The 72,089-nt window shown below is 36.0% G+C and overlaps 1 pseudogene; it reads left to right on the top strand.

Annotated features, from left to right (window-relative positions):
* Window positions 1–28,192: 28,192 nt before the first annotated feature.
* LOC101423407 (vomeronasal type-2 receptor 26-like) lies at window positions 28,193–54,133 on the top strand (annotated as a pseudogene).
* Window positions 54,134–72,089: the final 17,956 nt, after the last annotated feature.

Raw genomic sequence — 72,089 nt, 5'->3', positions numbered from 1 at the left:
TTCAAGCTTCACTCCACTGTGGTCAGAGTAATTATTTTGTATGATTTCAATCTTTCTGAATTCATTGAGCCTTTCTTTGTGGCCTAGCATATGATCTATCTTGGAGAATGATCCATGTGCACTTGAGAACAATGTATATTGTGCCGTATTTGGGTGTAATTATCTGTATATGTCTATTAGACCCAGCTTCTCTAATATACTGTTCAAAGTTTTTGTTTCTTTATTGATTCTCTTTTGAGATGTTCTGTCCAAAGTTGATAGTGGTGCATTAAAGTCTCCCACTGTAATTTTGGAGACATCTATTCTTTCACTTAGTTTTCCCAGTGTTTGCCTCACGTATTTGGAGGCACCTTTGTTAGGAGCATAAATATTTATGATTGTTCGTTCTTCTTGAAAGATTATCCTTTTCACTAAATTGTAGTATCCTTCTTTGTCTCTCACAATTGTTTCACATTTAAAGTCTATTTTGCCTGATATTAATATAGCTACTCCTGCCTTTTTTTTGGTTCTTGTTTGCTTGTAAGATTGTTTTCCAGCCATTCACTTCCAACCTCCTTGAATCCCTGGGTCTAAGATGTGTTTCTTGTAAACTGCATATAGATGAGTCATATTTCCTTATCCAATCTCCCAGTCTGAATCTTTTGACAGGTGTGTTTAATCCACTGACATTCAGTGTTATTACTTTCAAGGAATTATTTATGTTAGCCAAATTTTTTTGGACTTGTGTTTATCATATTTTGTTTGTTTTATTTTCCTTCTCTTTCTGTCTCTTTTGTTGCTCTTACACACTCCTTCAACTCTGCCTCTCCTTTCTTTTTCTTTCTTCCTGCAGAACTCCCTTTAGTATCTCTTGAAGTGTAGGGTTCTTGTTGGCATACTCTTTTAATTTCTGTTTATCTGTGAATATTTTGAACTCTCCATCATTTTTTGAATGCTAGTTTAGCTGGGTAGAGTATTCTTGGTTGGAAATTTTTTTGTTTTAGTACCTTGACTATATCATACCACTGCCTTCTTGCCTCCATTGTTTCAGATGAGAAATCAGCACTTAATCTTTTGGAGCCTCCCTTGTATATGATGGTTCTCTTTTCTCTTGCTGCTTTTAGAATTTTCTCTTTGTCTTGAGCATTGGATAATTTGACAAGTATATGTCTTGGGGTTGGCCTGTTAGGATTTATGGTGTTTGGGGTGTGTTGTGCTTCCTGGACATGTACATCCATCTCTCTCAGTAGATTTGGGAAGTTTTCAGCCATTATTTCCTCCAACACCGCTTCTGTCCCCTTTCCCTTCTCTTCTCCTTCTGGGATGCCTATAATACGTATGTTTGTGCATTTTGCATTGTCGTTCAGGTCCCTAAGTCCCAGCTGGATTTTTTCTATCTTTTTATTGATCAGTTCTACTATCTGATTGATGTCAGATGTACTGTCTTCCATGTCGCTAATTCTCTCTTCTGCCTCTTCTAATCTGCTGCTATTTGCTGAGAGTGTATTTTTGATTTCTTGAACTGCAGTGTTCATCACTATCATATCTGTTATCTTTTTGTGTATGTCTGCAATTTCCTCTCCAAGTGTTTTCTTCATATTGTTAATCTCTTCCTTTACTTCATTCAGTTGGTCTCTAATATATATTTTGAGATCTTTAATACTTGTTTGATGTTCTGCTCCCCTTCTTACTGTTTGTTTTGTTCATTGGACTTGGCCATGTTTTCCTGATTACTGGTGTGGTTTGTAATTTTTTGTTGCTGTCTGGTCATCATTTTATCTTGACGGGTTTAATCAGTTCCTTAGCTTCTTTGTCTAGTCTTGGGGATCAATTAGTTGTTGTTCATGCGTATGTGTTATTTCTTCTCTTTGCCACTTTGTTCTTCTTATTCTATTTTCTCGTTGCTGGCTAAGTTCACTTTGAAGGAAAATATTATGGCCAGGGAAAGCAAACTGAGTAAGTAAAGAAAGAGTATAAAGTAGTATTGGTAATAAATCTTAACAGAGCAACACTGTGAGATCTGGGAGAATGGATATTAGACTTATGTAAGTTGTGTAGAGTTATAGCAGTAAGTAGAGTACCTATAATGAGACAGCGAACTGAATATGGGGAGGAATATAGTATGAATTAAAAATCCAGTGTTTTCATGAGAGAGGGAAAGAGAAAGGAAAGACAATAATACAAAGAGTGAATTAAAGACAGAAAACAGAACAAAGATATTAGAAATTAAAAGTCAGACAATTTAGGGGCCAAAGAAAGGGAGGTGGAATGTAAGAGAAACAGTAGATGATAGAGGATAGAAAGATGTGGGGGAAAGGGTATAGTGTAGGTGGCCCAAATCAATACACACAGAAAAGGGGAAATGGAAGATAAGGAAACACAGCAAGTGTGAAGCACTCCCTGCAGCACCTAGTATATAAAGAAAATAAAATAAAATAAGAGAAAAAGAGAGAAAAGAAAAAAAAGAGAAGAGAAAAATGGGGTGGGCACAGAAAAAATGGGGGGGTAAACAAACAAGAAAAATAGAAAAAAGACTAACTAAATAAAAAGGAACCTTGGGGGATAAAAAGGGAGAAAAGACCAGGAGAAAATGCAATATTAGCAACTAAGACAAAAAAAAAAAAAATCACAAACGCTGAGGGGTCGGGTACTCAAGGATCTCAGATGGAACTCAGGGAGTGGTGGATTCAGGGATGGGAAGTCTGTGATATTGCAGATTCAAGGTGTGTGAGTCTCTGGAGTGTGGGCCACCAGAGTTTAAGGGATACAGACCTGGGAACCACACATCTGATTAACAGGGGGCCTGGGAGAACCGCAGCACAACACAGCCTTCAGAGATCCCAGCAGCTGGGTGCCAGCCCTGAGGGGTCCCACCCACAACCTCTGACCTCCGTGTCAGAAACCCAAAATTCCACCTCTCTCAAGAATCTCTTCTTTCACTGTCTCACCAAATCAATATCCAGACAACTCCTGCCCTGCAAGCACCTGAAACAGCCTGCTCAGGGTTTGGGAGCGCAGCTGCACAACAACGATTTCAGGGTCCTCCGCAGACAGGCCGCCAGCCCTAGGGGGAAGGGCTCCACCCAGACCCTCTGACCTCCATGTCAGAAACCCAAAATTCCACTTCTCACAAGAATCTCCTCCGTCATTGTCACACCAAATTGACTTCCAGACACCTCCCTCTCTGCAAGCCCCTGAAACAGCCCACTCAGGGTTTGGGAACACCCCACACAACCCCCATAATTTTTAAATGATACTTGTAGTTTTCACTTCCATAAATTCAGTATGGATATTCTGTATCTCTTTTTTTGCACATATTTGAAACATATTGAATATATTTCTTATAACTGTTTTTATATTCTCACCAGCATTTCCAAGATCTGAGTTAATTCTTGTTTGATTTCATTGATTGGTTTTCTCCTCTATATGGGTTGTATTTCTATTCCTTTTTCCTTTTCAGGTGTTGTGAGTGAAGCTGTATGTACCCCATAAAAACACATTCTTAAAGTTAATCCATTCCTCTGGATGTAAACCTATTGTAAGTAGGATCTTCTGATGAAGATACTACAGGTAAGGTGTGCCCCACTTCAACAAGGATGTGTCTTAATCTTATTAGTGGAGTCCTTTGTAAATTGAGTGGACACAGAGAAAGTAAAAGAAAACCACAGAAGCAAGAAGCTGAAATCAAACCTGGAAATGAAGGGGGAGACCATCAGAAGCCACCATGTGCCTTATGATGTGGCAGATGAGCCAAGGACTGATGGCAGTCAGACTTCAAGAAGAATGCATTGCCTTGATGATGCCTTGACTTGGACATTTTCTTGACCTCAAAAATGTAAGATAAAAAATTTCCATTGTCTTACCATTTCATACTATTATCACTAAGCATACAATGTGTAATTTTCATTACAATAGAAAATTTTTATTGGTTTGACCTGTTTTGAGGTTTCAAATTTCGGATACCATCTGACCTCTGCAAAGTCTCTTTTTGAAAACTACACTTTTGCCTTCTTTTTCTCACAATGTTTAGATATTTTCTTCTTTCATTATTGATGTGATCTTTCTTCCTAGTAACTGCTTCACCATCAATTTCTTCTCAAATTTACTTGCAACCTTAACTCACTCCGACATTCATTGTTAAAAAGAAACAATACTACTGAAGGATGGATAGGTGACATGTTCAATGGGTTCAAAAATCAGATATTTAAAGCCTAAAATAAGAACAGACCTTGTGCAAAATCATTACAAAATATGAGCACGGCCCCTCCCAAATAAATACAATGAAAAATGGAGAAGGATGCATAGAAACAGAAAGTTAAGATTTAGCAGGGCAAATGGAGTTTTGGGAATACTTCCCTAAACTTAAATAACAAAATTGATCTAATATTGTATTTAAAGAGAGAGGCCAAGTAAATATTGGTGGGAAGACCAAGTTCCTTATTCAGGTTAAAATAATGAGGAGCAGATGAGGAAGGTATTATTTTACAATAGAAGATTAAAAATATCTACACATTAATTTCCATAACATAGATTAATTTCAGTCAGGTTTCAACTAGTGTTGTAAAAAATTCTGTTTCCTATATTGTGAAATATGTGCTAAATTACTTGCAATTCTTCTTTTCTTTCTCAGAGATCCACTATCAGCCTTCTTTCTACTGGTGTTAGGCTTCTGGAGAAAATTATATAGCTCACTCCTATAATGTTACTGTATCTTATTTAAATGGAACTCTCCATCAAGATTATTTAAATTGCCATTTACAAAGATTATCAGCCATAAAATAAAGTTAGCACATATCATTGTGTTATTTAGCTTACTGATATTATGTCATTGATTAATTTAAAAAAATATGATGCTGATATTTATGATTAAATATCTGTGAAATAATAGCATCCTCTTACTGTACCATGAATCAAGCCACATATGATTCTCAAATCTGGCTTTGAAAGAAAAATAAGTAAACTAAAGAATAGCTATTCTCTATTTGCTCTTTGTAACCTTGACTAATTGCTATCTGCTGTCTGGACCAATTGTTGCAGGAAGAACAGATAAGGTATTGAGGTTATTAGCTGACAAAAGCAGTTGTACTGGGAGAGTAGAGAAGATAGTCCAGGACAAGTGGGGAACAGTGTATAATAAAAGCTATGACATGAATGTGGCCTTGCTGATTCATAGGAGGTGCGATGACCAACTACTTTCAAAGTCACTGGATGGGGTAATTCCAGTACAGATTCTAAAACAATTTGGTGGCTCATTTTTTGTCGATGTATATATTCAGTTCACTGGGATTGCAAACATGATGGGTGGTATATTAGTAAATCAAAGGGGTTTTGATGCAAAATACCAGAAATCTGTTGGGTTTTATAAAGGGTTTTTGTTTGGGGTAGAACTTAAAATCACAAGGCCATGAAGCGTAAGTTATTTCCCTCACCAAAGTCTGTTGCCAAGCGTTGGAACAAGGTGGCTACTGATAATTGCTAAGGTTCAGTCTTCCTCTTCCTCTCAGGGCTCCGTGATCCCAGGTTCTTCCGATCTCAGCTGAAGGTTGGGATAAGTCTCATCTCTCTCCCAGGGTTTTTTTCCCTCTGTGTTCAGCTGCTATGTTCTCTCTGAAAAATCAGCTATTGACTCTCAGTCTTTCTCTCTTCCAGGGCCTCTGCCATTATCTATTGAGTTGTCTCTATTCTTCTCCTCTTTGTTTTCTTTCTGGGGCTATAGCATCAAAACTTCCCCTCTCTTTTATGCCATGTCATGTTCTTGTGAAGAGAACAAGTGTGACCAAGGGGGAGGTGACTCAATGTTCTACTGATGTGACCCAATCAAATTATTTGTAATAATTTAATCAAGTAAAAGTGAAACTTCTGAAGTTAATATAATCTAATATGCTCCAAGGAAAAGATCAGTTACCTAACATAATCCATTATCTATTTCTGGAGTCCATAAACAAACTGCTACACATGGAAAAACATAGCAGTACTCACTAACCAGATGCTGTACTGACTCACATCAGTCAAAACTTCAGTATGAAATACTATGTGGAAACAAATTTGCAAGTGGGTTAAAGACTAAAAGTACCTCTTCTTCCTTAGTAATCCATATATAAAATTACCTGATCCATTGCTAAGAGATGAGAAAATACATGCCAGGCCATATATTAAAAACATAAAAAAGGCAAAAACGATTCTCAATCCTATGATCAATGAGGAAGCGACAGTCTTGAATTTGTATCTTTGTATAAAGTAATCCTCCTGTAACTTTCTACTCCTATGTAAAAATACCACATCTAATTCGACCGTTTGTCTCCTTTCAGAGTAACATGCTGCTTTAATGCACAGGCCCCAAAACTATACCTGTTTGTCCATTAATTGTTGAAGCAGATGCAACTAAACCAGTTGCATGCCTGCCCACCTCATGGGAGGTCCCAGGTTCATGTCACTGTGCCTCCAAAAAGAAGTTGAACAGATGCCATCTCCTTCCGTGATAGAGCTACAGGCCACCTCCTGCCACTACAGAGCTAGAAGCTGCCATGACAAATTTAGACTCAACCCTACTGCATGCAGCAGAGGCAACAAGTAAGAGGACACCACAGCCTAGGACGAGAGGATGTGGCTCAGTCAATTAGGCCCTCCCCTCTCATTTGGGATGTTCCACATTTGTTTCTTATTGCCTCCTGGAACAAGCAAGCAAACAATGAGCAGACAGACAAGTGAACCAAGTGTGGGAAGCGGGGGATAAATAAAGAAAAATAAACTCAATTAAAAAAAAACAATAACAACAGATCCTAAAAAAGAAAAGAAAACACAGGGCAGGCCCCATATTGAAAACATAAAAAGGGCAAATGTAATTCTGGAATCTATGATCAATGAGGAGGTGGCTATCTTGAGTTTGTATATTTATATAGAGCAATCCTCCTGCAACTTCCTACTCCTAAGTAAAAATATTATATCTAAGTCATCCCTTTGTCTCCTTTACAATAACATGCTGTTTTAATGCACAGGCCCCAAAATCATTACTGTTTTGTCCATTCGTGAATAATATAACTATTGGAACAAATAATAGATTTGAATGTCAGAAGAAGAACTTTCAATTAGTTATTTGCATACAGTGTTTCACTGGAGGTGACGTAGACATCATCTTTGCCACCTCCTTCCATAAAGATATTTTGGAATATAACCACATTGTTCACTTTGATTTAAATTCACAAAGCTCAGGAGGAATAAATCTATCCTGATAATCCTCATACTCAGTCATTCACAGACCTTCTGTGTGTTTGAAGACATTGTTATTATGAAATGGTCTTTTTATTATTTCAGCATATTGGTCAATTAACTCTGCATTTTTCATTAGAGGATGTAGATTTATTTTAAAATATTGCAAAATTATGTGTGTCTATATTACTAAACACAGTTATATTTAAGGTTTTTAATATCAACTAATGCTTTGAGTGTAAGATTTAAGAGACTCCCTCCTACAATTCTTACCATTTCTATTCCTTGCCAGTGTTTTTCTACATTATCTTCTGGAACTTTTGGTCCTGCTATTTATTTTATTTTCTCTAACTCTTATTGTAGAACCACCTTTTCCTCCTTTCTCTTTTGACATAATTTGCGTCATGTATTTGGGGCACCATGGAATGGCGTATAGATAATTATAACTGTTTACTCTTTCCTGGTGGATTATCACATTTTTTAGTATGTAACTGCCTCCTGCATCTCACAAATTTTTGCATTGAATATCCATTTTGTCCGATAGTAGGATAATAACCCTCTTATTTTGTTTACTATTTCCACAAAATATCTTTTTCCAAAGTTTCCCTTTCAGCCTATTTGTATCCTTGGGTATAAAGTGAGTCTCTTCCAGACAGTTTATGGACAATTCATGTTTTTTATCCTGTGTGTCAGCCTGTATCTTTTGATTGGGGAGTTTAATCCATTAGCATTGAATGCTATTACTATAAATATTTAATGTCACCTTCATTTTGAAGGACAAATTTGCTGGATAAAATATTCTTGGTTTGCATATTTCTCTTTCACTATCTTAATTATATCATGTCCCTGTTTGCTCTCCTCCATAATTTCTGATGATAAATTCACTCAAAATCTTACTGGGCTTCCCTGCTCTGTGATGCTTTGCACCTTCCTTGCAGCACTCAGAATATTCACTTTATCTTATTGAATAAACCTTTATTTACTTGTTTTGTCCTCTCTGAGTGTTCACTTCCCATGTGCCAGAATATGATGCTCTTCAGAAGACCTCTTTGCTCAGACTTGGGAGGTAGTGTGTTCACTGTAACACCATCCATATGGGAAGATGAGAATTTATGTTCCAGAGAATTCCTTTCAGGGTGAGCTATTCAATACCAAGCCTCACATATCAAAATTCATCAGAAGCCTTAGGCTGTCCACACCCTTCCTTTTCCCAGAGAGGATTAAATTTTCACTCAATAGCCAGTCGAGGTCAGTAGGGAGGGTGTTTGAAAAGTCTTCATGGGGAAGAAGATAGTTATCACCATTTTAGTCTGTAGGTGCTGGCCAGGGTCCAGAGGATCCACTGTTGTTCACTCTAAAGGCGGAGGAAAGGACACTGGCAGGTGCTAATGCAGCTTTACTAATAGATTTTTCCTGCTGAGTTTCCCCTTTTCTTGTCTAGGTGGTGCAGTTTTTCTGTGGTTTCCAAAACCCTAGAAGACATTTCCAGACAGTTTCTGCCAATCATCTCTAGCTATTTCTTAGGAAGACAAGTCTTATGACTCTCTAATCCTCCAATTTTTAATCCTCCAAAGTCTAATATAATTTTTTAACAAATCATTTTTATTGATACAAATTAATAAAACATAATTCATCTAAAGTGTACAATCAATAGTATTTGTGATAATCACTTACTTGTATGTTCATCACTTCAATCATTATTAGAGCATTTTTATTTTTTCAAGAGTAATAATAAGCAAAAAGACAAACACCAACAAGAAAAATTCCTCCCCTCAATGAGAAACAGAGGAACAATCTCTGTATTCCCTGCTGTACATACTGCTATATAAATGATGTATATTTTATCATTTTTTAACAAATACAAAGATTTACATCATGTCTCTACCTACAGAATCAAGATACAGTACCATCATCCCAACACAAATTTCTCCATGCAGACACTTCACAGTCACAAGCTCCCTGTGGTTCTGACCAGTGGCAACCACTGTTTCTTTTATCTTTATTTTTTTGTAAATACTAAGTACCTAGTAAGAGTTGTATACTTACAAAACAAACATATATAACATCATACAGGACACTCATAACACACCATACCACCAACACCTTACAGTGTTGTTAAAACTTCTTAACAAATGATTAAAGAGCATTGTCAAAATATTGCTACTAACCAAAGTATTTTCCTCCAACTCTCCCTATTATTATCTTTATATTATTTGTATATGAACATACATAAACAATTACGAGTATAGTAAAAGTTGTGAAATTACAAAGCAAACAAGCATAACATCATACAGGGGTCCCAGACTTCAACCCTCCACCAACACCTTGCATTGCCTTGAGACGTTTGTTGCAAATTATGAAAGAGTTTTGTCAAAATCTTACTACTAAATATAGTTCTTATCTTACATTTGGTGTGTTTTTCCCCCAACCCACCCTATTATTATTTTTTAAATATATTTTTTATCACAGAAGTTGTAAAGTTATAAAACATCATGTACATGTGCAGAATTCCCAAACAACACTCCTCTATCAACATATCACACTGTGGTGGAACGTTTGTTACAGATAAGAAAATATCATCTGATTTTTACCACGTCCATAGTATACATTTGGCTCACATTTTCTATACTGCCCCATTACCAGTATAGTACATCTTTGGCATAGATGTAAGAGTATGATATTACTGCTAACCACAGTCCAAAGGTCACTCCAGCTGTATTTTTCCCAAGCATTCCTAACACTGTTTTAATGATGTACCTTTGCTTAAGCTCACAAAGGATACTCTTGCATCTGCACCATCAATCACAATTTTCATCCACCTCTTGATTTTCTATGGTATTCAGTTCCTAGATTATTCTCTAGCATTCTGTCAATTGGCATTTATTTACCTAGACCAGTGTTTTCAGCCACATCCCCATTTACAAACTAGCTATTACTCACTATTTGTTACCATCCATTCTATACATTTCCACACTTTTGCAGTAAAGCTAATTAAAGTTTCTACATACAATAAGCATCAATAGCCCATCTCAGTTCTTTTCTTATCTCCTTTAAGAATCCACCAGCTACCATCAGATCTTGAAGAAATTTTCCTAAAATTTCTTCCTGAAGTCTTATGGTTCTTGCTTTTATTTTTAGGTTTTTGATCCATTTTGAGTTGATTTTTGGATAAGGTGTGAGGTAGAGGTCCTCTTTCCTTCTTTTGGCTATGAATATCCAGTTTTTTCAGGATCATTTTGCTGAATGAACCGTTCTGCCTGAGCAGTGTAGGTTTAAGTGGCTAACCAAAAATCACTTGACCATACATGTGAAATCTGTTTCTGAACTATCAGTTTGGTTCCATTGGTCTATCTGTCTGTCTTTATACCAGTACCATGCTGTTTTTAACACTATAACTATGTAATATGATTAAAAATCTGGAGATGAAGGTTTGCTTTTCCTTTTTATGACATTTCTGGCTATTCAGGACACCTTACCCTTCCAAATAAATTTCCTTTTTGTGTTTTCAATTTTTAAAAAATACTGGTGGAATTTTTATCAGGGTTACATTGAATCTGTGTATCAATTTGAGTAGAATTGACATCTTAATGAAATTTAGTCTTCTAATTCATGAGCATGGATATTCTTCCAGTTAGTCAGAACTTTTTAAAATTTCTTTTATCATGAGGTTGCAGTTTTCTGAATACCAGTGCTTTACATTTGTGGTTAAGTTTATTCTGACTATTTGAGTATTATCTGTCATAATTTATTTTCACCACTCTTTTGACAATTTTAGTTAATTTTATTGATATAATCTTCATTTTCAGGTTCTCTTCCAAGCCCTTCTCTGTCTTTTCTTTTCTGGATCTAGCACACTATTTAGCATTTCCTGAAATTCTGTCTCTTGCTTCGAAATTCTCTCAGATTCTGTTTGTCTGTGTATAATCTAATCTTGCCCTCATTTTTGAAAGAGTCTTGCTGGATATAAAATTCTTGGCTGGAAGTTTTTCTTTTTTAGAATCTTAAATATATCAGACCACTGTCTTCTTGCCTCCATAGTTTCTGGTGAGAAATCAGCACTTAATCTTATTGGGTATCCCTTCTATGTGATGCATTGCTTTTCTCTCGTGTTCTCAGAATTCTCTCTTTGTCTTTGGCATTTGACATTCTGGTGAGTATGTGTCTCAGAGTTGGTCTATTCAGATTTTTTTTTAGATAGGAGTATGTTGTGCTTCTTGGACATGAATATCTATGTCCTTCAATAGGGTTGGGAAATTTTCTACCACTAATTCTTCAGATATTCTTTCTGCCCCTTTTCCTTTCTATTCTCCTTCTGGGAAACACATGACAGGGATTTTTGCACATCTCTTACCTTTGTTTTCTTCCCTGAGACCTTGTTCAATTTTTCCCATTCTTTTCTTCATCTGTCCTTTTGTGTGTTCACTTTCAGAGGCCATTTCTTCACGTTCACCAATCCTTTCTTCTGCTTCCTCAAATCTGCTATTATATGATTACAATGGTTTTTAATTTCATTTATTGTGCCTTTCATTCCCATATGATCTGTTATTTTTCTATGTATGCTTTCAAATTCTTCTTTGTGCTCATCAGTCATTTCTTAATATCCTTGATCTCTTTGCCATGTCATTGAATTTATTAAGGAGATTTATTTGAACATCTATAATTAGTTGTCTCAACTCTTTTATGCCATCTGGAGGCTTATCTTGTTCCTTTAGCTGGGCCATAGCTTCCTGTTTCTTGGTGTGGATTGCAATTTTTTGTTGGTGTCTTGGCATCTGGCTTACTAGAGTATTTATTCTAGGTGCAGTTTTCCTGTTTAGTTTAGGGCTTCCTGATCTTCTCCCTTGCTGGTTGTGCAGTATGAGCCAAGGATGTAATTGGTGCTTTAAGCTGTGGAGGCTCAAGCTGCTCTCATTGTCCCAGAGATTGATGAAGCTTCTCCCAACTTTCTCCTTTGCCAGAGGTAGGGACAGAGTCACAGCTGTGTGGAATAACCCAAGTTGTGCAGGTCTAAACTGTAGATGCTGAAAGATCTAAACTGTAGATGTGATGAAGCTTCATGCCCCTTTTTCCCGTACCTCAGGTGGGGATGGTGCTGGAGGTGTGGGCAGCAATCTATGCATTGTAGGTCCATGATACCACAGTTTCCCTTGTAGACTTCTGATTATTTAGTTTGTGCCAGCCAAAGTTACCCACATTTACCTGGATAGACTGGTGCTGGGCCCACCAGCCTCCTCCCTGTCAGAGGCGGGACTGAAGCTTAGTTGAGGGCTGCAGGCTGGTCTGGGTGAAAGAAACCAGTTCCTACCATCACTGCGATTTTCGGTCCTGGCTTCCCCTCACACTTGGGGTGGAGTAAAATGGCAGTCACTGGCCTTTTTCTGACTTGGACAGATTCACACCCCAGCTGTTTCTAGGGTTATTCCTTAGCCATCTGAGTCTACCAATCAGTAGCTGAAATTGGCAGCCAACTGTCTCCTTCTCCCCTGTTTCTGGGAAATGGAGCTTCCAGTTCCAGCCAAAGAACAGCTCTTGGGGCAGCTCATGCTGCCGTGGTAAAATAATCACTGGCCCCTGAGGCTTGGACATTAATCTCCCAGAGAGGATGGTGCAGGTCCCCACAGCCCCCTCTGGCACTAGGGCCTAGGCTAGAGCTACAGTCTCACCTGTAGAAGCCAGTCCCCACCAGCACTGTGATTTTCAGTCTGCCTTGCTTCCCTTCATGCCAGGTGTTTCCCTTGTAGACTTCTGTTAAGATGGTGTTAAGATGGTGGCTCCTGGCCTTTTCCTGACTTGGACAGGCTCAGACTTTAGCTGTGCTCTGGGTTATACTTTAGCCCGCTGAATTTACTCATCAGTAGCTGAAGTTGGTGCCCAACTGTCTCTTCCTCCCCTGTTTTTGGGAAGTGGAGCTTTCAATTCCAGCCAAGGAACAGCTCCCAAGGCAGTTTGTGCCTCCTGTGGATGATGGGCCTTGGTCACTAGGGCATGTAAATGCTCTACTTAAGAGTCTTCTCTATAGCTGGGCAGCCTCTTCCTTCTTTTCCTTCAAGGATGTGGCAGGAAGGCCTCCTGAAGCCCACATACAGGTGCCTTAGCTAGCTTCAGATAGCTCTGGGTGTTTACTAACTGCCCTGTAGCAGGAGCTGACTCTAGGAACTCCTTACTCTCCCACCATCTTGATAGTCCACTGTTTCTTTTTGTTGGGTGATTTCTTTTGTTTTTGTTTCGTTCATGTTATTGTGTCTGAAACTGATTTTTCTATTTTTAAAAGAAGATTTAGATTTCATAAAAGTCACATCAGAGATAATGGGGATTCTCATATACCCCATACCCTTCTCTTCTCACATTTCCCCCTATTGTTAACATCTTTCATTGGTTTGGGTCATTTTGCTCTCAATGTATATGAATTGACTGAAGATTTAACTTTCTGGGACATACATTTAATGTGTATAGTGGTAATTAAAGGCTCATATGAAAGGGGCAGAAGAACCATGTGTAGTAGTAGTATTAATGAGTTTAACTCTGTTACATTAGGGAGATAGGTCATCATATATTCCAAGGTAATTCTAACTGACAGGATGCCACTTTCCTGTGGGTGTCTGCCCTGTTATAGCATCCACATGTCTTTAGATGTCTCATGAGTACCCTTGCTTGAATCACTCTTTATGGGGGTAGTCATTGGGGACCTCCTGAGATGTGCATAACTGTAACCTTGAATGTCTTTCCTGCTTACTTAGAAACCTCTTATCCATAAAAACTCTTGTATTTAATATTTCCCCCTTTTGGTCAAGGTCTTTTTCCAAATGCTTTGCTAGTTGTTGCTAGGTAGTAATCCCTCAGTGTCAAAGAGACACAGCCCTGGAAATCATGTCCCATGCTGGAGGATGAAAAGCTGAGTTTATATGCTGTATTTGGCTTAGAGATAGGTCATATTGGAGTAACAAGTAGGTTGTCATGAGTAACTCTTAGGTAATATAAATTACTAGGCTAACTTTTAATTTTTCAAGAATAGGGTTCACAAGTACCAGCATTAATATCAAGGGCCTGGCATATTGATCTGTCCTCTTTAACTGGGCACTGCCTTCATACTCTAGAGATTCTTGGCCCTCATTTAGCAATGTAATAGGACACACTAGGATGGGAATTTAATATTTGTTGGTTATTATGTGGGTCTCCACCCACTGAGATAACATCTCATGACTACATGAACACCTTTATTTTCCATGAAGTCATGTCCTGTATGCATCCTTCCCCACACATGCTCCCACCAGTGCTTCTCCCTCCACCAGTGGTCCTATAACTTTTCTATAATCAGAAATGTTCCCCCCCGCCAAAAAAATGTATTTTTTTAAAAGACTATTTTCAACCTTCAAATACTTTTTCTTCATCAAAAATCAATTGACTATTTTTAGTATATTTATTATAGATAACATTCTGTTACATTGTTCCAAGTATCTGTACTTCCACCAATACTATATTGTCTTAATTACTGATGTTTCATAATAATGTATGAAATCTGAAAGTTTGTTGTTTTTATTTTTTTTGCCTTTCCAATAACGTTAAAAATGTTTATGTTAATAAAAATCCTTCTGGAATTCACTTCTGAAATTCTGTTTACTTTCCTTTGTAGATTTTTTTCCCTATAACTCTTACTTGCATTCATTGCAAGTTTTTTTAATCAACACATCATGCACTTGCTAACAACACCTATTTTGAAGTCTTTGCCTAAAAATTCCAAAAGCTGGGTTATTTCAAGCTTAGCATCTTTTGAGAAGTCATGCTCCTCTAGATAGTTTTGACTGACCATGAGGTTTTTGTTGATACTTTGTAACTTTCTACATTGGCAATCATATCATGTTTGAATAAGAAATGTTTATTTTTTTCCTTTCAAATCTCTCTATATATGTACAAATATTTAATCAATTTTATTGATAAATATTAATAAAGCATTTTATCCAAGGTGTACAGCCAAAGGTTTTGCTATAATCACATAGTTATGCATTTATCACTGCATATTATGCCCAATCATTATTAGGGCATTTTCACTATTTCAATAATAATAATATTAAAGAAAAAATTCAGACAAAGAAACAAATAAGAAAATTCCTCAACTCTCAATCTCTCCATGTCTCCCCTACTATAAATAGTTGCTGTTTCTGTATAATCAACGACTTTTAGTTTAATCACAATATTTTACATCATTCATTATCTTAAAAGTTCTAGAAAATTTCATTACTCCAAGAAGAAAGACTCCAAATCCTTAGCATTCCTTTTGTAGACATACATAACAACTAGTCTTTTTACTTTATGAATTGATTTATATTTATATTTTATATAAATGGAAGCATACTATATCTAGTACTCTGTATCTGTTCTACTTCACATAGTATAATGCTCATATAAACTTGCATCATATAATAAAATATACATCATATAAACTTACATTTGTTCAGCTTCAGGAAAAATGTAATTGACCCATATTCATTTTTCATGTAGTGTATTTTGCATAGTATATTTAGTACATAATAGGGCAATCATACTTTATTTGTCCTTTTGTGTCTGGCTTGCTTCACCCAACATAACGTCCTCCAGGTTCATCCATGTTGTCGTATATTTCATGATTTAATTTCTTCTAACCACTGCATAATATTCCATTGTATGTATAGTACACAATTTGAATATCCATTCATCAGTTGATGGACACTTGGGTTGATTCCAACTTTTGGCTATCATGAATAATGCTGCTAGGAACATTGTTGTACAGATACCTATTCATGTCACTGCTCATAGTTCTTCTGGGTATATAACTAGCAATAGTATTGCTGGGTCCCATGGCAAGTCTATTTTAACTTCATTAAAAATGGCCAAAGAATTTTCCACAGTGACTCTACCATTCTACTTCCCATCAACAGCAAGTAAGCATTCTTATCTGTCCACATCTTCTCCAACATTTACTGTTTTCTGACTTTTTGATATCGTATAGTCTACTAGATACAAAATCATCTCATTTAAGTTTTGATTTGCATTTCCTTAATTTTTGATGATGTTGAACATTTTTTCACGTGTTGCTTCACCATTTGTATTTCTTCTTTGGACAGTTGTCTTTTCAAGACTTTTGCCCAGTTTTAAATCAGACACATTGTCTTTTGATTGTTGAGTTATATGATCTCCTTATATATCATGGAATTTAAACCCTTATCAGTTTATAATGTTTGGTAACTTCTCAATCATTACTTCCTCAAGTAATCATCCTGTCACTTTCTATTCCCTTCTCCTTCTGTGACACTGATAATACATATTTAGTGCATTTCATGTTATCATTCAATTCCCTGAGACACTGTAGATTTTATTCCATGCTCTGATTTTTCTCTTCTCCTGCCCTTTCCAATTCAGATTCTCTGTCTCCAAAATCACCAATTCTGTCTTCAAGGAAATCAAATCCACTTATGTGCCTCTAATGTATTTTTAATCTGATCCATCATGTCTTTCATTCACATAAGGTTTGATCTATTTCTTTACAGGTGTCAAACTGATCTTCATGCACACACCATGTCTTCTTAATAGCCTATATCTCTTTAGTCATTTTTTTCCTTCAATTCTTTGAATTGATTCATGAAAGTTATGTAATTATCACTGATTAAGTTTTTTAACCTGTATCTCTTCAGGATATTTGTTTGTTTCTTAGTTTTGGCCATTTCTTTCTAATTTGTAATTTTTTATGACATCTGGTCTTCTGAATATATTGGTGAATTTACTCTGATGGCCAATTTCTTTCTCTTTTTTTCAAAGCACTTTGATATTTGTTTCCATTTAATTTAATACTTTAAAATTGCTCTGCTTAAGTTACCAAAATTGAGCCAAGGACTCACTAATGGGGACCAGATTTTCTTTGTGGAGTTAGAGTATAGAGAGAACCAAATGAACCTTTTTGTCCTTGCAATCTCCAGATGGGCCAGTAGATGGCGATTGACAGCATTCCCTTCCACAGTGTTGTTGAACTGTCCACTTTCCTGTGTTTTGCTCAGTTCAGAGCCAAGAATTCCCAAAAAAAACACCTTCTATCAACACACCACACTGTGGTGGAATATTTGTTACAGATAAGCTCATATCGTCTGATTGTTATCATGTCTATAATGCATATTTGGCTCACATTTTCCATACTGCTTCATTACCAGCACAGTACATCTTTAACATAGATTCAAGAATATTATATTATTACTGCTAACCACAGTCCATAGGTCACTCCAGTTGTATATTTCCCATGTGCTCCCACCACCCTGCGATAGTGATGTACATTTGCTCTAGCTAACAGACACTCTTGCATTTGTACCATCAACCGCCCTTCTAATCCACTTCTTGGTTTACTGTGCTATTCCATTCCTAGATTATTCTCTATCATTCTATCAATTGGCATTTATATACCAAAACTACCACTTTCAGCCACATCTATTTTGTAAACTAGCTGTTACTCATTATGTATTATCATCCACCCTATATATTTCCATACCTTTACAGTAAAGCTAATAAAAACTTCCACATACTTTAAACATCAGTAATCCATCTCAGTCCTCCTCTCAATCTCTGATAAAAATCCTCTACCTACCACCAGGTCTTTATCTTTAGGAATCTATTTTCCTAAAATTTCTTCTAGAAGGTTTATGGTTCTTGTTTTTTTTTAGTTTTTTTTTTTTTTTTAATCCATTTGAGTTTGATTTTTTTGGCTATGGATAGTCAATTCTCTCAACACCATTTGTTGAATGGACTGTTCTGCCTGAGCTGTGTGACTTTGACAGGCTTGTCGAACATCACTTGACAACACATGTGAGGGTCTGTTTCTGAACCATCAATTTGGCTCCATTGGTCTATGTGTCTGCCTGTATGCCAGTAACATGATGTTTTTATCAGTATAATTAGGTAACTTATTTAAAGTCTGGAGATGAGGGTTGACTTTTCCTTTTTAAGATGTTTCTGGCTATTCCAGACCCCTTATCCTTCCAAATAAATTTGATAATCATATTTCCAATTAAAATAATAATACTGGTGAAATTTATATTGGAATGTAATCGAATTTGTGTATCAATTTGTGTAGCATTGATATCTAAATGATATTTAGTCTTCCAATCCATGGGAATGGAATTTTCTTCCAGTTATTTATGGCTTTTAAAATTTCTTTTAGCACTGAGCTGCAGTTTTTCTAATATAAGTGCTCAACATTGTTGATTAAGTTTATTCCTGCGTATTTGAGTTTTATCTGACATACTTTATTTTCAGCAATCTTTTGATAACTTTTAGTTACTTTTATTAATATAATTATTCATTTCTAGACTCTCTTCCAGACCTCTTTCACCTGTCTTTTCTATTCAGGCTTTTAGCACACACTTTTGTATTTCCTGAAAATCTGGTTTCTTGGTAAGAAATTCTCTCAGTTTCTGTTTATCTGTGAATATTCTAAACTCAACCTCATTTCTGAAACTCAATCTTGTCAGATATAAGATTCTTGGCTGGAGGTTTTTCTCTTGGATTATCTTAAATATATCATACCACTGTCTCCTTGCCTCCATGGTTTCTGGGGAAAAATCAGTACTTTGTCTTATCGGGTATTCCTTATATGTTATGAATTTTTTTTCTCTTGCTGTTCTCAGGATTCTTTCTTTGTCTTTGGCATTTGTCATTCTGATTAGTATGTATCTCAGTGTTGGTCTATTCAGATTTTTTAAGATGGAAGTATGTTGTGATTCTTGGACATGGGTATCTATGACCTTCAATAAGGTTGGGAAATTTTCTACCATTATTTCTTCAAATTTTCCTTCTACACCTTTTGCCTACTCTTCTCCTTCTCGGACAGCTATGACATTTATGTTTGCACACCTCTTACTGTCATTTAGTTCGTTGAGACCTTGTTCAATTTTTTCCATTTTTTTCTTCATCTGTTATTTCGTATATTCATTTTCAGAGACCATTTCTTCAAGCTCACCTATCCTTTCTTCTGCCTCTTCAATTTTGCTATTATATGATTCAATGTAGTTTTAATTTCATTCATCATGCCATTCATTACATAAGATCTGCTATTTTTCTATGCATGCTTTCAAATTATTCTTTGTGCTCATCCAAAGTCTTCTTGATATCTTTAATCTCTTTAGTCATTTCATTGAATTAATTAAGGAGATTCATTTGAACATCTATGATTAGTTGTCTCAACCCCTTTATGCTATCTGGAGGTTTATATTGTTCCTTTAACTGGGCTATAACTTCCTGTTTCTTGGTGTGGACTGTAATTTTTTGTTGGTGTCTTGGCATCTGGTTTACAAGAGTATTTATTCTGGGTGCAGTTTTTCTCTTTAGTTTAGTTCTTCCTCCACTTTCTCCCTTGCTTGTGCAGTAGGAATAAAGGATGTAATTGGTGCTCTAAGCTGTGGAGGTTCAAGGTGCTATTATTCTCCCAGGGATCAGTGAAGATTCTCCCATGTTTCTTCTTTTCCAGAGGTAGGGACAGCATCACAATTTTGTGGAATAATCCAAGTCATGCAGGTTTGGACTGTAGTTGCACAGAGAAATCGATGAAGCTACATGTCTCTTTCTCACCTGCCTGGGGTGGACATGGTGTTGTAGGTATGGGCAGCAATCTTTGCAGTTTGGGTTCAATATGACTGCAGTTGCCCATGTAGACTTCTGATTTTTCAGTATTTGCAGCCAAATGTACCTGCAGTTACCTGAATAGGGTGGTGAAGGGCCTACCAACTTCCTGCCTGCCAGAGTTGGGCCTGAAGCCTAGGCTAGAGCTGCAAGCTGATCTGGGTGAAAGATACTGGTCTCTGCCATTACTGCAATTTTCGGTGAGCCCGGCTTCCCCGGATTCTGGTGTGGAGTCAAAATGATGGCTGCTTACCCTGGCCAGCTGATAGGGAGGTAAAGAGGGTCAGCCTTCACACCAGGGAGCCAAAAGTGCCTAGAGCTGCAAGCAGGAGAATTGCAACCACCATCCATGTGGAATCTAAGCTCCCTCTTGATGTAGAGGGTGACTGGACATTGCCATCCCAGGGTCCACAGGATGGAGGAAGAGAGTATGGATTAGAAAGGACTTACTGGTGTTCTGCTGGAGTTCTATTGTAATTAATAAGAGAAGAAATTATAGTAGTGGTATGGAGTGGGTGGCCACAGTGGCTGCTGATGGTAGGGAGGCAGAAGAAGAGATATGGTGTAGGGGCATTTTCAGGATTTGGAGTTGACTTAGGTGGACTGGGGGAGAGTGTGCACTACAGTGTGGAAGACTGTGCACGTGGTGCAGCAGTGCTCCAGAATGTATTCGCCAGTTGCAGTGGATGTTCCACAATTATGGAAGAGGTTGTTGATGTGGGAGGGGTGGTGTGGTTGGGGTGGGGGTATATGTGGACCTCATATTTTTTTAATGTAACATTTAAAAGAAAACAAAGAAGAAAAAAATGCAATGCTGGGAAGAAATGGTGGCTGCCTTCCTCTTTCTGGCTTGGACAGGTTCAAACTTTAGCTATTCTTAGGTTTATACTTTAGCCAGCTGAATTTCCTAATCAATAACTGAAATCAGTGGCCAACCATTTCTTTCTTCCCTATTTTTGGGAAGTGGAGGCAAAAATTCCAGCCATAGAATGGCTCCTGGGGCATCCTGTGCTACCAAAGTGGAATAATCACCGGTCTCTGCAGCTTGGCCATTAATCTCCCTGAGAGGCTGTTGCAGGTACCCACAAATTCCTCTATTCTGGAGGTGGCATTGGGGCTTAGGTTGGAGCTGCAATCTGGCCTGCATGGAAAGAATTTGGTCCCTATCAGCACTGTGATTTTCAGTCTACCCTGCTTCCCCTCATGCTAGGCATGGAGTTAAGATGGTGACTACCAGACTCTTTCTGATTTGAACAGGTTCACACTTTTTTGAAGGGTGGTAGTGGATATACATGTCCACGAAAGGGCACAGATGCTATCTAATACCTGTGCCTACAGCTGTGATTCCCCTTCTCCAGTTTTGGCAGAAATTGCACCCCAGGCTTCAGGTCTGGGATGTGGACATAGAGCCTCTCCAGGTGTTGCTAACTCAAAATCCTCCTTTGTCCCTTTTTGGTTTTCTTAACCCTTTTCACACTCCTGTAAATAGTCCTCATGAAACTGTCTAATCCCCTCTCTTTCTGCCAAGTCTCTGACCTATGGGATGCACTGAGGTTATCATGGACTCTTCAAACAGTTCTTTATGTGTCAGAGGAAGAGTATAGGCCCTAGAGGAGAATTGGGGCCAAGTCATTATAAGTCAAAAGCCATGAATTTATGGGGAAATTGGTATGTACAGATGGAAAGTCTCAGAAATCAGTGCTGGGTTAAGATGAGTTGGTTTGAAAAAGTATCACAAAATACTTTCAGTTTACTAGGCAAATATAGACAGGATGAATGAAGCCTTATTTGATTTTGTAAATGAAGTTAAACTTCTATTATTAGAATATTATGATTTGCATTGTAAAGGGAGTATGAGTTAAGAATGATTTCTAGAATTCTCATTGACCCAGGTATGAGGAAGATTATACAATTTGCTAATATGAGATGTGTAAAGAAGAAATGGAGCTGAAATTATAGAATAAAGAGTCTATTTTAGGATTTCATAAATTCAAGAAGAATCATTTTGAAAATTGAGGAATTTGGAAATTGAAATGTTAAGTACACAATTAGAGGATGTGTTTGGATTCAGAGGAGAGCTATTTATTGAAGATTTAAATCTGGCAGCTCATGAAATTTAAATAGTATTTTAAAACAAATGCATAGAAGAAGATAGAGTAATCAGGCAAAGAGAAAAAAAAAATTGACATATTAGCAAGTTCTGAGGAGCCACAAAGTTAATGTCAGTCTGGGGATGCCTTGAAAGAAATGCCAACCCGTTTTAATACACATCACCAGCCCCAGCAGAGCTGACACAGGCTCTGATGGGAAGACATTTTATTCCCATTGAGAAGAGACAGAGAAAAGGCAACTTCACTAATGGGCTTCAGTTCCTCAAAAACCTAGGTTTCACTCTAAGTCAAATACAGGGAGATGTTCTAAGAAAAGCACTTCCATCTTATTTTGATGGCCTGCTTATTTTAAAGGGCCATTTAACATTTTTTCTTCTTGCTTTCCTATTCATCACTTCTGCTCGTTTTCTTCTATTTTGGGTGGCATGAGGGATACTATTAGAATTTTTCTTTCATGAGTCTGCAGGTGATTATCTTTGGAGAGGAGAATTGAAATGGATGATTTTCTTGAATCTACTGTGCCCCCATGTGGCTGACATGACATATTTCAAAATTATAGGAGAGTTCTTGGTTTTCGATGCAAATGAATTTTTTAATGGTTTTTATTACATTTTAAATAGTTTTTAAAAATCACTTGTTTCTCATTTTTTCATTTTTTTAAACATCTTTCTTTTTAAAAAAGATATATACATTACAGATAATATTACATTAAAAAACATGAGGTTTCCATATACCCCACTCCCCATACCCCCACTCCTCCCACATCAACAACTTCTTTTATTAGTGTGGTATGTTAATTGCATTTCATGAATACATTTTGGAGCACTGCTACACCACATGGATTATAGTTTACTTTGTAGATTATACTCTCTCCCAGCCCATTCAGTGGGTTATTGCAGGATATTTAATGTCCTGCATCTGTCCTTGTAATATCATTCAGGACAACTCCAAGTCTTGAAAATGCCCCCATATCACACCTCTTTTTCCCTCTCCCTGCCCTCAACAACCCCTGTGGCCACTGTCTCCACATCAGTGACATAATTTCTTCCATTGTTAGAGTCACAATAATTCTATAGTAGAATACCAGTAAGTCCACTCAAATCCATATTTTAACCTCCATCATCAGGTCCATGGAATGGCAATTCCCAAAGCACCTGTAAATTGATTGGGAACTTAGATCTCACATGGCTGGTGGGTGGGATTATCAAGCTTCCAGTTAGACTCTCTTGGTTCCTTGGTGTGGTGGTTGACCATTCTAACTTCCTTGCAAGCTTACCTGGTAAGTCCAACTAACTGGAGAGTAGGTTTTGCAACTCTGCTGATTCTCAGTGCCCAGCTGGCACTTGGACAGTCCAGAGATTCAAGTCTCCTGAGCAAACACCAACCCCAGTGCCCACCATAGGTTCAGTAAAAGTGCAGAAGAGGCTTGTGCAGAAAAGTCACATCTGAGTCCAACTCCATCACACTCAGGAGCAAAAATTCCAAAATAGGGCCTGCAAGCAAGGCACTGAACACCAGAGTCACCTGCCATTACCTTAGGATCTCAGAGTCCTATAGCTCTCAGGAGCAGCACTACATGGGGTTGTATCCATTTGGGCTGTCTCTTAGATCCTTCTGAGATGTGCACAAGCGCGACCTCTCTAATGAGCTCCAGACTGATTTTGAAGTCTCTTAGCCATATAAACTCATTTGTCTTTACCATTTCCCCCTTTTATTCAAGGTCTTTTCCTGGTTGCGTCACCAGCTGGAGCTTGGTAGTAATCAATTGGCACCAGGGAGGCTGGTGCTGGGGGGAAGGTATTTCATTTATATGCTGAGTTTGGCTTAGAGAGTGACCACATTTGAGCAACATTGAAGTTCTCTGGAGGTAACTCTTAGGCACCTTGCAGCTCTAGGCCCAGTTGAAATTTCAGGCTCATAAGCATAATCATCAATATCAGGGGCCTATAATTGGACCATCCTGCTTTACTGGTTTTTATCCCTTGCACTTGGGAGATTGTTGCTGTTCCATTGGGTAATGCAACAGAGCTCCCCAGGAGGTTAACTCAGCACTACCTCAGTTGTTGTGTGTAACTCTACCTACTATGTCAACACCCAATGAACATTCAAACATATTTATATACCTTATATGCATGCTCTGGAGAGCTCCCTCCCATGCATGCCGCATCACTGACACCCCATACCAATGCTCCTCCCTGCCATAGTTGAACCCCTCTGTGATCTTCAAAAATGAAGCCTAATATTTTGCCAAATTCAATTAATAGGATAATGAAATGGTAATGTTAGGTTTAAAGATTAGAAATAAAATACATACTAATTTAGAAAACTAAAATAAATAAAAAATAAACTTATGTGTATTAAAAATGAAAAATATAAAAACTTTTTGCCATTTTGCGTTTCATCACTCAAATAGGTCTTGTTCTGTATATACAATGGCAAGGCAATCTCTTCCATTTCTTCCTCAGTATCTTACATCTTTTTTTACTATTATTATGTCTTCAAAAAGTTTTAAGTCACAGTAAAGTCACATAAAGAACATAGGGGACTCCCATATACCCAACATCCTGCCGCTTTCCCCCTTCCCAAGCAATGGTGTTTTTACATGTGGAAGTTACCTTTGCTACAACTGATGTACAAATATTGAAACACAGGTACTAACCATGGTTACATTATGATTTGCAATATGGTTTACCTTTTAGACTATACACTTTTACAAATATTTGGTGAAATTTAAGATGGCCTGTATACATCATTGCACGATCATGTAGAATACCTCCACTGCCCCCCATTTACGCCCTCTCCTATCCATTCATCCCCCTCTCCCCCTCACCTCAGGGCCTCAATGACACCCAAAATTCATTGCTTGAGGGACAAGATTCCTAGGTACCTGCAACAATGTTGAGGGCTTGACACACCAGCCTGTCTTCCCCCACTGGGAGCCATCCATACTCTTGAGAGACACCTTCCCCTCTGTTTGAGAACATCAGGTTTCCCCAGAATGAGGGTACATCACTTTCCTGCTCATTGTATGGGTCTCCACCCACTGATAATACACTATGACAAGATGAGCACTCACACACTCCCCAGAAGTCTGCCCTAGGTGCTCCCCATGCCAGATGCCCCCATCAAACACCTTAAACATATAACCCTTCCTTATTATAATTTCTAAAGAGTTTCCAATTTTAGTTTCAACAACATACCTGACAATATCATGTGTTCATCTGCTCCTCCCTCACCCCAATTCCATGGACCATCTGACCCATCCTACCAACATTTGTCCTCCTCAAGCCTGCAAATCCCAACCCAATAGTTTCCCTATACCCCCATCTTATTCCTTCACTGTACAACTACTTGCCCCTACTTTACCATAGATTTCACCCATGTAGGGGTTGGCTCACAACCTTCTTCTCCCTCCTATTTCCTGGAAGCCTATCTTCCAGTCAAGCTCTCTGAGACAGCTTGATTTGCTTAATTCATATCAGTGAGGTCATGTAATATTTGTCCTTGAATGCCTGGCTTGCTTCACTCAACATAAGGTCATAAAGATTCATCCATGTTATCCCATGTGTTAGTACTGTATTCCTCCTTACAACTGAGTAGTATTCCATTGTATGTATATACCACATTTTGTTTATCCATTCATTTATTGATGGGCCTTCTTGTTGATTGCAAATTTTGGCAATAGTGAATAATCTGACTATGAACAATTGGTGTGCATATATATTGGTTCATGTCCTTGTTTTCAGTTCTTCTGGGTATAAACCCAGGAGTGGCATTGCAGGGTAATATGGTAAATCTATAGCTAATTTTTAAGGAACAGCCAAACTGTCCTCCACAATGGCTGGATCATTCTACGTTCCCACCTGCAGTGGATGAGGGTTCCCATTCCTCCACATACCTCCAATGCTTGTAGTCCTCTGTTTTTTTTAATACCCACCAGTCTAATGGGAGTAAGGTGGTATCTCATTGTAGTTTTGATTTGTATTTCCATAATAGCTAGTGATATTGAGCATCTTTTCATGTGCTTTTTATCCATGTGTATTTCTCTTTGAAGAAGCATCTGATCAAATCTCTTGCCCTTTTTTAGATGGGTTGGTTGTCTTTTTATTTTCGAGATATAGGATTTCTTTATATATGCTGGATAGTAGGCCCCTATCAGTTATAAGTTTACCAAATATTTACTCCCATTGTGTAGGCTGATTTTTCACTTTCTTGATAAACTCCTTTGAGGTGCAAAAGGTTTTAATTTTGAGGATACCCCATTTATCTATCTTTCTTTCAAAGGACTGCTCTTGCTTTGGGTATAAAGTTCATGAAGCCGTTTCCTATTACAAGTTACTATAGATGCTTCCCTACATTGTCTTCCAAGGTCTTTATAGTATTTGCTCTTATATTTAGATCTTCGATCCATTTTGAGTTTATCTTTGTATAAGGTGTGAGATAGTATTCCTCTCTCATTATTTGCATATGGATATGCTATTCTCTAAGCACCATTTTTTGAAGAGGCCATTCTTTCCTAGTTGAGTGGATTTGATGGCCTTGTCGAATACTAGATGACTGTATATACAAGGATCTACAGCAGAAATCTTAATTCAGTTCCATTGGTCAGTATGCCTATCCTTGTGCCAATACCATGCAGTTTTGACCATTATAGCTTTGTAGTATGTAGTAAAGTCAGGTAGTATGATTCATCCGGTTTCATTTTCTTTTTCAATATGTCTTTGGCTATTCAGGGTCTCTTTCCCTTCCGGATAAAAATTCATAGTTGCTTTTTCCATTTCAGTAACAAATGCTGTGATGATTTTTATTGGGATTGTACTGAATCTGTTAATCAGTTTGGGTAGGATAGACATCTTAATTATATTTAGTCTTCCTATCCATGAACAGGGAATGTTCTCCCATTTATTTAGGTCTTCTCTGATTTCCTTTAACAATGTTGTGTAGTTTTTTGTGTATAAGTCTTTTACATCTTTAGTTAAATTTATTCCTAAATATTTGATTTTTAATTACTATCGTAAATGGTATTTTTCTTATTTATTCATTTGTTTTATTTGCATAAACATCCCTTCTGACATTTAGTAAATATTGTTCAAGTATGTTGATACATCCTACAATTCACAAGACAGTCCCTGAAAATGTCAGATGTTGAGGCTGAGAATTCATGTATTAATCCATTAATCAGTTACTTCAATTACAAAATATAAGTTATTCAACCAACTGAACTGAACATTTTTTCCATGTGCTTGAAATTTTCAGTTACTCCAATTCTCAAGTTCCCTATATTTTTACTGGATCATTTTCAATAGACTGTGTGGTCAGTGGTGTTCGATTACCTAATGTATCCTTTGAAATGGGCTTTTCTTTTTTTGGTGGGGAGAGGAGATATGAAAATGACTCACATGACAGTATACAGATAGCCAGTCCATACATTCTTAGGGAAGAATGGTAGATTTTGAATTATCAGGAAGTGAAAGACAGCATTACACAAGAAAGTTAAGTGGTTTGGGGAAATTATATTGTCTAGTGAATATCTTTGGTTTCTTATTTTCATAGCTGACCACTGAATAATTCTTCTTTTCTCTGAGATTACATAAACCTTACTTGATTGGAAGAAAAAGTGATATATCTTTACACAGTTTTATATTTTACTATACTTTTCCTAATCACTGTGATTTTCTACCTCAGAAATCATATGTAATAATGAAAACCTTTTTCAGATGAGGCTCCGGACACATGGAGGAAAAATTCCAGCACAGCATACCCTGGACTTCAATTAAAAACATCACTTGGGAATCCCAAATAGTCTTTAACCTGATGAGAAAAAGAACATCCCTAAGAATTTTTGTATGAGTCAAACTTTGTTTTCATTAGGTGATTTTATTTTTAGAATCAGGATACCCGGTGCAGAGCTAGTGGTTAGTGGTCCCTTGGAGATCCACTCAGTGTATGTGAAAAAGAAGTGATTTGAAAGGTGAGCAGGTACAAGGCAAACACCCGTAAAGAAAGGAATGTTATATACAAGTGTATTTGAAAAAGAACTAAGCTAATGCTTTATAACCTTGCTTCATGTTAACCAGATAGCAACTTGTTTTGAGCCCAGCCTGAACAAGGACACTAAAGATTACATTGTTTATGATAAGAATTCCAAATAGAATGTACTTCTGAGATTTTATCAAGGACTAGCTATCAATGTTAATGTGAAATTTTCTATTGTTTTTCCTCTGCTGTTTGCTCTCTTCTCTGTGTCCCAGGAACCCAATCCTATGCAGTCAGTATATGAACTTGCTTCTCCTGGCTACTATCAAGATGGAGACTTCATTCTTGAGGGATCTCTTCTCTAAGAGTGACTGCTGGTGCCAGAAGAAACAATTTTGGCTTAAAACTTCTGTTCAATTCACAGAGTACTATTTATAAGTAAGTATGACTTAATCTATGGCATTTTCATTCCTAAAGGAAAGGGAATATGAAGACAGCATTTTCCAAAATGCACAATTGAGGATTATTTTTCTTTCTAAAATGACTCAGACCATTGCTTTGAGATTTGCTGGGGTGTGTCAAAATATTTTTTTCTGAATATTTTCCCGGTTTTCATCTATTATCTAGAGAGGAATACTGCACTCTCTGAATTTTAAGGTACCATTTTCATTTTCTTATACCCAGACCTGATTTTCCCACACCTAACCTGCACATTGAAAAGCCTAAACTCTCAAGTTATGATTTTGTAAGCAAAAAATTTACCAACATTATGCAACATAAGACACCCTCTTACATACTCATGGGCTTTCTTTGTATGAATTCATGCTTTTAAAAATCAAAATCCAAAAACTGTCTTTTCCTTTATGTTTTAGGGACCTTACTAAGCACTACCAGCATCTCCTGGCCATGGTTTTTGCTCTTGACAAAATCAGCAAGTATCCTAATATCTTATCCAATATGTCTCTGGGATTCCATCTGTTCAACGTGGACTTTATTGAGATGAAAGCCACAGAGAATTCTCTGTCTTTTCTTTCAGGGGAGAGTCCTCCAGTTCCTAATTATAGTTATAGGGCTGAGAAGAGGAACAAGCTGATGGCTGTGATAGGAGGAGTTTCACCTGGAATATCAATCTGGAGTTCCAGAATCCTCAGTCTCTATAATGTGCCACAAGTAAATAAGGAATTAAAGCTCTGAGTTTAAACTTTGCAAATATAGTAGTGAGCATTGAAAATATTCAAATTATGCCTTTTGAAAAAGTATGTAGGATTTCTTAAAATGTTGCTTAATTGTCTTTTTCTACTGAAGTGAAAGTTATTCTTAACAGAGAATTGTTTTTGAAATAAAAATTATTTTTTGAAAATGTTTATAATTGAGAAAAACAGCTTGTAAAAAGATACTGACAATGTATGAGCACACCAGTCAATAAGTATTTATTTCTATTAGGATTTATTAATATAAACATCCACTCTTTTTTTCCATAAAGTTATAGAGGATCATTAATATATTAGTAAATGGTGATTCTATTTACCATTTATCTTAGTCTCATTTTTAACTTTATGAAATTTTAATAATATTTACCTCTCATGATCAATTATTCTGATTTAAAACCATTTGAAGTGGCAACACAATACTATATCTACAAAAGTAATTTCTAATTTCTTATAATTAGACATTTGGGTTGTTTCAATGTTCTCCTGTTATGAAGATTGTTTCTGTTTTTGAAAACATTATACTTATTAATGATAGTTTCTTTATTTATTTTCTTAGTATTTGCATTTCCACTTTAAATGTTTTCTTTTTTCCAAGGTTTAATATGAAATCGTGAAATGCCATTTAGAATTGGATGCATAATTTTATTCCTGTCACCAATTGGTAATACATCTGTTTATTTCCTACATAATATTATGGGTTTAATGATTTTAAAAATCTTTTCCATCTAGATTAAAATACTAATGTCATTTTCTTCCTCCTTATTTTGAATGTCCTGATGTTAATAAGTCACATATAGCTTTCTTTTGCATTATTTAATGTTATATTTTGCTTATATAATGACAGGTGGATAATTTTATCCATTTCGTAATGATTTTTAGAATCATTCTTTTTGTCCTTCTCCCATAAAGCACAAAATAAAACTATAGTAAAGAAAGGTATTTTGCCATATCCTTATTAATTTTTTATTTTGGAAAATTTTAAACAAATACAAAACTAGCTAGACTAGTAAAATTACTGCTATTACCCAAGGCCAACATTCAGCAAATAACAAAGTTTTGTTAATCTTTTTCCAATTCTAATGATAGCACTTTAGGTTGCACCTATTATTTTACAACTGTCACTTGAATTCTGTATATTTTGTGCCAACCTGTAAGATCTGACAAGCATTCACTTATGCTTTTTTTTCAATTTTTATTTATTTTTCTAAAAGTATTTTTTTCTTCTTTATTTTCTTTTAAATGTTACATCCAAAAATTATGAGGTCCCCATATAACCCCCACCCCATCCACCCCACCCATCCCAAGTTCTGTGGGCATTTCTTTTTGTTTTGTTTTTATTGACTGTCTAATCCACACATTCATCCACCAACCAATTCAAGCAACTGTGGGCATTATTTCGAAAAATAGTAATTTTGCAGCTGATATATGTGAAATTTTGTTTAAACTTTAATAATACATTGGCTTTATGACCCTAGAGTTTGACATAGGATATAGGTGGGATATTTAAACTTGACTGTCATTCACATGTATGTGATAAATATGATCATTCTAAAAATTCATACTTGTGGCAAAAGATAAAAGATGCTGGTTTGAACTCCTATTTGCTCTTGCATTAAGAGATTTGGGCATTGAGGAAGAATCAATAAAAACTGTTATTAGTGGCAGATACTCAACAGAAATTCAGATAAACTCCTATAAAAATTTAAGGAAAGTGTTTCTAGGAGGATAGTGCTTTATGACTGTGGTATATTAGTTAAGGCAAGATTGCATAAGTCCTCATTTAATATAGTATCTTAGAAATAAATAATAACCTAGTTTTAAAACATTGCAAGAGAGATGGTGATAAAACCCTGATAGAATAGATTCAAGAGGGAATGTCAAAAGGAATATTAGAATAGCAAGAATATATGTAATATGAACAGTGAAAATTAAATACATGAACTGTATGTAATGAAATTAAGTGATGAATGATATGAAACATTACTTTTTCTTAATAAAATTATTAATACATTTTGTTTCAGTTCTTCCACTATTCATTTAATACACAAGATTAATTGATTCATGTGGAAACACTGGATGTCATATAATAGTATCTTTGTGATCTCTTTAGATCAGCTATGGTACGTTTGATCAGAGTCTCAACGAAATGGTCCAGTTCCTGTCTCTACCAGTTTCCCACAAGCACTACAGCTCTGCATCAGGGGATTATTCGACTCCTGCTACATTTTGGTTGGGTTTGGGTTGGCCTTGTGGTGGCAGACAACATCAGAGGGGAAAACTTCCTCGGGGATATGTCAGAAGAAATGGTCCACAATGGACTCTGTGTTGCCTTTACAGAGAGGGTTCAAGAGTTTCCTACTCAAGAGACATCTGCTGGGCATTTAGCAGAAAGACGCAGGGCAATAAATGTCATTGTTGTACTTGGCGATACCTAGTCTCTACTGAGATTGGTATTTAGAATCCTTTGCGATGTTCCGCTTAGTAATGTCTGGGTCACAATGTCTGACTGGGATATAACCATGCCACCCATGAGAGATTTTGAAAGTTATTCCCATTTTGGAGGAGACTTATCCTTTTCTCTTCACATAGATGAGATTCCTGTTTTTAAATATTTTCTCCAAACTCTTCAGCCTGCAAAATATCCCCACGATACATTTATTCAGGATATGTGGTCTATGATATTTGATAGTCCATATCAGGAGCTAAATGGGGTCATGGAATTGGAACAATGTGAACAAAATGGCACCCTGGAGTCTTAAACTCTTCATGTTTGGGACATGAAAATGTCACCTCAGAGTTCCAAAGTTTATGCTGCTGTGTTTGCTGTCACCCATGCTCTCCAAGAAGAACTTGCACTGAAAATGGAAGAAGAGACGGGAGAAAAGTGCAAATCTGGCTCTGCATCTGTGGCAGGCAGGAGAAACACATTTTTAATTTGCCTAGGATGGTTGACCAGATTTTCTCACTATATTTTTGAATTCATGAGTTTTTGAACCTGATCTTCAAGGTAGAGAAAAAGAGGCTTTAAAAAATTATTTCTTTATTTTTAACAGATTAAATTTCAGTAAGTCCCTTATTCCTATCTTCATAATGTAGTATTTTCATCTTAAAATTATTCGTAGTATTGTTACATATCAGAATATAAGCATTTAATCAGTAATAGGAAGAGCCATTCATTTTCATACATTATTGAAAATTCATTTGTTTTCTTTAGTTGTTTCATTATTTTGGGAAAATTAAAATATTTAACTCAAACTTTTCATAAGCGTATGTGTAGAGCACTAGAATAGACTCATAGGTGTATTTTGACACACATATATAATTTTCCAGTTTTGTGTGTTTGTTATTTATTTAAAAGGGCTTTTAGAAAGCATAAATGTATTCTTAAAAATGAAACCAGAATATGTTTAGCATGGCCTAATTTGCATCATTTAAATATCAAGATAGCTCTTCTCATTAGACTTGTTTAAACCAGGTCTATTGCTCATTCTACTTATCTATGGAAGATAGAATGAAATTCTGCTGGTAATACATTTACAGAATTTCCTCTAATTTTTGTCCTTAAAATACTTTGATCAGGATTTCTTAAAAATTGATGAGTTTCTTTCTTTTTATTTCTAATGTATTTTAAGGGATTTCTATCTTTTTAGACTGACAATGAAAGTTTAACACAAAAATTACAGATGAAGTATCAGTGTTAAAGATATTATTTTTGTAGACATCTTGGTTGAAATATTCCCATGTCTTCAGATGTTTCAATTTAAATTGTGGAATGCATAACAAAATGTCCTGTTTTATACTACTGAACATGTATCATCTACATTTAGTTACCTTGCCAATAAAAGGCCATTGCAATCTATTAAGTTTCTCTTTCTAGACAAAAAGAATTTCAATGACAGTTTCACATATATCCTTTTATATTTAATTAATATTTATGCAGAAATAGTAATTGATATACACTCTGCCTATCAAGTTTAAAAAATAATAATTTATTTACACAATATTGTATATAATATTTTATATGAATACAAAAGGACTTTACCATGTCTGCGTATTTTTGCATGGTAATTCATCACTTTACTCACTCTTTCATTTATTTAACAAATCTTGAGTATCTTTTCATATGTTACTATTGCAACTTAAATCTATTTTATGAAGTGGTGCCCAAGTATTCCACCTATCTTTTTCTTTTTATTGTCTGCTTTTTTATTGAATTATTATTTCAGTAAAATGCTTTGCAATGTATATATTGAAAATATCTTCTACTCTGTTGGCTTATGTATCTTTTCCTTAATGTTCGCTTTTCGATTGCCTTCAATTAGTCTTATTTATACTTTTTTTGTTGGTGTTGGTTATGTGACATAATTGAAAAATCTTTGCGACTTTAGATATTTACAATTTTCTCCAGCTTTCTTCTGAACATTTTGTTTTGTAAATTGTATTTAGATCAGCAATACCTTTGAATATGATTTTTGTGTAAGAGATAATATAAGTGAACCAAATAACTTTTTAAGCTACTGTGGAAATCCAACTCAACATTTTTAGTTAATATGTCCTCCCTTATGCATTGTCTACAGTGTCATCTTTAGTCATAATTTAGGAGATCTTGCATATATGGTTCTATTTCTGAACAATTTATTATGCTTCAATAGTCAGTTTGTCATGCTTGTGGAATATTTACACTGTCTTAGTTGTATAACTTTATAATGGTCATGGTATCTGGCAATTTAATTATTCAGTATTGTTTAATACTTTTGAAGACTGACTCTTTTATTTTTGAGGTACTGGGCCTGAGATTTGAACTTGGGATCACATGTGAAGGAAGTCGATGCTCAACCACTGAGCCACAATAGCTTCCCTCAGTTGGGTTTTGGTTTGTTTGCTTAATTTTTTTTGTTTTGTTTTGTATTTAAGGAGGCACCAGAATGGAACCCGGTCCCAGACCTCCTAATGTTATAAGCAGGTGCTCAACTGCTTGAGCTACATCCCTCCAAAGATTGTTTTTTTTTAAAAAACAAATCAACTCTATTGATACATATTAATAATGCATGCAATTCATCAAAAGTGTACAATCAATGGTATTTGTTAAAATCACATAATTGTGCTTTCATCACTTCAATCATTAATAAAATATTTTCTTTATTTCAGTAATAATAACAATGAGCAAAAACCAGACAAATATGCAAACAAGAAAATTCCTCACATCTCAATCTCTCTATGTGTTCCCCAGTATACATAGCTTCTGTTTCTGGATATTCTAGAAATACAATAGGTCTGTAATCAAGGGCTTTTAGTATAATCACAAAATTATACATTCATCATCTCAAAAATTTTTGAACATTTTCATTACTCCAAAAAGAAAAACTCCAAACCCTTTGGCATTCCATCCTCAGAACTATATAACCACTAATTCTTGATCTTTTGCATGTATCTAAGAATGTTATGAATAGTTTTTCAATTTTAAAATAAGATATAATTCTGGGAAAATTTTTGAGGCTGCAAAAAATTTTAAGATTAATTTGGTACAAATTAACATCTACTTAACATTAAGTCCTCCAATCAACAATCATGATATATCCTTCCATTCATTTAAATCTTCAAGTACTCAAAATATTTTTTTTTACTTTTCAGTGTGCAAATTTTTCATATTGCTCATAAATATATTCTAAATATTTAATGTTTTCAAATATGTAAAATATTATTTCTTAAATTAGTCTTTCAATTTGTTTAAATCTGATTGACAGAAATGCATTTGATATTTTTGCATTTTTTTAATTTGTGAACCATGTTGAATTTTTGTGTTTTGTTAATGTAGGTATTGAGGGACACTGTTAAAATCTTCATTACGATTGTGGATTTCTCCGTTTCTCCTTTAAATGGATTTGTCCATTATTCTTTTAAGTTCTGTCCAGTTTTGCTATGTATATTTTATTTCTTGGTAGAAATATTATAGTGTAAGTTTTCTGTTTTTGAAAGACTAAGCTGGCTACTGAACTAACAATGCTCCTGAGAGGAAAAAGACAAAAAATAATAATAATCAAATGAAAATATTTTGCTTAGATTATAATTATGGCACATGAGTTAAAGGAGGATGTAATCCACTGGTACTCAAATATGAATATATAGTACTGGGTGATGGAGTGAGAATGAGGGAAAAGTTGAGGATGACTCTCCAATTTGATTTCACTGATAATGAGCAAAATGTACACACTGACTGACAGCATCTCCACATCTGGCTGAAGGTTTTTCCACATTGTTGTATTTTATGGTTTCTCACTTGTATGAATTATCCGATGTGGAGTAAGGGATTTACAATGGCTAAAAGCTTTTCCCCAAGCATTATATTCCTAACTTTCTTGCCAGTATACAACTTTGATGTTCAGTAAAGGATATTCTGTTTCTAAATCCTTCCCAAATACAGTACATTCGTATGGACCTATGCCATTGTGGAGTGTCTGTTGTTGAAAATGATAAAACTATCGCTAAAGGTCTTTCAATATTCAATACATTCATAAGGCTCCTACTCAGAGTACATTCTCCTGGACAGCATTTACTCCCTTTAGTATGTATTCTCTGATACAGCTGGCTGGTGTTAACACATATATGCAATCTGACAGAAGGCTTTACTGCATTCCTTTCATTCATAATGTTTTTCTCCAGTGTGAACTCTCAGAATTTCAAAAAGATGATCACTCTGTCTAAAGGCTTCCCACATTTGATACATTCCTAGGCTTCTTTCTGCTATGAGTTGTTTGATGAAGACTAATGGTAGGGATTTTGATGAAGATTATATCATAGTTATTACATTAAAAAAAATTTTTCCCTATAGACTTGTTTCAGATTTTTTTTGTATTTTTTAATACAATTCATTATTTTTAAACTTTCCTTACCAGTATGAAAGGTTTGTATTCTCTCTTCTATGTGAATATTCAGCTCCCTACAAACTAAGTTTTACATCTCCAGTTTTTTTCTCATATGGACTATTAAAGACCAAGGCTTTTTTAAGTCTTTCCATTAGCACTGCCTAGGTTAATGTTTCCTCATTAATATGCTGGTTTTTGTGATCGTTTTTGGTATCAATGCATACTCCAAGTTGGTACAGTCCTCTACCCATCTCTTTTTTTGCCAACCAAGATGCTTTCCTTTTTTTAAAAAATGTTCCCTATATGGTTTAGAAGTGCAAAGGTCTAGTGAGACTAGGCTCCTATAATTCTCCAGCATCCACTTCTCGTGCATACTACGCAGAGCAAGGTTCAGCCATTCCCACACATCTTTTGAGAAATCTGTGGCCACATTTATGAACATCCTAAACACTGATGAACATGATTTCAAACCCAGAAATCCTTCTAAGATCTGTCTGGAGAGGTTCATAGGTCAGCCTCAGACATGGCTTTCAGGAGCTCAATTCTTATACCTCCACTTCTTTCAGTGACCCCCTTTAGAGAAGGTTTTGCCCTGAGATGGAGAGCTCAGGTGTTTGTTGAGGGAATTTCTTAAGAGCTAATACAGAGGGTGCTCTGGAGCCTGCCTATTCTGAACCTGAATCCCCCTTCTTCCACTTACTACAAGGTACGTACCCTCTCTGAGCTTCAGTGTCCTCTTCTTCCTTCCTGTTACTAGATTACAATGATGTATGGAAGGAATCTCACAGGTAAAAATAAATAAGTGCTGAGATCCTCCTTGAAGAGCAACAGTTAAAGGGTCATTCTTTTCCTCAGAAGTACTGAATGACAATATTCTATATCCTGGGTCTTTGGTGATTACCTGAAAAACCTCTGTACTCGACAATTGTTTTCTCTAGTCCTCATTGTCCTGTGGACATGGAGACTTCCCTTGAGACTTGCCCATCAGGTAGGGATTCAAGTGCTGTGTCAACCATAGTGACCTCACATGGGCTCCTTCGCAGAACACTAAAGTTTTAGCCCTAACTATTCTGCTTGTGGTTGAGGAGGGTGGTGGCAGGAGGAGGAGGAGTATCTTTCTCAGAAAGTTCCAACTTCTCAGCAAGTTAAGAAACTTGTATAGTTCCAATACACACATCTCCCATATGACCAGGATTTACTTGACTGCACAAGAGACATTCACAATCACACTCACCACAGCCATGCACAGAATTGCTCTTAATGTTTCTTTATCATCTTCTAATAACTTCAAAACTTCGTAATGAGAATAAATTGTCACCCTTGGCAGTAAAACTCATGAAATTATGGAGGAGATTCTAAGACAGGGCATGCAAGAACTTTTAACTCTCCCTTATTATAATTAAAAGAACTCCATACATTGTTCTTGTTTACCCCTAAGAATAAACACCTAGTTCTCAAGGAGTTAGGTTTTTTACTTCCTGGCTGCATGAACTGGGAAAGTCAGTTTCTTGAATTGTGAAATCCAAATGTTATTTGTAAGAAAGTCATTGAATTAATGAGAGTATTTAAGTTAATGTTTTAATACTTGTAGAACCTTATCTAATATATATTATTCTGTATATAAGTGTTCTAAATTAACCAATGAAAGTATTCTCTTGGAACTTGTATTTGGAGGACTAGAAATCAACTGAAGTAATAAGGTTCTTTCAGTTTTCTATACCTTGTGTGTTCCTGAATTCTCTTTTACTCATAGCGCCATCCTTTTCTGCAAAAGCATCAACTTGAAATAAGTGTTCGTAAGGAGAAAATTGTGAATGAGAGAGTTTCATCAATTAAGTTTGACATCTTGTATTATCAGTCTTTGCTGAATGATAGTAAAGCTCAAATAAAAGTTGGAGAGTTCATTTTTGAATCTGATAATTATTGGCACTTTTTCTTGAATGATGAAAAGATAATGTGGCCTAAATACTACAGTGAGGTAAGAAACTTGAACAGTTACCTAAGTGTTATTCTTACAAAAAAGTATGATCAGTAGATACATTTAGAATAAGCTGAAATCCATTATTCATTTACTCATGTGATTTGCCCTTTGTTCTAAGCCGGGTTGGTAGAAATTTCTGGGCTCAGAAAAAGGCTGAATAATACTTATTTTGAATTATTTGAAAATATTGAAAACCTGTCCTTGTAAAGATTGAATTGATTTATTGCACACATGGCAAATAAAATTAACATCATCAACATCCTAAAGCAAATAGAAGATAAGTAAGTCATGGTATAGGCAGCTGTATTTAGTTTACTAAAAGCTGTTGAGAACAATATGCCTGAAATTTGTTGTCTTGATGCACATGCATTAAGTAGGGTGGAAGTATACATTTCCAAGTCTTTGAAAATGTCCAAATCATGGCATCAGCAGAGATGCATCCCAATCCTGGTGTCTTCATTAACATGACAGGATAAAGTGGCAGCTCTTTTTCTCTGTATGTCTGTGTGTTTTTCTCTCATTTTTATAAGACCACAGCAGAAGGGACAAGACATGCACTGGGACTCCCCTCAGTTAAGTACTTCAATCAACGCCTTCCAACTGAATTAAATCCAGTCAAAAGTAGCCTAATCAAAAAGTCCCTTAATCATATCTAACCAAGAGTCTCACAATAAGTTTAACTGCACATGAATGGTTTAGTTAAGAATATAATTTTCTAGTTTCTAAAAAGGACTCAAACCAGCACTGGGCATAATATGAAGGACTAAAGTGAAAGAAAGGAAATGAGTGCTTGGTGATAAAGACAGTATTATCAACTGGTCATGAATGCTCTGAGTGTTTTGCCATTTGAGTTTACCTGTTATAACCACATTCATTTGTATTTCTGCACATTACTGCCATGGAAAGAATAGACCCGTCTGAAGTTCACTGTGATAAAACTAATGGTCATTTAGAAAACTTTGAAAATTAAATGTCTTCCAAAAGTTCAGGAGTTTATGGTTAAGCCTTTATGTTAAAAAGAATTTCTGCTAATTTGTTCATAATTTTAAAGATCATATCCCCTTATAACTTATAATATCAACTCCCATGTACATATAGTTTCTAAATCTTACTGTTGGAGTTACTTTACCACTTCTCTTCCCTCTGCTCAGACTCCCTCTGCTGTTTGTAGTCAAAGATGTCCACTTGGATTCAGCAAAGTGGCTCAAGAAGGGAAACCATTTTGTTGTTTTGATTGTGTTCCCTGCCCAGATGGGGAGATTGCAAATGAAACAGGTCAGTCAATGTGAAAGTTGTTCTGTATGTAGGATACTATGAAATGAGAAATGACTTGATCATTCATAATGGTATGTGTGACTACCAGATCTGAATGTTTTATTTTATCTTCTTTGTTTAACCTGCCTTCAGGATAACTATACTGAATTCAGTTTCTTCTCTTCTTACCTCCTACCTTTCTCTCATTTCTCTACATTTGTTGAAAAATAATCCAAGCCACTATGTTTTGAGCATGTCCTAAATACCCAAAACAGTGAGGTGCACTGTACATACATTATCTTATTTACTGATTATTTTGCAGATGAGGAAATTGCCAAATTTTTCAAGCTGAGAGACAGAAATTAGACAAAATACAGGACTGAGTTAAATCAGAGGTTCTTTAAAAACTTTACACTCCTGTGACAATGTCAGATATATCTCTAGCCATCGGGTACCCCACAGTTTCACGTACTTGTGAAACAGTTTGCTGTTCCCAGCAGTATTAGTAAGTGATTATTTAATGAATAAATAAATGTTCTGTGTAACTAATACATTTTCACTTTTAAATTATCATGATCCTTAAAGCAGATTTTTTTACAACATATACCCTACTTTCCCTGTTTCCTTGCATTAGGGAAATATTATTAAAATCATAAAAAGTTTTAAACCATAAAATCTTTCTACAACTTTAGAAAAAGTAATACAATTTTATTACTGCATAAGTTTAAAGCAGAATGTGATACTGTCACAGGCAATCTGTCAAAGAGATTTTAGAGAAAGAAAAATTGCCCGTTTATATAACCAAATAGATGAAACCATTCTTTCCCTGCTTTAAAAATAAAGGGACTACTTGAGAGCACCCTTTGTCACCCACCTTTTATTTTAAAACTGGTAATTTGAGCGGTCTTTGTATTTGCTAATTGCCTCTAACAAAAAGAAAAATAAAATAACATTTTTTATTTGTCTATGGCATGGAAATAGTTACAATACAGAGTCTGATGCTTAAGTTAAATGTTCATGGAAATTGAAGGTGAGTTTGTGAATATTTTTGATATATACATTTGAGAAGTTGTCTATCATATCTTTGAAAACACATTTTTTTGGTTATAAGGCTGACATATGGCTTTTTAAAACATTTATATACATCTCAAAGGCATAGAGAAAAGGATTTACAATGGTAAGTTTTCTAAAGAATATTCTAAGAATAGGGATGAATGGAAGAGGTTGATTTCTTTTTCCATTTGTATTAGGGAAATAATTATTTAGTGGTTTCATTTGTATTTACCATTATACTTCCTTCATTGTTCCCATAAAATTATAATACTATGATTTTTAAATTGTTTTTATTGTTGGCTTTACCTTTTTTTGGGACAAGTTATTGCCATTTATATAAATGAAATGTGCAGAATAAAATCTAAAGGTTTATAGTAGTGACTATAAAAATTTATTGTAATATTTGCCAAGTAGGAATTCCTTTAAATATATCACACCAAGTCAAAGAATAATTCCAATTTTTGAATAGTAATGCTCTTATTTTGCAGCACATTAATTTTATAAGCTGCTGTGATATATTTATTACTTACATTCTTTTTATTAGAGAAGTTGTGAGTTTGCAAAATAATGATGTATACCGTAAAGGGTTCCCATATATTACCCCACCACCAACACCTTGCATTGTTGTGGAATATTTATTACAAATTGTAAAAGTACATCATACAAATATTACTGCCTAACTGTAGTCAGTATCTTATATTTGATGTATTCTTGCCACAAACCACTGTATTATTAACACATGCATTATTTTTGTATGCTTGTTATAGTTTGTGAGAGTTCAGTAGAGATTATTATGTAATTTTTCCTTTAATTTATTACTATGGTGTATGCATTACTTTATTTGATTAGCTTGTGCTGAGTCATCTTTATACACTTGGGATAAAACCGATTTCATCACAGAATTCCTTTGAATGCAGTGCTGGATTCAATTAGCAAAGAAAATGTTGGGGGGTTTCATACATATGTTCATTAGAGAGATTGTTCTGAAATTTTCTTTTCTTAATGTTCCCTCTTCAATTATTGGGAAGATTTTGAGTAAAATTGATATTTGTTCATTTAGGAAGATTTGTCAATTTGAAATGTGTACTCCTCCCTTTCTTGGCTTTTCTTTGTTGAGAGATTTTCGATTACTAATTCAATCACCTTACTTGTGATTGATCTGTTGAAGACTTCTGCTATCTCTTCATTAATCAATGTAGATTCTTGGGGTGTTTCTAGAAACTTGCCCCTTTCTTCTAATTTGCCTAATTTGTTGGCATAAAAATGTGGACAGTATCATCTTATGATTCTTCTTATTTCTGTGGAGTCAATAGTAATGACTTATTTTCATTTTTGATTTTATTAAATTGCATATTCTGTCTTTTTTCTTTTTCAATCGAACTAAGACTTTGTCAATTTTACAGATCTGTTCAAAAAACTTTTATTGGTTAATTCTCTCTAGTCTTTTTTTAATTCTCAATTTCATTTTTTTGCTATAATATCTGTTTTTTATTCCTCCTTGTTTTTGTGTTAGTTTGCTGTACTTTTTCAAGCTCTTACTGTTATGCAGCTAAATCTTTAACCTTTCTTATTTTTTCCATATAATTATGTAGGGCTATAATTTCCCGCTCAGCTTTGCCTTAGCTTCGTCTCAGAGGATGGACATGGTGAGGTCTTGTTTTCTTTCCTCTTGATATCTTTATTGATTTCCCTTGCAATTTCTTCATTGACACACTGATTAAGACATTGTTATTTAACTTCCATATATTCATGGATTTTCCAGTTCTCTATCTGCTATTGTTGTCCGCCATTGTTGCTTCATAGTCAGAGAAGATATTTATATAATTTTAATCTTTCCAAATTTTTTGATAATTGTTTTGTGCTCTGAATTATTGTCTACCTTGGAGAGTGATTCTTGTGCATTTTATAGGAATAGATAACATGTTTTTTGGGGGTGCAATTTTCTTTATGTATTTGTTAATTCTAGTTCATTTTTTTGTATTACTCACATTCATTGTTTCCTTTTTGATTTTCTTTCTAAATTTCGATCTACTGATGAGAGAATTTATTGAAATTTGCAATATAATTACACAGGTTTCAGTTTTCCCCTTCATTTCTTCAAGCTATTTCAGGTTGCTCTCTCCTGTATTTAACATTCAATGTGCAGGGAAACGGACTTGGCCCAGTGGTTAGGGCGACCGTCTACCACATGTGAGGTCCACGGTTCAAACCCCGGGCCTCCTTGACCCGTGTGGAGCTGGCCCATGCGCAGTGCTGATGCACGCAAGGAGTGCCCAGCCACGCAGGGGTGTCCCCCGTGTAGGGGAGCCCCACGTGCAAGGAGTGCACCCGGTAAGGAGAGCCATCCAGTGTGAAAGAAAGTGCAGCCTGCCCAGGAATGGCGCCGCCCACACTTCCCGTGCCGCTGACGACAACAGAAGCGGACAAAGAAACAAGACACAGCAAATAGACACAGAGAACAGACAACCGGGGGCGGGGGGGGGGGGGAAAGGGGGGAAATAAATAAATAAATAAATCTTAAAAAAAAAAAAAAACATTCACTGTGCAGCAGTCTGCTAGTAATTTTGGCAGGGCATTCTTTTGTTGAAAGTTCTTGCCAGCAATTTTCTTTCTATACCTTTCCCTGGATCCCTTTGTTCGCAGAAGTCCTAATTAGCTTGAGTTCTGCCAGGAGTCTCTGAGGACTTTGGTTCCTGAGCCTGGAAAAAAAGAAACTGTTAGTTACTCCCTACTGTGAGTTGCTCTATAGTCTTTATCAAAGGTAGGAGGTACAAAGGGCATATATGCCTCTGTGTGACTCCCCACCTGCATGAGACCAAGTATGTATGTGTGTACTTGGAACTTCATTCTTTTTTTACAGTTGAATAATTTCTTTTGTGTGTTTATACATGTGTGTGTGTGTGGAGGGGGCTGGTGAACAAGAATGGACTAGTGGATGGTTACATCATTTTTCTATCTTCTATTGTTCTTTTGGTTTTGCATTTATAGAATATTCCTCTAGTCTATCCTGTCATTTCTTGTGGCACTGAATTTACAAGAAGAAAATGAATCTACTTCAGTTTGTTGTCATTTTTGTTGCCGTCTGGTGATCAGCAGCACTTGAAAGTGTCTCAATGCGGTGATGGCCCACCTCTTTGCTCTTGCAGAAGACGTTTATTGAGGGAAAATGTCTTGGTCAGTCAGGGTCGTAGATTGTCACTGGCAATTCTTTCAAGTCTCAGGCTTTTGAGGGGGGAATGACCTTACAAGTATTGAATATGAGTATGAGAAGATATATTTAAATCAAATGTAGAATAAGTTCTGACAATGAAATTTATAGCCATTGTCAAACGTAAGTTCCAAGGGATAGATCATATGTTTGCTGGCAAAGGATTGTTCTAATTTCAGTTTAGTGGTAAACCACTAGGTCATTTTAATCGAGTATATTGTTTAATCTTGGTGAGCGAACATTTTTAGAGAGATGTTCTATTATCATCTTTTTGTCTTGTATGAACTCTATAATAGATTACTTATATCTGAGTAGATAGCTATAAAACTTCAAAGAATAAATTATCAATTATTCATAAGAAATTTTGGTTTTAATTATAGTCAAGAATCTCTCATTTTAAATAATTTGTCCTGTTTTATGTTAGGCACCAAACATTTTAATTATCAGGTCTTATTTATTTTAAGTCTAGAACTCAAGCAAATATTGTTAACTATTTATGATTTCATTTTAGAAAAAAAATTAAGTTTAATATTTGAAGAAGTTTTAGTTATTAGAAGCAATAAGTGGGTGGCTTTTGTTTGAGCCTTTGACCCAGCATGAATCACTATCAATTATAGGTTATGAAAAGAAATAGGCCATTTTTATCTGCAAAATGGGCTGAATTTTACATTGTTACCTGTTATAGCCTTTGGAAGGCAACGTATGTTTAAAATATTGTAATTTAGTTGGGTCTTATTCCAATTTAGTTTTAGTGAGAAGTTTAGCCCACTCATTGTGAAACAAGAAATTTTAGTTAAGACAATATAATCGTGTAATAACTTTTCCCTTTTTAGATTTTGAGGCTGCTATCAAATCATTTATATTTTGAATAGTTATAGATGCCTGCAAAGGGACAATATTTTTAAGGATTTTTGAAAATGACTAGAAATATCTCGGAGGATTTATAATACCTTGAGGAATTTTTGTCATCAATAATGGAATATTAGAAACTACATCAAATCAAAATCTAGAGTGGTATAATGAAAGGATAGAAAAGAAAAAAAGAAAAAAAAGAGGAGAATATAAATCAACTACAGAGAAAAATTTATAGGTGAAAGGACTAAAGTCAGAAGTCAGAAGAGTTCTAAGTTTAGGAACTTCAGGGGTTAATAGAAAAAGAATTGTATTTGTTTTTCTAAGATCTTACATAAATTTATGTAAACATTAACCATATTCATCAAATTTACATTTTGCCTTTATAGGAAGTGTGGGATTATCCCAGGGTGATTGTGCATTTTAAAGTTTTTTTTGTTGTTGTTGTTTTTACTTTTTAATAACAAGTTCTCTCTTTATATTGAGCTCTCAACGAAGAATATAGTTTTATACAAGACTTGCCTTTCAGGTGCGCTTTTCTTAATTTTTGGTGTAATACCTCAAAGCTAAAGTACTGTCATTATTCTCTAGGTTCTAAAACCATGTATTGCTTTGTTTTAGCTGGAGATGTAATGTAGCAGAGTATGAGCCTACCTCTCTATGCCATGGGCCTACTGTTTAGAAGACATATAGTCATCATATCAGCTAGCTTTTTTCCCCAAGGAGCTTCACTGTGACTCTCCAGAGTACAGGATAAGCTAGCCTTTAGATTGTACAGCTGTTCTCTCCCCACTAAGTTTATGGGAGAGTCCAGAGAAAGTAAGAAAACATGTTATTTCATCAAAGAACATCCCTGTGTAAGTATTGTAGAAGAAAAGGAACAAAATTAACCCAAAATAGCAACATCTGTTATGGACTTATCCTCATAAAGATAACAGGAAATTCCTGAGAAAATTATAGAAAAACAAATAGCTCTACTATGAACACTTCCAATCTCCAAGAATCACTGTCTGTCAATTTTATGCCTTTTGTCAATCAATCATTAGTTTATAGACTTCTGTGATCCCTTCTTGTTGAATTTTTTGAATCCTCCAGGTATTCGTTAAATGTTTTATTAGAATACTTAACCTTTAAAAATAATGACATGTAAGGAGAGCCAATGTGGCTCAGTGATTGATGTTTGGCTTCCTACGTAAAAGGTCCAGTGTTCAATCCCTGGACCTACTACATAAATATATATATATATACACATATAAAAGTAATAATGCAAAATTTCCCTTCTCCTTTTAATCCTTTTATAATTGGCCAATGTAAGAATTATTCCTTTTAATAAAGAATTTTACTTGGGAACAGTTAACATAGAATTTTTAAATATATAATTATTTTTGGAAAAGTGTAGATTTACAGAAATATCATAGAGAAAGCATAGAGTTAACAAAAACTACCCCATTTTATTAACTACTAACTTACAACTTTTAAATGTTTTTTTTCTTTTTTTAAGAATTGTCCAAAAACTAAGTAGCAGCTGCTAAGATTTGTGTAATAAAACTTCTTTGCCATCTTATCATTTATTTCCTTATTTTCAAAGGAGGTTTAGATTCCATAAATATAACATTGAAAATATAGAGGATTCCCATTTATCACACTTTCTCCCTCCCACACTATTTCCCATTAAAAATATCTTTCACTAGTGTTGTACATTTGATACGTTTGATGAACACATATTGGCATTGCTACTAACCACGGTCCACAGTTTGCATTTTGGTTTACACTGCACAATTTTATAGGTTTTGACAAAATGTAAAACACTTTGTATACATCTCTCTGATAAAATGCAGAACAATTACAATAGGTTAAAAATGCCCTGTGCTAAAAGTATTTTGGCCTCACCCTCTCCTCAGAATCTCTGGTGAACTCTGTTTTTATATGAATGTTACAAACTCCTCCATTACTAAAATAATAAATCTATTTTAATCCAAATTTGTATTCCACTTTTGTACGTTCATTTCTCAATCTTGAGGATTTTATGATGGTGATGCTTCTGATTAAGAGGGGATTTATGCCACATGAGACAGATATATGATACTGTCTTTCAAGCAGTTGACGATATTCTGTACAGACTGAATATTTAAGTCTCCAGAAAAGTATAATGGGTATACAGCTAATTATAGGTTCAAATAAATGGGGCAAATGAACTACGATATTCAAATTATATATGAGTCTAACTCTGATACACTGTGGAGATAGGTTACAGCATATTTCAAGATTAGGGCCATCGATAGGGTGCCAGTTTCCTGGGGTTGTTTGCCCTTCGTATAGTGTCAAAATGTCTCTAGAGACCAGAGGAGCACTGCTCTCGAGACCCTATTTACTGTGGCAGTCATTGAAATCCTACTGAAACAAGCATAAGTATAACACCTGGAACAACCCCCCGAATACTTTGAAAACTCTTAGTCATAAAAAGTCATTAGCATTAACTATTTACCCCTTTTGGACGAGGTATTTCTATCCAAATCCTTTTCTAATTGCACATGGCAATAATCCTTGGATGCCATGTTTGCTCAACCCCTGGAGTTATGCCCCACTGTGGAGAGAGGTAGTGAATTTATAAGCTTAACATGTCTTAGAGATGGCGCATTCGAGCAGTAACAGGGCTTTCCAGAGCTAACCCTTAAGCAGTATATAATGCCAGGTAAGTTTTAATTTCACAAGAATAAGGTTCATAAGTATGAGCATTAATTTCAAAGGCTTGGCAAATTCTGCTGGTTGCAGAATCCCATGCAGCAGCCAGAACCCTTCATATTCATGGGGATGTAAAGTGAAAACAGTCTGCAGAGGACTTTTAAACTTCCAGGTGAAACAAGAAATTTCCTAAATTGCTTGAAGTTAATGTCAATCCCTGATTACCTATAAAAACAAATGCCAGTTTTCTCTGGAAGTATTCTCAAATGATCCCTCAGGGTTCTCAAGGAATGATATGAAATAATCCAATTCAATATATAAAATAACTTTGTATAAGACATTTTTAAATGAGAAAGGAATTACAGTTTATCAGTAAAGGTCAGGTATACCTAAAAATAATTTTTAAAAAAGCCTTTTTAGAAGTGAAATATAAAAATGCTAGTAATGAAAGGTTAGTAAATAGAGTTGTATCAGATTGGAGAGAGATGAAAGGAAATTTCATTCCTGGAATACATATCAGAAAAATTACCCATAGTTCAGTACACATAGGCAAGGAGATGAAAAAGAGTTTAATAGGTAAGATGGATAGTATGAGAAAGGAGATGATGCAGAGGATACCAAAAAAACACAACATGGAAGGAATAATAGAATGTTTTTAAGATTTGAAGTTGTACCTAAATATTTATATAGGAATTTGAATACTCCAAATAAGATGAATAAAAAGATGTCCATATCTAAAGAGTCTCTGGTTAAATATTATAAGAAAAAAAGAAAAGGATTTTAAAAGCATGAAGGAAAATAACAAAGAAAAATAATTATTAGACTGATAGTACAATTCTGAACAGAACTAATGGGAAGCAAGATAGTAGAATAACTTCAATATGCTCAACAAAAAATAAATGGGCATGTAAGTTAGTTAGGAAATGATTTTGTAGTTTCCTTTACCAGATCTCTTACACACAGCCAGAACTGAAAAATGTGTAAGTGTAATGTCTGCCCTGTGTTGATATTGAGAATATTATTTTGAAGATATCTCAGACTCAGCTGCAAAATTAACACAGTTATGATCTTGGTATTCTGCATTTACATCCTATCTGTGAATCTACAGCAAACTCTAGCTTCACTTGCATCTTTTCTTCATATCGCTCTTGGAGTTCTCAGGCTTGGTTTTCTTCTGTTGACCACGTGCCTGAGCAAGGCCTTGAATTGGCTGGACTCAGTTTGAGTGGGTCTGTGCCTTTTCTCCAATTAGAAACTGTGTTTCCATTTGGTTCTGGTCCATTTATATTTGATTATGAGACTGGATATGCGTTTTTGCTTTTCTTTTCAAAGGATATTTATAATGGGATGTAATTTTTAACAGTTTTATTACTGTATTATGGATGAGTTAAGACGTTATATAAGCCTAGAGTTTCATAAAAAATTTCTCCAACCTTATTTCCAACTTATTTATGTCATATAGTAGACATAGATTTTAGTTTTAATGATGCAATCCTGTTTTAAAATAAAATTGGATTGCTTGCACATTTGAACTTCTCTCATCTTATTCGTATTTTCTATTGTCATCGTGACTATCACTACTCTTAATTCCTTTTTTATCCCTATTGGATTTCTAGAACATCTGTATTAACCTGATTCATAAATATTAGAAATCATTCTGTACGATTCCCACTGAGTGAGACCCCTAGTAGTGTGCGTCCTTTGAGAAATTCTCATAAGAATGAAATTTCGCACATTGAGAGCTCTGGATGCACAACCCTTTTCACCTGCTCTTATGGTGGAATTAATCAAATTTATCTAGCAGAATTACAGTTAATTCTCTTATGTATATATCCTTGCCAGCTTAATAGCAACTTTAGGGAAGCAGATGTGGCTGAAGACATTCAACCCCCGCTTCCCAGATGGGAAGTCCAGGGATCAGTTCCCAGTGTCTCCTGAAAAAGCAAAAGCAATAAATAAGCAAAACCGATGAAAAAACCAACACAGGAGCCTGTCTTCACACATATAAAGTCCTGGGTCCAATCCCCAGTCCCTGGTATCTGAACAACAACCAAAGAAAAACATAATTTGAGGTCAGCTGGTCTAATGCTCAATCTTCTTTTTTAATACAAAATATTTTCAGAATTTTGACATTGTTTCTGACAGATGAGTTGTGTTTACTTCCAGTTTACTTGTGCATATAGGCCTTCTTCCCTTAAACAATTGCTTAGGTTAATGTTAGAGTCCTATACCTAATCATTTATTTCTTTACAAATATTCATTATGCATTTTCTGGCTGGAGTAATAATTTGAAATGCTGGGTATACAGTGATTGTCTAAAAAGACATGGCTTCCCTCTTCATATGTTATTCTAATGCTTCGAAAGACTTAAATATCGAATGCCTCAGAAAACGTACGCATATTTGTAAATACTGATATTTTCCAGGGAGGAAAAAAAATGGTATTAATAGGGGTACCTAATGTAGATTGGTGGTCAAGGAAGATATTTCCACATAATAGATATAAAAGCCAAGGTCTCACTGTTGAAATAGAACTATGTTCTAAATAGAAGAGTGACATTGGTTCCACATAAATCACAGGTGTATTTCAAGAGTCTGAGGCAGAAAAACAAGCTTGATGAAAACTGAAAGAATATTAATGCTACAAGGCCAAAGGCCTTGCAGGGAGGTTGGCCCTGCAGGGGGATTGGCTCTATTCAGTATTAGAGACATGGGCAGAGGCCAAATTATCTCAGGTGTCATTTTAAGAAGATGAAGTCTTGCTGAGTTTATATGAAGAACCACATTATTTCTAGTATGAAGGCTGGATTGAACAGAATTAGATTATAATGTTTTTCACAGTTTGGGTTCTTTGAAAGCCGCATCTGAGATTGTGTTTGGCATTAAGAAAATTTATGAATGAAATACTTGTGTTGTAGGGATTGGAATGTCAAGTACTGCAGCATTTCTGACCAAGACTCTGTCAATTCAATGAGAAAATTTGAATCACATACGGTCCATCAGAGTTGTTCTTTGGTGGGCCCAAATGGATGGAAATTTATAGTCCTGTGGCAATCAGTTGTTTGTTGTTACCTGCTCAGGTAAGAGGGTTCTTTCCAGCAAGGTGGTGCATTGCAAATGAGGCAAACCCATATTTGCTGACAGCTGTAGACTAATGATAATTCCATCCTTGAAGGGGAATCTCGGTAGCAAATACCTCTGTTCATTTTAAAGGCAATTGACATTTAAGGATAGGAATAAATAACTTGCGTTATTAACAATCATTTTAGGTTCATAGCTACAAAACCAATATTTATAATGACTTGGCAGGATTTGAGTCTGGAAGGTCAGGTAAAGGCAACTGAAAGTTGAGGTTCCTCCAGAACACTGACATTTTGGGGACTGGTTGTCTGATCTCTGTGCTTGGCTTTCCCCTTACATGACAAAGGAGAAAGAGATTTATTTTTTGCCCTTCAGATTCGATTGACTTCTAGCTTCTTCCTTCTGCATGTGATTTTTGTAATATAAAGCTTCCAATAATTAAGGATTAGGCCCAAACTTATTTACTTGGACCACACCCTAGTAAAATTAACATGTCAAAAGTTTCTCTTTACAATGGATTCGTTCTCAGAGGAATGAATATAGGTTAAGAATCACCCCCCCCCCCAGCATATAATGGAGCCTACAACAATTTCCTTATAATCTCATTTGCTCAAGAGATATTTCTTGCATTTTGGATGTATCAAGGAAAAAATTAGTTTAGGGACTTAATACCACATATTATTTAGGCATTTATGCATTTACTTGCCTACTTCCTTTTTTCAAACACCTTTTGAAAGAAACACTTTGGAGACAAGCAAATAATGTAATTTAAACCCGTATTCCATTTATATGAATGAATTCCAGATTTTTAAATTTGGTCCCGTTGGGTTATTTTAATTCTGTTTACTCTGGGTATCATTGATTTCCAGGACTTCAAGTGATTATTTCTAAATTTCCAGATTAAGTCTTTCTTTTGAAATACAACTAAGTATAAACATCTCATTCTGGATGAAGCAGCAAATATCTACAACACAGGACCTCATTTTCTTCCCAAACAATATGCCTCTTGTCCATTCTGGGCCTTCTTTCCTCATCATTGATTCCTTGGCGAATTGCTATAACATCCGTTTACTAAGATTACTAGGTTAGCAAAATTTATATAATGTGTGACTGCTTTTACTCACTTTCCATACTGTTTTTGCAATGTAGATTCTCCACATTTTAAAAGCATTGCTAAATATCTTCTCGAAGTCAAGCTTTCCCAGTTCCAAATGATTGCAATGCGGCTAGCCTTTTCTTTCAAAATTACAGATATGGTATTATTTATTTTAAACTCGAAAGAGTTCTCTATGTATCTTTTATAAGAGCCTCAGATTCTGATTATTAAACAGACTCTTCTTTCCTCCCAACTTGAAGTTAGATTATCTGTGCTCTTTTCGTGGAATCCCCAGTGTCTAAATGCTTACACTAAAGGTTTCCATAAGAAACAAGATGAAAATATACGGCACTGATAAATTATTGTACATAATACATTGTTTCTTCAAATAACTGACTCCTTCATTCATTCAAATCAGTGATGAACCTCATTAAAATGATCACTATTTCATCAAACTTTTTGGTAAAATTTTCTTGGAGGTAAACCCATATTTAATATTTAATTGTTTTTTGGATTAAAATGAGCTGTCTTTAATTCTCCATGGGATTGACTAAAGTCAAATCATAATCCATGCAAGTTTAGATTTCACTATTTTCTTTTTTTAATTTCTGCAAAATGTTTATCTCTAAACCATATACTGTTCTCTTTTTTCCTTTAAATATTGTTCTTTACTGTCAACATTAAAATAATGCTAAACCCTTTGTAAAATTTTTGTTACTATCAATTATAACTTAAAGTTAAATACTTATTATACTTCCTGAAATGTAGATATTTATAAATATTAGGACCGATTATTTGCTCTTCTTTCCACAATTAAGGCCTGAAAGACTCAAACATGTTTTCTCTTCCTTTCCTATTTATGAAGTACTTTCTTCCTACACTCTGTGATTTCCCTTCACATCATTTTTTAAATGCATGGTCTTTCAGTATTCAATTCAACTCACCTTTTCTGCATTTTTTATACTTTTAAGTGTTCAATAGATGATTCCTAAATCATGAGGAATTTCTTTAATAATGTCATTGGTCAATGGACAAAATTGGATATATTTCATTAGCAGTTCACTTGTGGTTCTGTTGAAGAAATATTTGTTTGTACACATATCTGGGATATGACTAATGGAATTTAATAATTCTAATTGTGCCCCTTTCAGATATGGATCAATGTATCAAGTGTCGTAAAGACAAATATCCACAATAAACAGAGAGTTCAATGCCTCCAAAAATCTTGAATTTTTTGTCTCATAATGATTCTTTAGGATTTGTTCTCACCTTTTTGGCCATGAGTTTCTCTGTCTTCACTGCTCTGATTTTAGGACTATTCATTCGTTATCAAGACATGCCATGTCAGTTGGCCCTTCTTTGGAGTTTGTGCTTCTGTGTGAAGGAGCTGGACCAGATGTGATCTTTATTCACAAGCCTCTCTTGTTACTTTTACTGGACCTGTAGTTGGTGATGGGGTTTAATATATACCCAGGGGTATATATTATGATATGGCCATATGATAGCCAGGCCCTGAGCCTCAAAAGACTTCAGCTCCTACACTCTGGTTTATTGGACTTACCCCACTCAGCTAACATGGAGTTGAAGAAGGTCAACCACCACACCATGGAACCAAGAGTGCCTACAACTGAAAGCAGGAGGATTGCATCCAGCATCCATGTGGAATCTAAGCCTCCTCTTGATATAGATGTGAAGTGGACATAAACAATCTAAGGTACACAAGATGGAGGAATAGAATATGGATTAGAGTGTATTTACTGATGTTCTAATCATGAACTATTGTGATTAGTAATTGAAGAAAATGTGGCATTGGTGTGGAAAAAGTGGCCATGCTGGCTGCTGGGTGTGGGGAATGGGAGGAAGAGATGAGAAGTGGAGGCGTTTTCAGGACTTGGAGTTGTCTTGGGTGGTGCTGCAGGGACAATTACCGGACATTGTATGTCCTCCCATAGCCCAGTGGATGGAACGTGGGAGAGTGTGTGCTATGATGTGGACCATTGACCATGGGGTGCAGCAGTGCTCAGAGATGTATTCAACAAATGCAATGAATGTCTCATGATGATGGAGGAGATTGTTGTTATGGTGGGAGGTGTGGGGTGAGGAGGGTGGGGGGTGTATGCGGGTCTCATATTTTTTTAATGTAATATTAAAAAAATAAATAAAGACCAAAAAAAAAAAAATAAAGAAGTTCATTTATACCAGAAAAAAAAAAGACACATCAATCGTCAGAGCTAATAACCAAAATCTCTGTTACCTTCTCCTTGTGGCCTTAATGCTCTGTTTCCTCTCCTCCTTGACTTTCATTGGTCAGCCAAAAACTGTTACGTGTATCCTGAGACAAACATTCTTTGGAGTTATATTTTCTGTGGCTGATTCTACTATTTTAGCAAAGACCTTCATTGTGGTCGTGGCCTTCAAAGCCATCAAACCAGAAGGTACATTACATATGGGGAAGGTGACCCAATTCTCAAACGCTATCATCTTTACTGGTTCCCTTATTCAAGTATGCATCTGTGCACTCTGGCTGGGAACCTCTCCCCCTTCCCCTGACATGGACACACAATCCAAGTTTGGCCACATCATCCTTCAGTGTAAGGAGGGATCCACAACTGCCTTCTACTGTGTACTGGGTTCCTTGGGCTTTCTGGCATTACTGAGCTTGGCAATTGCTTTTCTGGCCAGGAAGTTGCCAGACAGTTTCAATGAGGCAAAAAGATCACATTCAGCATGCTGGTTTTCTGCAGTGTGTGAATTCTTTTATATCCACCTATCTGAGCACCAAAGGCAAAGCCATGGTGGTTTTGGAAACCTTCTCCATCTTGGCTTCCAGCACTGGATTACTGGGTTGTATATTTCTTACCAAATGCTATGTGATTCCACTGAGATCAGATAGGAATTCCAGAAAAAAATTACTTGAAAAAATTCCTTCCCAAAGGAAAAGGATTTAATATGCAAAGTGCAAAATTGCTATGGAATGGGAAATAATATGGAATATAGTTTCAAGATATGGCATGATATAAATGCATTTCAATAAAACAATCTTACTTGCTCTTCAAATACCCTTCTTGGATGAGTTTCCTTTTCATTTCTTTAATTAGCATTTGTTTCCATTACATTTTATTCTAAAATCATGTCGTAGAATAAAAATTCACATTAAAATAAGGATTAATATAAATCTTTTATGGGAAAAGGTAATGGGTATTGGAAAAAATTTTCCATCTATTTGTCTTACTCTGGCTATTATTTGCTTCTTATTTTTTAAAAAACATAAACTTTACAGGATTATAACAATTGGTGTTAGAACTCTAGTGATCTCTGATTCTCCCGCATTATACTGCTTTATAAACAAAATGCTATAAAAACTTTAGCTCTGAGCTATGGATATTGCCTTCTGTAGTCTTCTATGGTTCTAATAAAACTAATGAATCAAAACTTACATCATTTTCTGAGGTTATTTAATCAAACAACTTTGGCACAAAACATTCTTATCACTGAGGAACTCTGTCAAATAAGTAAAGAAACTAGACTTACCGTGTGGGAGGATTTCACCCTTATGGGAAAAATGTTGCTCTCTACTATAGGCAGATCTTTCCAACACCTCTTCTACCTCTCTCCACTACTGAGACATGATATCACCTTCAACATGGTAAACTATTGTTTTAATTTAACTGAAATGTAACTGAAACAGTGGCTCCACAGCAATAAGGCTACATAAGTATACCTTGCAGTAGGAACCTATTTATCACATCACCAATCATCACTTGACAAGCAAAAGTTACAAAATATCTGAGTATCATCATATAAGCAATACAAAATTGATTTATTCTCAGCACTTTAGACAGCCTCATAAGGACGATTTCAGTTAATACTTGTTCTAAAAATGATGTTATTAATAGAATGAAAAGTGAAGTCACAGAATAGGAGTAAACATTGGCAATATTATATCTGATTGGATGACTTTTATCAAGAACAATAAAGAAACATCAAATCTCAATAATCAGGGAAGAAACAATGCAGTTAAAAATGGTATAAACACTTTACTGACCATTTCCAAATAATGGAAACAATCAGGTGTCCATCACTCAGTAAATGGATAAACTTACTGTGGTATATACACTGGATGGTTTTGCAGCTGTAAGTAGTTATACACTATTGGTAGTGACAGTTGCTCTGTGTATCTTAACAAGAGACTTTTCCATTGCCATTTCTTATTTACCACCACAGACTGTCATCTAAGAAAGAGGTGGAAAAAGGAAAGGCAATTTCATTGCCAGCATCCTCTTAAATGTGAATGGCAATGTGACACAGTATGTCATAAGCATTAGCACTTGGAATAGATTTAGTGTGTGTCTGACACTGCAGATTATATGGATATTATGAAATTTAATCCCCACACAATCTTGATATAGACATATTATTCCTTGTCTTCAGATGAAAAATTGAGACAGAGAGGATAATTCATTTTTCCAGGTCACAAAGGTAGCCAGTGGCACATCTGTGATGAGGCAGCTTAGCTCTGCAGTCCATGCTTTTAACCTGCAATGTCTTCCTTTCAGGAATGGGACAAAGAGGAAGTTCTGTTGGTAGAAGTTTTTGAAAAGTGTGTTCTTCCTTCCCTAATCAAAGAGATGTAAGGGAGGGCTGCCATTCTTCTTTTTCATGCTTTTGAAAACAGCAGTGTGAAGGTTTGGTCCTTGGAGTAGACCACCATTCTGGCACCATGGGGTGAAACACTGGGGACACAGTAAGGAAGTTAGAGCAGACATGTGTGAAGAGTGCTGTCCCTGGACATTAGTGAGTCACTCTACAAATCACCAGACTGTCTAAGACTGAGGGTGTTAGGTGTCAAAATTTTTAAATTTCCCCAAATTCTTTTTTTTTAATTGGAGAAGTTTTAGGTTTACAGAAAAATCGTGTAAAAAAACTGCAGTGTTTCCATATACCCACCATTGTTAACATTTTGCAATAGTGTGATACCTTTGTTACAACTGATGAAAGAATATTAAAACATACAGACAAAAGTTTACTTTATGATGTATTTTCCTTTATACCATGCTATTATTAACACTTTGCATTGTTGTGATATATTTGTTCTAACTTATGAAAGAAACTTTTATAATTGTTCTCTTAACCATAGTCCCTCATTTACAATAGGAATCACTGTGTTGTAAAGTCCTGAGTTTTATTATTTAATTTTTATTCTAGCATCATTGATATAAAACCACATTTCCACTTCAAGCCAGATTGCCATATATATTTCAGTGCTGTTAATTACTTTCCAATATTGTGCTAATATCACCACCATCTGTTCCCAAATGTTGCAGTTAACTTAAACAGAAAGTCTGCTCAAATTAAGCACTAATTCCAATTTGCTACACCTCCCAACTCGTGGGAACCTGTATTCTGGATTCTACCTCCACATGTTTGCTTATTCTAATTATGTCCTATCAGAGAGATCGTCCAAAATTTGTTCTTTTTTAAAAAAAGATTTATGTATTTATTTTATTTCTCCCCCCTCCCTCTATCTCTCCATTGTCTGCTCTCTGTGTCCATTCACTTTGTGTTCTTCTGTGTCTGCTTGTATTCTCATTAGGTGGCTCCAGGAACCAATCCCAGACCTTCCGGAGTGGCAGAGAGGTGATCATTCCCTTGTGCCACCACTGTTCCCTGTTTTGCTGTCTCTTATTGTCTCTCCTCTGTGTTTATTCTTGTTGCGGCATCTTGATGCATAAGCCGTCTGCATTGGCTGGCAATCTGTGTGGGCTGGCACTCTGCATGGGCCAGCTCACTGTGAGGGCCAGCTTACCCTCCCTAGGAGGTCCTGGATACTGAAACCTGGCCCTCCTATATGGTAGATGGGAGCCCAATTGCTTGAGCCACATCTGCTTCCCGATTATTCTTTTTTAATGACTGAAGGGAAAATGTCTTTAAAATCCAAAATAGAAGTAATTAAATAAAAAGCATAGTTGCTTCAATGGTCCACACCAAATTAACAGTATCCACAATGAATCAAACGCCATTTCACAATAAGAGCCAAGTAAAGCATAGGCTTTAACCCAAGTGCTGGTACTTGATTCCCATGAGGGGTATGGAAGAGATAGTTCAGCTCCCTAAGCTGTGCTTTGGCCTTGTTGGAGGGCAGCTTGAGGGACTGCCATGCCCAGAACAGGAGCAGAAATGAGAGCTGCAGAGCAAAACCATTAACAGAAAAAGGGGAGCCTGTTCCTCATCGATCAGGAATCAGCTTTAAGTGGGTAAGGGGGAATTCTTCTTTCCACTTTGCTTCACTTGCTCTGATTAGAAGTCCCTAGGCTCCCTTATTTTCCTTTAGAAGCTGCACATATTTTAAAAATCAATCACTTTCAAACTGAAACTTTTGGGAACACATTTTGAACCAACCAGCTTTTACAGGAATATGACACCTCAAAGGAACCAGTCAAGTAAAGAATAGTTTATGTAAATCAGTGAAAAGCCAAACGAGAATTTGCAAAGGAGACATAGGCTTGTCAAAGCCTTTCTGTGATATGGGTCACAAGAGCAGCTGGAGGAAATTGGAGAATGCATAAGGTTGGGCTTCAGAGTTGTGGCTCCAGCTGATTGAGCTCACAGGCAGCGCCTGTGCCTTAATCTACTCTGGATTCTTACTTTAGGACCTAGAATAGAGTTTTTCATGTGGAAGTTTTTCACAAACCGGTGAAGAATTAAATTGAGGAGCACCGAAGAGCTCGGTGAACCACCACTATACCTTCAAATTTTGTTCTTTATTGTCTGACTTATTTCACTCAGCATAGTGTTGTCAAAATTCGCTATGTTGTTCCTTACATCAGGACATCATTTCTTTTTATGACTGAGTAATGTTTCATTGTATGTATTGACCAAATTTTATTTTTCCATTCATTAGTTGATGGAAATGTGGGTTTCTTACATTTTAGAAATTATGAATCATGCTGCTAAGAGCATAAGTGTGTGTATACCTGTTTCAGTCCCTGCTATCAAATCTTTTAAATATATACCTAGTAAAGGGATTCCTGGCTTATATGGTAATTTTATATCTATCTTTCAGAGGAACTGCCAAACTGTCTTCCACTGTGGCTGCACAATTTTACATTGCCAACAGCAATGAATGAGTTTTCCTATTTCTCCACATCCTCCCCAACACTTAAAATTTTCTGTTTTGTTTTTTTAACAGTTGTTAATCTATGGTAGAATACCTGTAAGTCCACTCTAGTCCAAATTTTATTTCTCAATCCTGAGGACCCTGGGATGGCGATGCCCACTCTGACTCTCAATTTAGAGGGGGCTTTGATCACACATGGTTGTTGGATGGGAATATCACGTCCACAGCTGTAGACTCTCTCAGCTCTTTAGTGGGGTAGTTGTCCATCCTCACTTCCCTGTCGGCTGGCCTGGGTAAGTACAACCAACTGGCAGTAGGTGTGCAGCTCTCCTGAGGTGCAGGAAACAGCTAGCACATGGACCACGCAGAGATTCGTCTCCTGGGCACACTCCAAATCCAGCACCAACCCCAGGTTTGATAGAAGGAACAGGAGAGTCAAGTGTAGAGAATCACATCTGAGTCCAACTCCATCACATTCAGGAGAAAAAATTCCAAAGTAGGGCACCCTGGCAAGTCACTGAACTCTGGATTATTGCCATGATCATAGGGTCTGGGTGTCTTCATAGCCCTCAGGAGCACCACTACCTGGGGTTGTATGTACTTTGGCTGTCTGTGAGATCCTCCTGAGACGTGCATAAGCATGGCACATCTGATGACCTCCTGACTCATTTTGAAGCCTCTTAGTCATATAAATTCATTTGTCTTTAACATTCCCCCCTTTTATTCAAGGTGTTTTTCCAGTTACATCACCAGCAGGTGCTTGGTAGTAAACATTTGGTGCATGTCATGACCCATGCTGTGAGGAAGGTAATTCATTTGTATGCTGAGTTTGGCCACATTTGAACAACATGGAGGCTCTCTGGAGGTAACTTTTCGGCATCCTGCAACACTAGGCCAAGTTGAAATTTCTAGTGCAACTGGCTCATAAACATAGTCATCAGTATCAAGGGCCAATCATTGGACCATCCTTCACTGGTCATTGCCCTGCACTTGGGAGATTGTTACTGATCCATTGGGGAATAAGGCAGGTCTCCCCAGGATGGAAACTGAGCACTCCCTCAATAGTCATGTGAATCTCTAGCCACTGTGTCAATACCCGAGAAAGGTCCGAAATTATATATCCTATATGCATGCCCAACTGATCCCTCCCGTGCATCCCCCATCAATGACAACCCTCACCAATGTTGCTCCCCTGACATAGTTGAACCCCTATGTGATCCAGAACTTCTTTAAAAATGAAGCCAAATATATTGTCAAATTCAATTATATAGTAAAATGAAAAAGCAATGATAGGATTAAACATTAGAAATAAAATGCATAACAATTTAGAAAAAATAAAGTAAAAAATTTGGGGTATTAAAAAATGAAAAATATTATAAAAGATTTTTGTGACATTTTGCCTTTCATCACTGTAATAGGTGTTGTCCTGTATGTACAGTGGCAAGGCAATGTGTCCCATTTTCCTCATTGTCTTACCTCTTTTTGTTCATTATGTCCTCAAAGAAGATTTAGGTCACATTAAATTCATATACAGAATATAGGGGACTCTCATATACATGACATCCTCCCCAGTTTTGCCCTTCCCCACTAATGATCTTTTTATATAAGGATGTTACATTTGCTACATGATGTGCAAATATTGAAACATAGTTACTAACCATGATCAGTAGTTTACATTATGGTTTACATTTTAGACTGTACACTCTCATAAATTTTTGGTTACATTTAACATGGCCTGTAGCCATCATTGCATGAACATGCAGAACACACTAATTTCCCCCCCAATTACCCCATCTTCCATCTATTCTATTCTATTCCTCTCTTCCGTCCCCCTCAGGAAACATGGTGACAACCAAGCTACACTGCTTGAAGGACAAGGTTCATAGATACTTGCAACAATGCTGAGAGATTGACACACTAGTCTGTTCTCTCACATTAGGAGCCACCATGCTTTCAAGAGACACCCTCCCCTCTGGTTGAGAATATCATAACTCCCCAGAATGGAGGTACAACACATTTCCACTCACTGTATTTGTCTCCACCTATTGATATAAACACTTCTATAAGGTGAGCACTAACACCACTCCCTGGAAATCTGCCCCAGATGCACCCTGTGCCAAATGCCCCACACCCAACACCCTAAACCAGTTAGGGTTTAATGTATTGTCAAAAGTGTTTTCTCAACATTATAATTTCAACCACGAACCCACCAATCTCCCATTTTCACCTGCTTCCCCCAACCTTCCCCCCAATCCCAGGGACCATCCTACCCATCCTCCCAACCCTATGCCCCATCAGTACTGCACAGCCCATCCCAATGGTATCCCTAAACCCCCATCACATCCTTTTTCTGCATAACTACTTACCTCCACCTCATCTTAGATTTTGCCTGTGTGAGTGTTGGCTCACAACCTTCCTCTCCCCACCCCTATTTCCTACAAGACATCTTGTAGACTCTAGCTCTCTGAAACAGCTCAATTTGCTTATTCATATCAGAGAGATCATATAGTATTTGTCCTTCAATGCCTGGCTTGCTTCACTCAGTATAAGGTCCAAAGATTCATCCATGTTTTCCTGTGTGTTAGAAGTGTATTCCTTCTTACAGCTAAATAGTAGTCCACTACATGTATATACCACATTTTGTTTATCCACTCATCTGTTGATGGGCATTTTGTTTGATTTCCAATTTTGGCCATGGTGAATAAGGCTTCTATGAACATTTATGTGCATTTATCAGTTCTTGCCCTTGTTTTCAGTTCTTCTGGGTAAATACCTAGCAGTGGACTTGGGTCATATAGCAAATTTATAGCTAGTTTTTTGAGGAACCACCAAACTGTACTACAAAATGGCAGGATCATTCTACATTCCCACCAGCAATTGATGACGGTTCCCATTCCTCCACACCTCTCCAACATTTATAGTCCTTTGTTTTTTTTAATAGCAGCCTATCTAATGGGTGTAAGATAGTATCTCATTGTAGTTTTAGGTTGCATTTCCTTAGTAGCTAGTGATGTTGAGCATCTTTTCATGTATTTTTTATCCATTTGTATTTCTTCTTTAAAGAAGGATCTGTTCAAATCTCTTGTCAATATTTTAAATGGGTTGTTTGTCTTTTTTTTTCAAGATATATGATTTCTTTATATATGCTGGATATTATGTACCTATCAGATATATGGTTAGCAAATATTTTCTCCCGTTGGGTTGACTGATTTTTCCCTTTCTTGATGACCTCCTTTGAGGTGCAAAAGGTTTTAATTTTGAGGAGGTCCCATTTGTCCATTTTTTCTTTGGCTGTTTGTACTTTGTGCATAAAATTCATGAAGCCATTTCCTATTACAAGTTCCTGTAGATGCTACTCTACATCCTATGTTGGTTTCTACTGGGTTTGCATTAAATCTGTATAGTAGTTTGGATAGGATAAACATCTGAATGATATTTAGTCTTCCTATCCATGAACAGTGAATATTCTTTCATCATAAGCCTTCTTTGATTTCATTTAACAGTGTTGAGTAGTTTTCTGTTTATAAGTCGTTTACATCTTTAGTTAACTTTATTCTTAGGTATTTAATTTTTTTATTTACTATCGTGAATGGTACTTTTTAACCTGATTTCCTCCTCACATTACTCATTATTGGTGTATAGAAGTGGAACTGATTTTTTTTATTGATCTAATAACATGCAACTTTTCTGAACTTATTTATAAGTTCTAGAAGCCTTATTGTAGATTTCTCAGGGTTTTCTATATATAGGAATCTGTCATTGGCAAATAGTGAAATTTTTACTTCTTCCTTTCTCATTTGGATGTCTTTTATATCGTTTTCTTGCCTCATTGCTTAAGGAAGTACTTCTAACACAATGTTAAATAGGAGAGGTGATAGTAGGCATCCTTTTCTGGTCCCCAATCTTAGAGGGAAAGATTTTAGTATGTCACCATTTTATATGATGTTAGTTGTGGGTTTTTCATATCTATCCTTTACCATGTTCAAAAAGTCTCCTTCTATTCCTATCTTCAGCAATGTTTTTATCAGGAGCAGGATGATGTATTTTGTTGAATGCTTTTTCTGTGCCTATAGATATGATCATTTGGTTTTTTTCTTTCAATCTGTTTATGTGGTGTATTATATTGATTGATTTATATGTGGTGACCCTTTCTTGCGTACCAGGGGTGAAACCCACTTCTTCATGGTTTATTTGTTTGCTGTGTTGTTGAATTTGTTTAGCAAGTACTGTATGGAGAATTTTAGTACCTAGTTTCACTAGAGAGATTCGTCTGTAATTTTCCTTTCTTGTTCCGTCTTTGTTTGGCTTTGATATTAGGCTAATGTTGGCATTATAGAATGAGTTAAGCAATGTTCCTTCTACTTCAATTTTTGGAAGAGTTTAAGCAAGATTGATGTTAATTTTTGACAGAATGTTTGGTAGAATAAACCTGTGAAGCCATCTTGTCCTGGACTCTTCTTGGTTAAGAGGTTTTTAGTGACATATTCTATCTCTTTAATTTTGATTGGTCTGTTGAGAACATCCATTACTTCTTTCATCATTGTAGGCTACTTATGTGCTTCTGAAATTTGATCTTTCTCTCTGAATTGTCCTTCAAAGTATCTTCCTATGATCCTTTTATTTCTCTGGGTTAGTGGTGATATACCCTTCCTCACTTATTTTTTGCATTTGCATCTTCTCTCTTTCTTTCTTTGTTAGTCTACTTAAGGGTTTGTAATTTTATTGATCTTCCCAAAGAACCAGTTCTTGGTTTTGTTTATGTTTTCAAGTGTGTTCTTATTTTCTATTTCATTTAGTTCTGCTCTGATCGTTGTTACTTATGTCTTTCTACTTCCTTTGGGGTTAGTTATTTTATTTTATTTTATTTTGCAAATTCCTCCAAGTATTTGGTTAGGTTGTTGGTTTTAGCACTTTCTTCATTTTTGGTGTAAGAAATTTCGCTATGAATTTTCCCCTCAGTACAGCTTTTGCAGCATCCCATAAGTTTTGATATGCAGTCTTGTCATTTTCTTTAGTTTCAAGATAGTTACTGATTTCTTTTGAGATATCCTCCTTGACCCATTTTTTTTTTTTTTTTCCAAAGAGTGTGTTGCTTAAGTTCCCTATCTTTGTGCCTATTCTGGTACTCTGGGCCTTGAAATTTTCCACCTTCATTCCATTGTGGTCAGAGAAGGTTTTCTTCCCCCCCTTTCCTATAACTTTAGAAATAACTATTTATATTAAGAGAAATCTTTCTGAAAGTCACTTCTACAATTCCACTTACTTCTCCTTTATAGTTTTCTTTTTCTTCCTATGCTGAAAGCTCTTACATTTCCATTCATTATAAGTGTGTTTATCATTACATCCAGGATTTGCCCACATAAGATTTTTGAAGATTTTGCCTAAGAATTGGGTTATTTCAAGGTTAGCATTTTTTGAGAAGTGGTGCTCCTCTGGACACTTTTGTTTGGGCATGAGGTTTTTGTTGATTTGTTGATTCTTTGTGTCTTTCTACATGGACAATCATATCATGTTTGAACAAGGACAGTTTATTTCTTCATTTCCTATAGATATCTATATGATCAATTTTATTGATATATATTAATAAAGCATACATCCTATCCAAGGTGTACAGTCAATGGTATTTGCTATAATCACATAGTTGTGCATTCATCACTTCAATCATTATCAGAATATTTTCCTTATTTCAATAATAACATTAAGCAAAAATCAGAAAAAGAAACAAATAAAATATTCCTCACCTCTCAATCTTCCTATGATTTCCCCACTATATACAGCTGCTGTTTCTGTATAATAAATGGCTTTTAGTTTAATCACAATGTTGTATTTTCATCATTTTAAATGTTTTAGAACTAAATTTCATTACTCAAAAAAAAAAAAGTCTCTGAACCCCTTAGCATTCCTTCCTCAGACCTATACAACTAATCTTTCCTCTTTATGAGTTGATTTATATTTACATTTTATATACATGGAATCATACAATATGTAGTATTCTGTATTTGGTCTCCTTCATTTAGCATAATGGATTTTTATTTTTGGTATGATAATAAAAGTGTGTACTATTAACTTACAATTGTTTAGCTTCATGGAAAAATGGTCTTATATATGCAATTCTATACATATTCATATTTCATGTAATATATTTATATTTCACATAATATAGTTAGAATATAATAGGGCAATCATACAATATTTCTCCTATGGTGTCTGGCTTGCTTCACTCAATATAATGTCCTCCAGGTTCATCCATTTTTTCATGTGTTTCACAGCTTCATTTCTTCTTACCACTACATAATGTTCCAGTATGTGTATAGTATATAATTTGATTTTCCAGTCATCAGATGATGGACACCTGGGTTGTTTCCAACTCTTGGCTATCCTAGATAATGCTCCTATGAACATCAATATGCAGATATCTATTCGTGTCACTGCTCACAGTTCTTCTGTGTATATACCTTGCAATGGTATTGACAGGTCCCCTAGTAAGTCTACATTTTCCTTTCGTAGGAAATGCCAAACAGACTTCCACAATGGTTATACATTCTACATTCCCACCAACAGTGAATAGGCATCTACCTCAACATGAACTGTTTTCTGACTTTTTAATATTGGACATTCTACTCTGTGTAAAATTATCTCATTGAAGTTTTGATTTCTAGTCTCCTAATCGTGAGTGATGTTGAAACTTTTTTCATGTGTTACTTTGCCATTTGTAATTTTTCTTTGGGTAGTTGTCTTTTTGAGTCTTGTCCCCATTTTTAAAATCAGATACATTGCCTTTCTATTGTTGAGTTATATGATCTCCTTGTATGTCATGGATATTAAACCCTTATCATTTAGGTGATTCCCAAATATTCTTTCCCATTGAATCAGCTGCCTTTTCAGCCTTTGATCAAAGGCCTTTGAGGTTTTAAAGTGGCAAATTTTTTTTTTATTGATTTTGTAAAAATATTACATTAAAAAAATATGAGGTCCCATTCGACCCCACCTCCCCCACCGCACCCCTCCCCCCCTAGCAACACTCACTCCCATCATCATGACACATCCATTGCATTTGGTAAGTACAGCTCTGGGTATCTCTGCACCTCATGGTCATTGGTCCACATCATGGCCCACACTCTCCCCCATTCCATCCAGTGAGCCCTGGGAGGATTAACAATGTCTGGTGATTGCCCCTGAAGCACCAACCAGGGCAACTCCAAGTCCCAAAGGCGCCTCCACATCTCATCTCTTCCTGCCATTCCCCATACCCATCATCCACCATGTCCACTTTTCCCACTCCAATGCCACCTTTTCTCTGAGGTCCTTGGATTGGTTGTGTCCGTTGCACCTCTATGTCAAGAGGAGGCTCAGATTCCACATGGTTACTGGATGCAATCCTCCTGCTTTCAGTTGTAGGCACTCTAGTCTCCATGGTGTGGTGGTTGTCCTTCTTCAACTCCATCTTAGCTGAGTGAGGTGAGTCCAATAAATCAGATTGTAGGAGCTGGAGTCTGTTGAGGCTCAGGGCCTGGTTATCATATTGTCAGTAAAAAGATTCAATCTCCTAAATATATCTGAAACCCCAATACCAACTACAATTCCAGTAAAGTAGCATGATAGTCTTATGAAAAGAGATCCCCTCTGGGTCCAGTTTCATCATGCAGAAACACCAGCTCCAAAGAAGGGCCATCTGACATGGCAGTGAACCCTATCTGCCATGACCATAGAACCCGTGGGTCCCTTTAGCCCTCAAAGGAACCAATACCTGGGGATTGTATCTACTTTATCTGTCTCTTAGACTCTGCTCAGTTGTGCATAAGGGCAATCCTTCTGACAGCCTCCAGACTCTTTTTTTTTTAGAGACTCATAGCCATATAAACTCATTTCTCCTTTCTATTTCCCCCTTACATTAGATCAAACAGCATTTTAAAGTCATATTATTCTATGTAGACAGGGATATTCTACTGATCCACATCGAACCTTCAATTCAAGGTAATTTTCCAGTTGCATTATCAGTTGTTAGTTGATAGTGATCCCTCGGTGCCAGGGAGGCTCATCCCTGGGTGTCATGTCCCACGCTGGGGGGAAGGCTTTGCATTTACATGCTGAGTTAGGCTTCGAGACTGGCCACATTTGAGTAATATGAAGGCTGTCAGGAGGAAATTCCCAGGCACAGTGCTACTCTAGGCCTTGTTCTTATTTCAGGCATATAGGCTCACAAGCATAGTCATTAGTATCAGGGGCTCACTGTTGGACCCTCATTCCTTCTTGGTCCTTGCCACTGTACTTGGGGGACTGCCGCTGCTCCCCTAGGGACCACGGCACAGCACCCCCGGCCAGGGACCCAGTACCCCCCCAGCTTTAGTTTTTAATTGTTGCCACTATTAGTATATCCAAACATTACCATGCACCCTGGACATATGCCCTGTATAGCTCCCTGTCAGCCATATATCCCCTATCAATAGTATCCTATACCAGTATTCCTCCGCTGCCATTGTTGGACCACTCTGGGATCCAGAACTTCCTGAATATTGAAGCCCCAATATCATGTCAGGATCTCTTACTAGCAAAATGGGATATAGCGATGGGTTTAAAGGTTAGATATAGAATACGTGTTGACTTGGAAAAATTCTATATCCTATCTTTTTCTTTTCCCTTTTTTTTTTTTCCCCTAATTATTGAACTTCTCTTCACAAGAGCCCTAGACCACAGCAATTCATGTATGCAATATACAGCACTTCCACACATCCACCACAAAACCTTTTCCCTTCCACAGCGATACTCTAGCAGCCTATTCACAACATATTTACTTAAAGTGATGTACAGAGTCTGAGACAATAGCTTTCAAACCAGGTGACATCTGTGCTTACATTGTGGTGCATACTTTAGGACACGCAGTTTCCTAACATTTTTAGTTATCCTATGTTTTACATTATGGTTTACATTATCATTCTGTCGTCCCCTATATGTTTATGATGTAATATTACATATTTTATATCCATTCTTGTATACTCTCACGAAACTCCTCTCTTACCCCTCACTTACCTTGGTTACACCCATTTAACATCCGTTTTCCCATCCCCTTGGTGCCCACAGTGACAGCCAACCTCCGTTTCCCGAGGAGCCATGTCCAGAGATACTTGCAACAGTGTTCAGGTCCTAAATTGCTCAGCTGCCCCAATGCCCTGGGAGCCACCCTTTCTCTCGAGAGATACAGTTCCCTCTATTTGATGGCATTAGTCCTCCCCAGGATGTGGGTCCACCCCCACTCTCACTACTTGGGTCTCTACCCAATGGTATCACCCACTCTGGCAAAATGAGCATTCAGACATTCCCCAGGAGCCCGTCCCGCATCAGACCATCCCTTCCGAGCATCCTAAACAGGTAACCCTCTTAATTATATTTTGATACGATTTTCTCAGCATTTTACTCTCAACCAACACCTAACACTCTCCTGTGTTCGTATGTTACCCCTCCCTCCCCCCACTTTTTGGGCAAATTTTGAGGGGGCCTTTTCTCTTTTATTTTTCCCTTATTTTGGTTATGCTTTGTGTATGAGGTTTAAGAAACTACTGCCTGCCAAAAGATCTTGAACATGCTTTTGTACATGTTTTTCAAAGAGTTTCATGATTGTTGTTATTTTACTGAAGTCATTGATCCATTTTGAGTTAATTTTTTTATAAGGTGTGAGATAGGGGTCGTCTTTCTTTTGTATATGGCTATCCAGTTCTCTGGAAGGTGAGCTGCCCCTTGCAAATAAAGCACATCCTGCCCAGAAGTGGTGCCGCACACACAGAGAGCTGATGCAGCAAGATGATGCAAGGAAAAAAGTGATGCAGTTTCATGGTGCTGCATGACAAGAATGCCAGCAGACACAGAAGAACACACAGCCAATGGACACAGAGAGCAGACAACAGGGGAGAAAGGGAGAGAAATAAGTAAAATAAATCTTTTAAAAAATTCTTAAAAAAGAAAATCACTTGACTCTGGATGTGAGGGTCAATTTCTGTGTTCTTGATTCAGTTTCATTGGTTAATCTCTCTGTCCTTCCTCCAGTACCATGCAGTTTTCACCACCGTAGCTAAGTAATATTCTTTAAAGTCAGGATGTCACAGCCCTCCAACTTCATTTTTCTTTTTCGAGACTTTTTTTTCTATTCAAGGTCCATTACATTCCAGATAAATTTGACTATTGACCTTTCAGTTTCTGCAAAAAGAAAGGTTGTTGGGATTTTTATTTAGATTGCATTGAATGTGTAAAACAGTTTTGATAGAATTGACATCTTAACGATATTTAGTCTTCCAGTCCATGAACATGGAATGTTCCTCCATTTATTTAAACATTCTTAGGTTCTTTTAGACATGTTTTTTAGCTTTCTTATTACAGGTCTTCATGTCCTTCTTTCAGTTTATTTCTAATTATTTTATTATTTTAGTTGTTATTAGAAAATGAAATTTTTTTCTGATTTCCTCCTCAGATTGCACATCAGTATGTATATTAAAGATATTGATTTTTGCATATTAACCTTGTATCCTGCCTCTCTGCTGAGCTCATTTATTAATACTAGTAGCTTTGTTATGGATTTTTCAGTTTTTTCTACATATAGGATCATGTGTTCTGCTAGTAGTTAAAGTTTTACTTCTGCCTTTTCTATTTGGGTACCTTTTATTTCTTCATCCAACCTAATTGCTCTAGCTAGAACTTCTACCCCAATATTGAATAATAATGTTGACAGTGGGCAATCCTGTCTTGTTTCTGATCTCAACAGAAAGTTTTCAGTCTTTCACCTTTGTTTACAAAGGTGCCCATAGTTTTTTCATATACCCACTTTACCATATGTATAATTCTTTCACTGTGCTTTGGATTTTGTTCGCCAGTATTTTGTTGAGGAATTTTGTGTTTATTCATTAGAGATATTGGTCTGTCATTTTCTTTTCTGTAGTGTCTTTATCTGGTTTTGGTATTATGGTGACAATGGCTTCGTAGAATGAATTTAGTAGCATTTTTTCCTGTTCAGTATTTTGGAAGAGCTTGAGCTAGATTCGTATTAGCACTTCTTTGAATGATTGATATAATTCACCTGTAAAGCTATCTGTTTCAAGTCTTGTCATCTTTGGGAGATTTTGATGCATGTTTCTATTTCTTCATTTGTGCTTGGTTTGTTAAGGTGTTCTATTTTTTTAAAAGTCAGTGTACGTGGTTCATGTGTTTCCAGGAATTTGTCCATTTGTTTATATTTTCTAGATTTTTTTGGCACACAGATTTTCATAGTACCCTCTAATGATTTCTCTTATTTCTGTGGGGTCATTTGTAATTTCCTCTCTGTCATTTCTGATTTTATTAATTTGTGTCTTCTCTCTCTCTTTCTCTCTTTCTCTCTCTGTCAGTCTAGCTAAGGGTTTGTTGATTTTGTTGATTTACACAAAGAACCAAATTTTGGTTTTGTTGATTCTCTCTATTGTTATTTATTGATTTTATCGTTGTTTTTTATTTTATTTATTTTTGCTATGATCTTCTTTACTTTCTTACATCTGCTTCGTTTGAGTTTAGTGCTCTTCTCTTTCTAAGTGTTCCAGGTGAGCAATTATATAATACTTCTAGAAATTTCCTTCAGCACTGTCTTTGCAGTGTCCCATAGCTTTGATATTTTTTCTTCTTATTTTCATTCACCTCTAGATATTTGCTGAATTCTCTTGCAATTTCTTCTTTGATGCATTGTTTGTTTAGGAGTGTGTTGTTTAACCTCCATATATTTATGAATTTTTCCTTTTCTGTTCCATAGTGGTTCTAGTTTCATTGCATTATGATCAGAAAAATAATTTTGTATAATTTCAATCTTTTAAAAATTTATAGAGACTTGTTTTGCGACCCAACTTGTGCTCTATATTGGCAAGGATCCATGAGCCCTTGAAAAGAATTTCTATCCTGCTATTTTGCAGTACAATGCTCTTTAGATTTATCATTGACCTAGTTCATTTATCATGTTACCCAAGTTCTCTATTTCTTTATTTATCCATGTCCAGATGTTTCATCCAATTTTTAGAGGGGTATAATCTATTTCTCCCTTCAGTTTTGCCAGTGTTTGCTTCAAATATCTTGGGGCAAAGGATAGATGCATAAATATTTACTATAGGTATTTCTTCTCACTGAACTGCCCCTTTTATTAATTTGTAATGACCTGCTGCATCACTTACAACAGTTTTGTATTAATATCTATTTTATCCTATATTAACATCACTATAACAGATCTTTTTTGGTTTTTATTTACATGGAATATCTTTTTTCAACCTTCTACTTTCAACCTGGTAGTGTCTTTCATCTGATGTGAGTCTCTTGTATAAACATATAGCTGACTTATAGTTCTTAGATTGGGGAAGTCATGCCAGTAACATTCAATGTTATTACCCAAAGGCATAACTTACTTAACACTTTTGTCCTTTGACTGTCTGTTCTCATACTGGACTAGTTTCTGTCTTCATACCCGTTAATTTACCCTTCCCAAAATTATTCCTTTCTATGCTTTTGTACAAATCTCTCACCCTTTTATTTTTTCTTTCCAGACTGAAGCACTCCCTTTTGTATCTTTTGTAATTCTGGTCTTTTGGCAAAGTGTTATATCAGCTTTTGTTTGTCTGTGTAGACTTTGAACTCACCACCATTGTTCAAAGTTTTCCCTGAACCAGAATTCTTTGCTGACAATTTTTCACTTTCTGTACTTTAAATACATCATATTTGAGGTACATTTCTTTTCTCCTACCTGGTTTCTTATGAGAGTTTGGCACTTAAACTTATTGCATTTTCCTTCTATGTGATGTGTTGCTTTTCTCTTCTTGCTTCCAAAATCTTGCCTTTCTTTCTGATATTTGTTCGTGTGTCAGGGTAAGTCTATACAGATTTATTCTGTTCAGGGTGCATTTTCCTTCTTGGGTATTGATATTTATTTCTTTTATAAGGGTTGGAAACTTTCCAATCATTATTTCCTCATAGAACCTTACTGCCCTTTTCCATTCTCTTCTCCTCTGTGGCTCTTATAATGCATATATTTGTGTTTTTCACAAGATCATTTCCTGAGACACTGTTCAATTCCTTCCATACTGTTCTCTTTCTCATTTCCTGTCTTTTCCAGTTCAGTTGCTCTGTCTTTGAAATCAGTAATTCTGTCTTCAAGTAAATCAAATCTGCTTATGTGCTTCTAATATATTTTAATCGCATCCATCATGTCTTTCATTCACATGATTTATGCACATGCCATGTCTTCTTAACTGCATTTATCTCTTTAATCATATTTTCTTTCAATTCTCTGAATTGATTCATGAAAGTTTTGTAATTATCACTGATAATTGTTTTAACCTGTATCTTTTCAGGATATGTGTTTGTTTCTTAGTCTCGGTCATCTCTCTTTCCTGGTATGACTTGTAAAGTCTTGATGAGGTCCAGTCTTCTGAAAATGTTGGTGAATTTAGTCTGATGCCCATTTTCTCTCTCTTGAATATTTTCTTTTCACAGCACTTCTTTGATATTTGTTTCAACATAATCTAAGACTTTAAAATTGCCCTGTTTAATTATCAAAATTGAGTCAAGGTTTCAGTAATGGGGAGCAGATTTTCTTCCTGGAGCTAGTGTATAAAGAGGACCAAAATAAACATTTTTTCATGCATTTTCCAGATGTGCCAGTAGATGGCAACTGCCAGTGATCCTTTCCACAGGGGTGTTGAACTTTCAACTTCCTTCCCTTTATTATATCCTGCCCTGGGGACACAGATGTGATCAATTCATAAAGATGAGCCAATGCAGAAAGGTCCATT

The sequence above is a fragment of the Dasypus novemcinctus genome, chromosome 20 (assembly GCF_030445035.2).
Source record: "Dasypus novemcinctus isolate mDasNov1 chromosome 20, mDasNov1.1.hap2, whole genome shotgun sequence".
In the NCBI taxonomy this organism is placed as follows: domain Eukaryota; kingdom Metazoa; phylum Chordata; class Mammalia; order Cingulata; family Dasypodidae; genus Dasypus; species Dasypus novemcinctus.
This window is presented reverse-complemented; position numbering and strand designations above follow the sequence as displayed.